We start from the raw sequence: 72,089 nt of genomic DNA, 5'->3' as shown, positions 1-72,089 counted from the left end.
GGCTGGTTCTGGGTGTGAAGATTCTGGCCCTGACTATCCTTCTCCTCCTCCTGCGGTATCCCACGGCCACTGCTGCTAGGAACGGTATATTCATCCTGGCGTCTGAGCTTGTTTGTTGTTTGCGCACTCTTTTTTGCTGCGCGGGACGTGCGCCTACTTCATGCTGGCGTACGTGTTTCAGGATTGGACCTTTTATTTTTTGGCGCGTTGTAGGCGACCGTGTAAATCTTCCCGCCCACCGCAGGAATACACGTAACACGCTCTCCCAGGCCCAGTCGCGAGTAAATATTCCCGCCCACCCCTGGAATACACGTACCCCACTCTCACAGGCCCAGTCGCATGTGGAACTTCACGCGCACACCGAAAAATACACGAACCCTGCAAATTCGCGTGTGGAACTTCCCGCGCACCCCGAAATACACGTACCCTGCTGGTATCGCGTGTGGTAGTTCATGCGGACCCATAATACACGTACCCTGATGGAATCGCGTGTGAGACTACCTGTGCACCCCTGGAATACACGTACCCAGGCAAATCGCACGGCTGGGGGGTTGGGGTGCAGGGAGACAGGAGTGGGGGCCTGGTGGAGGGTGCCCCTGGATGCAGGGGGGTGGAGGTGCAGGGGGACAGGAGTGGGGGCCTGGTGGAGGGGGCCCTACAGAGCTGGAGGGTAGGGGTGCAGGGGGACATGAGTGGGGTCTGGTGGAGGGTGCCCCACAGTGCTGGGGGGTGGGGGTACAGGGGGACAGGAGTGGGGGCCTGGTGGAGGGTGCCCTACAGTGCTGGGGGGTGGGGGCGCAGGGGGACATGAGTGGGGGCCTGGTGGAGGGTGCCCCTGGATGCAGGTGGGTGGGAGTGCAGGGGGACAGGAGTGGGGGCCTGGTGGAGGGTGCCCTACAGTGCTGGGGGGTGGGGGTGCAGGGGGACATGAGTGGGGGCCTGGTGGAGGGTGCCCCTGGATGCAGGGGGGGGTGGGGGTGCAGGGGGACAGGAGTGGGGGCCTGGTGGAGGGTGTCCCTGGATGCAGGGGAATTGGGGGTGCAGGGGGACAGGAGTGGTGGCCTGGTGGGGGGTGCCCTACAGTGCTGGGGGGAGGGTGCTGGGAGACATGCGTTGGTGGGCAGTGGTGCAATGTGACATGTGGGTTGGCAGGGGGCATGGCCATGGTGGATGGGCTGCCTGCGGGACATGTTCAGGGGTCCAGGGTAGTCCCCTGTGGTGTGGGCCGCCTGCAGGGGCCGTGGAGGGTGTAGAGGGAACAGCTGGAAGGACCCACATGACCAATTCATGTGTGGTACTCCCCGGCACCCCCGAAATACACATAGGCTGCTGGATTCGCGTGTGGAATTTTCCGCGCACCCGGAGTACACGTACCCTGCTGAAATTGCGTGTGGAACTTCCCGCGCACCCCGAAATACACGTACCCTGCTGGTATCGCGTGTGGTAGTTCATGCGGACCCATAATACACGTACCCTGATGGAATCGCGTGTGAGACTACCTGTGCACCCCTGGAATACACGTACCCAGGCAAATCGCACGGCTGGGGGGTTGGGGTGCAGGGAGACAGGAGTGGGGGCCTGGTGGAGGGTGCCCCTGGATGCAGGGGGGTGGAGGTGCAGGGGGACAGGAGTGGGGGCCTGGTGGAGGGGGCCCTACAGAGCTGGAGGGTAGGGGTGCAGGGGGACATGAGTGGGGGCCTGGTGGAGGGTGCCCCACAGTGCTGGGGGGTGGGGGTACAGGGGGACAGGAGTGGGGGCCTGGTGGAGGGTGCCCTACAGTGCTGGGGGGTGGGGGCGCAGGGGGACATGAGTGGGGGCCTGGTGGAGGGTGCCCCTGGATGCAGGTGGGTGGGAGTGCAGGGGGACAGGAGTGGGGGCCTGGTGGAGGGTGCCCTACAGTGCTGGGGGGTGGGGGTGCAGGGGGACAGGAGTGGGGGCCTGGTGGAGGGTGTCCCTGGATGCAGGGGAATTGGGGGTGCAGGGGGACAGGAGTGGGGGCCTGGTGGGGGGTGCCCTACAGTGCTGGGGGGAGGGTGCTGGGAGACATGCGTTGGTGGGCAGTGGTGCAATGTGACATGTGGGTTGGCAGGGGGCATGGCCATGGTGGATGGGCTGCCTGCGGGACATGTTCAGGGGTCCAGGGTAGTCCCCTGTGGTGTGGGCCGCCTGCAGGGGCCGTGGAGGGTGTAGAGGGAACAGCTGGGAGGACCCACATGACCAATTCATGTGTGGTACTCCCCGGTACCCCCGAAATACACATAGGCTGCTGGATTCGCGTGTGGAATTTTCCGCGCACCCGGAGTACACGTACCCTGCTGAAATTGCGTGTGGAACTTCACGCGCACCCCAAAATACACGTACCCTGCTGGTATCGCGTGTGGAAGTTCACGCGGACCCATAATACACGTACCCTGATGGAATCGCCTGTGAGACTACCCGCGCACCCCTGGAATACGCATACCCTGCTGGTATCGCGTGTGGAAGTTCACGCAGACCCATAATACACGTACCCTGATGGAATTGCGTGTGAGACTACCCGCGCACCCCTGGAATACACGTACCCTGCTGAAATTGCATGTGGAACTTCACACGCACACCGAAATACACGTACCCTGCAAATTCACGTGTGAAACTTCCCGCGCACCCTGGAATACACGTGCCCAGGCCAATCGCGTGTGGAACTTCCCGCGAACCCCGTAGTACACGCACACGCTATTTTTCACACAGCGGGTGTCCGTGTTTGTCGGTACCCCTTTGCACCTCATTTGTCCTAAAGGGCCACTGTATGGATCATTCATCATAGCTGTATGTGGGTGCTTTTTGTTAGCGCACATTTTGGCGCACATTGATTTCAGGTGCAGGGACGCTACCGCCTGCTTTCTTGTGGCGTACTTGTTTGGCCCTGTGCGCGTCTTCGCCCATGCGCTGGTTTGCCCTATTTGATTCCATGAATACGAGTTGTAGGCGAGCGTGTGGGCGTTCCACGCACTTGCCTCCTGTACTTCCCCCGTGACGCCCATATTTTCACGCGTTGTTCCCCATTCCGAGTGTTACGCCCCGTCTTCGGCCTACTTTTGTGATGTGCGCCGCGCTATGTGCAATTTCGCAGCGGCCGTGGCGCACGCCGTTGGATGACCTGTGCGCCGGCGTGCGCCGCGCACTTTTTCAGCGCACATCCCATATTTTTCTCGCGCACGGACTTCCATGAATCGATGTGCGCTGGTTTCCCTGCGATTTTTGCAGTTGCACTGCGATTTTCGCACTTTTACTGCAAATTGCACGTTTTGGCACCTCTGCACGGGAATTTTCGGCGCACATTAATTCCATGAATCGGCCAGCAAATGTTTCCCTGGCTGTTGATTTAAACACCGGGAAAGCAAAGCGACCAAGATCAATGCAGGCCGTGTAGGCTTGACTCAAAAGTAGGGAAACGGACATCATACAGGTTTAAGGAAGTTGCTGAATACAAGATGGGAGAATGCCTTAGAATAAGCTCGGGACATCCCCCTTACAACCCACACGATCACAGACAAATGGCCCAATCAGAGAGCAGAGCTTTGTACACTACAGAGGTGCAACCTCTGTCCCTGAACACCAATTGAGTCCCTTCAACCTCATTGAGGGCTAGGAAGGTGGCATCAAGGGTAGCCAGGAGAGAAATACCCTAGGGACCAGGGCCCTAGAATAGGGATGATGTTCAGGTGATGGAGAGCCCAACCCACCAAGCATGCGCCTAAGACACTGAGAGAGTGCACCTTTGTTGGGAACAATCCATCGGCACTGATAACTACTGAAAGAAAACGCAAGACTTTGCTATGCGACTTGAGCGTCACAGGGGACTCTTCCTATTAATTGGCATGAGGGGGTTCAGGAACCCCAAAATCCCCAAAGCCAAAGACCTGAGTAATCAATTGGATATTGGAGTGGGGTCAGGACAAGCCCAAGCCAAGGACTTTGTAAAGACTAGGGCCTCATCACGAGTTGGGCTGTATTCCCGGCTGTAATACTGCAGACTTAAAGGCCCTAGCGCCGACCGGCCCGGTGGTATTACCACCGGATCACGGGTTGGGCCTTAACCGTAAATCCCCATTCCTGATTGGGTCCATTGGATCCAATGGGGAATTTATGCTGCTAATACTGCGGGCTAATACAGCCGGCTGTAATACTACCGAAAACAGGGATTTTCACCTCCATGAAAAAGCTGGAGGTAAAACAGCCGATTTAGCACCCATCTCGTGATAGGGCCAGCCCTTAAATGCGGCGGTAATACCGTTACCACCGCATTTACGGGCTTCATCCCAACTCATGATGAGGCCCTTATTTATTTGCTCAAAATCCTTTGATGTTCATTTGTGTTTACTTTGCCTTCACGCCTTTCAGATTGTTTTTCCCATCCTTCACTCCACGGGCAGGAGAGGCCACTCATTTTCTGCCATGCCCCCCCCCCACCTGTAGCAAGGCCTTTTTTGATGATTTCGGTATGTCTCCATCCAAAGCCTTCTAACGTTTTCTCTTTCATTAACCCCTTAAGTGCCAAGGGCGAGGTATCTGGTCCTTGGCAACAGGGAGGTAATCCGAAGGACGAGATACCTCGCCCTTGGCACTTAAGGGACTGTTGTGAGAAACTTTTCGTTGTCACCTTTGTGAGCTGCCCACCTCACAATTCGTTTGTTTCCTGTGCTCAGGTATGGAGAAAGAAACCGCTGAGGGGGAACTGATCCTGCCGCACTGAGGCCACTTTATTATCCCATACTACCGCTAGCATTGGTAACTGCCTTCTCCCACCTAACATGCCTGAATCACATGCACCTTTAATAAACCTAGGAATCCACCGAGTTCTACAGCGCAATTTCCCTGCCTGTGTCCGCACTGGGCACACTCCTTGACAGAGTATAAATGTGCCTTGTGCAATGCTACCTGCTGATGTGGGTGAGTTTGATAGGGAGCTTAGTCGTCTGGTATCGGCTAGGCCTGCGGCAGCTGTCTGTCGGGGTGTTTGTGCATAGTATAATACGCTAGAGCATTTTAGTGGGCTGTGGGTTAGTCATGCCAAAACAGTGGGTACAAGTAGAGGGGGTGTCTGGCGCCATCCGGGAGTGAGCTAGTAGGCGCTCACCGGTGAAGTGAATAAGGCAGTTTATCAGATGTTTGCAGAGACAATTGGTCAGTTCTCTCCAACAAAAACACTAGTGAGCCTTTTTTCATTGGTGAGATGCGCATGGGGTCCTGTTCATCTCTACATATTAAAGGGTGCCTTCTATGGGGCCTAGTCGAGGTGACCAGGTGTTTACTTGTTTGGGATTCTGGCGTGGGTTTCATGACAAGGTTTGCTGAAAAGCCTTGCTTTGAGCCGTTTACTGATGGCCAGGTGATTTTCTGCGTGAAGGTGTTTGGGGAGGGAGTTCCAGAGTTGGCTTTCTTAAAGTGAAAATAAGGACCCACCATGCCGTCTCCAGTTTAAGTCTGATGCCATCACTGCTGCATCGGTGTTCTCGTTGGTGAGCACTCTGAGAACGTCCTTGTGTTGTCCCGGACATTGTAGGAGTGGTGAGAGATACATAGAGTTTTCAAGTGTAGCCTTTTTTTTTTAATTTGGAGCAAGTCAAATGTGAAGAGTGATGGGGTGATGTGTTCCCTACTTTTCAGTTGTAGGACTGATCTGGCTGCCTGTTTAGGCCTCGTTGAATGCAACTGAGCAGCTATTCCAGGGCGTCCAAGGCAAAGGCTGCTGGTGTAGCCAGGTCTTGAGAACGCACGTGTGCTAGCTGTGATGCTGCTGTGTGTGAAGGTCAGGCAGGGCATGATGTGTTCCAAGGGGGAGTGTTGGAAGAATCAACTCCTCACAACAGCTTGAACCTGTGCCTCAGGTGTGGGGTTACTGCCCATTGTGATTCCAAGATGCCTCCCAATTGGAAGTGGGCTGTGGGCAAGGGTGAATGACTCCTAGCCAGAGGATTGCCGGGCTGTTAGGTGTCCATGTCCTTGCCATGCCCTCGTCACTATCATCCGTCGAAAAGGATAAATGCGGGGGGGGGGAAATCCATGAAAGGCAAATGTGCAGGCGTATCTACCAGAGCAATGTGACCCACAGTTATGGGCACCAAGAAGAAGACCACTGTAGAGTACCGCAGGAAGATCTGACATCATGTGCCCGTTATCTAGTCTCCAGTGCCTTCACCTCGGACTGATCACCGACCCGGGGAGACAGCGAGCCTCCTCAGATACACTAATCAGTGCAGCCACTATAAAAACTTCCTTAGGCATCAAGCCTCCTTATGAAACACTAATCCTGCCTTGAAAAAGACCCTGTGTGGTCGAAACACGTGTCGGCAGCTGTAGCAACAATAAAAGACCCAATGGCAACAATTCTTGAGCAAGAGCGATCTTAATTTACTTTTTGTGACATATTATAGCTTGAAACATAAGAATCCTTCACCAATTGTGCACGCAGCGCTGACATCGCAGGCTTCCCACAACAACCCCTTGCTGTTTCATGAATGCTGACACTGCCTGCATTGGCGGCCCACACCACCTTACTGTCTATGCGCAGTATACAGTCTATCATTTCCAATGGGCAAGAATCTATGTCACCATTCCTGTGGATCACAGTTCATTCTGCAAGGTTACACCGAGTCAAACTGAGTTGATGCTGATCTAAAGGTTTTACACATATTACATGTATGTCATGTGCTACAAACAACTTGGTGCTCTCATCCACAAGGGACACTGACAAACCTCATGAGTATGACAATGATGGGAAGGATGACAGCGATGAGGACGATACCATGGAGTCTACAAGCATGTCTGCCCCAACATCAGGGAATAGACAGCCACTCCATGACCCACACCCCCACCATCTGCAACCACCAGCATGCAGTCCGTGCCCATCCAACAGTGCTGCAAACCAGCTGCGTGGCTATGATGACTAGGACACCACGCCCACCTCGACTATGAACATTGTCACTGTGGCCTTGCCTGTCATCCAGAAGCTGAGGACAGGGAACATCCTGCAAACGATGCATGTCCCGCGGGACGCAACCACTCCTGTGCAGCCTTCCCTTTCCTGGCAGGTGGACATGTTGCTGCTCACCCATGGCCACTGGGAGCTGTCGCAGCCCAGGCCCAGGCATCCACTGTCCCGGTCACACCTCCTCTATCCCTTGCTCCTGACCCCAAGGCTGACAGTGGGCCTCATTACGAGGAAGGTGGTAGGGGGTTAACGGTGCCGGTAGAGCTGCCGGCCCCGTTAACCCCCTATCGCCTCATTACGAGGTCTCCTCGCATGACCCGCTAAGGACGCCTGGTAAAACCAGGTAAAACCAGGCATCCTTAGCGGGTCTCACGAGCAGACCAGGATGCTAACAACGGGCCCGTCATTAACAGGCCCGCTGTTTGCATCCTCCCCATTCCCATTGAGCCCTATGGGGGCTCAAATTGGAATGGGGATGTACCGGGTCCGGGTTCCCTGAATGGGGAAATACTGGGCCCTCCAAGGTCGGAATGGCCAGGTATTTCCCCATTCAGGGAACCCGGACCCGGTACCCTGAATCGGGTAGCCATGCCATAAAAAGCAGCATGGTTACCTCCAGGGTTGTAATGAGGCCCAGTGTCTATGGAGACAGCCCAGGCGTGGGTAGATAATGGGTAGGAGCTGGTGGATACGTGTTCCTATTCGAGGTCAACCAGTCCCTGGAGGACATGCAGCAAGAGTTAGAGGCAGGGGAAAGTCTGAGGGAGGGATAGGTAGAGGATGTCGGCGGCACAGCACAAGGCTAGAGCAGCGGCTGCGAGAGTGGAAGGCTGAGTCCAGGGAGGGTGGTCAGCTTGTCCTGGGCAAGGCTCTGCAGGCGACAGCAGACAAGAAAAGAATGAGGTCACCCCATAAATGTGATTTCGCTAGAAGGGCTCAAGGGGAATCAAAACACAAACAAGCAACATAAGGCACAGTTTATAAATGTGTACATTGAAAAAGAAATCATGTGGAGTATAATTTGTTAGGCGAGACCATTAAAACTACAGTCTCGCAAAATGTAAATAAAAATATTTGACTTTATTGGTTTTTTATGTGTGAAAATAATCAAGAAAGCACAGGGTTCACACATGAAAAATGCATATAAATTGAATGTACAACGTACAAAGCACTTTTAACAAATATAATGCAAATTGACAATAGACCACATACATGTAGAACAGTTAGTCAAATTAGGAGTAAACTATGTTATTAAACATCAATATAAAACAAAACATGTATCTACCGCAATTGGCACAGCCACCGGACTCACAACCTCAAGCACTCATTGTCATATAAACTCTCAAACACACTTCATCCTAAAAAATCATTTTCAAAAAGCAAAACAACATTCTCATAAAACATATTGGGCCGCATCACGAGTGGGCGTTATTCTGACGGTAAATCTGCAGGGATACCGCCCAACCCAATTAGCATTACCACAACTTGGTCTGATGCTATTAGTGCCAGATCCCAAGCTGCAGTGGTGCAGTAAGTCCCCATTTTTCTGGAGTCCATAGGACTCAATGGGGCATTTTCAGCGCAATTACCGCAGCACTAATACCACAATGGTAATGGCGCTGAAAATGGGTGGAAAGTCAGTGGATTTACCCCCAGCTCAGAGCTGGAGGTGAATCCTTCGAGTCCCCCAAACTCGGGATTGGGCAGAGAGGTAATGCGGCAGTAATAGCTTTACCGCTGCATTTATATGGCTCTGCCCAACCCCTGATATTATGTGAAATTAAAGAAATCCAAGGACTGGTAGATCTATCCCAGATGGTGCTACTCTCATCTGAAAGTCGGGCACCGATATTTCATGCAGGCAACAGCAGCGGGGTTGGCCTAGGCAGAGGCTCAGCAGGATGCTAGAATTTCCCTAGATCATGCATCTGCAGCAGCACCTACGAAGCCCTGCGCTATGGCCAGGAAGGATTCTGGCGTGCCAGATGGCAGGCCTTCAGGCAGAACCCATCCGCTTGGGTCTGTTTCACCTCTGTAGCCGTGAAACAATGTTTCCTCTCCAATGTCGCCCTCTGCCACCAATCGTAGAGACCACCTCGTGGCATGCCTCAAACCCTGCACCTTGACTGGGCTGACCCAGCAGGAGCAGTCCCTGTCCCATACACAGAGGTTTATGGGGGTGAGAGCGCAGCACCAACTCTCCTTCCAGTCCAGTACTCGCTCTGCCTGCACACCTGCAGGACCATCTCCTGCCCCACGTGCCTGCCACACTCCTGTCATTGGCCCTCATTACGACCCTGGCGGAGATCCATGGTGCAATTTGCACCATGGACCATGGCGCTGAGCTGCCAACTCCGCCATGGGGGTTGGCGGACTTACCGCCCCATTCCGAGGTTGGCGGGGCGGTTAGTCCCCAATCCCCATTTACCCTTCCCCATTCCCATTTTTGCCCCATAGGGTATAATGGGAGTGGGGAAGGCGTTAATTACGCCACCGTAAATTACGGTGGCGTAATTAACAACAAGTCCCGTAGCGCCATGGATTTTTCCGCCTGCAAAAAGCAGGCGTAAAAATCACCATGGCGCTACGGGAACTCGTAGTAAGGCGGAAAGGTACGCCATGCATTACGCTGGCGTATACCCCTTTCCGCCAGGGTCGTAATGAGGGCCATTGGCTTTTTGCCTTACCCTGAGGGTCAAGCTCAATGGAGGGCTAAATCCCCTCATTGCTTCCAGTGACTTTTTTTGTGGGCCCTTCCAATTTGGATGTCCCCTTGTATTGTCTTTTTCCCACCCTGCGTTCCCCAAGGATTTGTTTTGAAGCCCCCTTTACCATGATTTGCTTTGTACCCACACTGGACATTGGATTTTGCTGAATTTACCCTGGACATTGGACTTATTTTGGACTGACCTGTACTTCCATTTCTTTTTTTGTTTTACTTTTGACCACACTGCATGGGAGCAGCAGCAAGACCTTCCCAGATAAAATAGATGTTTGTTTGTTGTAAAGTTGCTGTTGTAAATTGATTTCATGCTTTTTCACTGAGATGGGGGGCCATATTGTCTATTGTTGTGAGGCACTCGCCTCTATTGGAAGCAATTGTTGATGACTTCTTCACGCATCGCCTGCCCATCTACCTTGTCCTGTTGCTGTCCAGGGCCTGGTACCTACCTGTGTAGAGGATTTCCCCGAGATTGCCTGCACTCCAGCCATCCATTTTGAGGTACCAGGAACATACTCGCCAAGATATGTGACGTATGGGGAACAAATAAACCAACAGAGAGCAGCACTAAGGCTCTGCCCATTGCCCATCAGAAGGGCAATACCTGTTGAAGTGCCTATAACCAGACAACCATGGGCAGCACGGTACCCATTGAGACAACTGTACCAGCAGCTGACACGAAATGAAGACTACTTACAAACTGTCCCTGAAGAGACCCAAAGGGCCTTAATTGAAGGGGAATGGTATCGACACAAGGGCCCGGACAGATGTTCAGATGAACGAAATGACAATCAAAAGATGATACGCAAAGACGAAATGTAAGGAATAATGAAATAATGGACTTAAAAGGAGAAACGATGCTGAACTGAAAAGAAACTTAACCATAAAAACAGGATGAAGATACGCAACTTGCTAACGCCTGTAAATAGGCTTGGACCGCAAGAAGCTAAGGAAACGGTACTGCTTGCTATGCTTAGTAGAAGAATAGAGCGGCAAGCGCCAACTATATATCTACCTCAAAGAAGCACATCATACAAGTGCAAATCCATTTTACAAAAGCAGAGTTAAGTCCAGGATGATAGAGTACAAACAGGCCAGGATTCGTATACCAGCGCAAAGCCAGACGAAAGAGCGGAATCGAAACTTAGCAAGTAGCAGCTCATGCCTGGGAATTCGAGGTCACCCAAGGAAGGGAGGAGAGCGGCAACTTCGAAGAATCGAAACTTAAGAGCATAGCAGCCTGCCCCGTGAAGATCAAGATAAAGGGGCCCAGACAGGTGGCAAGGCTGAAGGGAGAATCAAATACGCAAATAGAGGGAAAATGAAGCAGATTCACGGTATACTAACACGTGACCAGCCAGGCGCAAAGAGGTACCAACGTCTGATGTCACCCAAAACCAGAGGATGCCATCACTTTTCCTGATAAGAAGCTACAGTTTCAAGGCCAACCCCAGCCAACTAATTGACACATAGCCCTAAAAATACTGATTGATGGAAGGGAGGCAGGGTGAATTTTGGGGCATACCACATCTGGGTGATCATTCTGCATGCTGCTAATTAAAGTGGAGATTTATGCGTAGGGGTGTAACCGACCCAATCAAAATGGACCAAATAATCGAGGGTCCTATAGCTAGTAGAACCAATGAGACATCATACTTTTAGTGACGTCTAGCACAAGTGATGTAGAGGGATGGGCTTAGACACCCACCCGATACGAGTTATCCAATCCTCACACTCTGTTACCATATACAGATATAGTACCTATACTTAAGTTATCCTTTTAACCAATAGAATTGCATGACAAACTTTTGAGTGTTACACGTCAATGATGACGAGAATTTGCTATAACTGTTGCTGTCTGAATGAAGAATTTGGGAGTTGGAGCGAGACGGGGGATCGCATCACTGATGATTTACTATTGTTTCCCCGGTTTTTTGTACTTGTCATTAAACGGACTTCCCTTTGCCAAACCATTGAGTTGTCCTTATTGATTGATGTTGGAGTAAGAGAATCTCGCACCCCATCCTCCTCAAAGTGCAGCTATCTCGACTTAAGGTACTGGAGGGCGAGCTCTGATCCCATGGGCCCGTCAGAGGTCGCTCTGCCCTCTTGTACACCTGTCATGTCCCAGGGTACTGTCCGCCATGTCCTCATCATTGTCTGCCTTACCTGGCATGGGCACACGGCATTTGATGGCCATGGTGTAAAGCATGCAGCACATGGCTTCCTTATATGGCCGGTACATACATGCACCTCAGTCCTATGAAGCCACTGGAAGCAGTATTTCAGAACCCAAAATGCCCGCCCAGTGAGGTGTGGGCAGCATTGCAGCAGTGCTGCCTGGAGTTGACTATTTGCCACAGGGATGAGCAACGAGTGCATTGGGTATCTATTCACCTGTGGAGGGAAAAGGAGGGGTGTGATAGTCTGCCATGTATTTGCCCAAGTCTCCATATTTTCCATTGCATTTGGTTCTTTGGTTGTGGCAAAGCATAGTAGATGTACTCATGCTTCCTGGCTGTGCACATAGGACATGGTGAGGCTCATGTATGTGCCATTGAGCGGGACTTGCCATTCATTACAATCTCATTAGGAACATGCACACGGGTCTTTTGAGGTACATGGATTGCCATGGAGGAGTCCTAGGTGCCACAAGAGCATTCCCTGACTTTAGGACTGGTACTATAGCAAGATTTCCCCCGCATGGCTTACTTGCCTCCTCATGTCACCTCTGCATGGGGCATCCAGTCCTGTGTTTTTCCGTTCATTCTGTGAAATGTGGAACTACATTTGAAATAGGTTCAGGAAACTACAAGTTCCAGAATCCAATGAACTGAGCCAAGAGTGGTTAACTTACTCACACATGGGATGGAGGAATATGAGGGCTCAGGTACATGTGTTGGTTTGTGTTATAATTTCCCAATTCATCCATGCAATATGTATCTCCTCACCTCTGCATGCTCCCACCCAGATGTGTGCACAGTGTGGGGTGTGATAGTGCATGCAGGGTAAGTATGTGTTGGTAACCCATTTGTGAATGTGTGTGTTTGGTTTACAAAGTATTCCCAGCAGCCATGCCCAGCATTGTTGCAATGCCTTCATGATGTGTGGCAGGTTGCTCTGAGCAATGATCATAGAGTCCTTGGTTACACCGCGGATCGGCCCACACACGAGCATGAACATTAGTTCAGCATTACAGACAATCAGCACATTGGTGGAATGCTGCATGCATCTGTTTCTGAAGACCTTCTCCATGGTTGTAGGTCAAAGGATCGACAGTAAAAGGGTCGAGAGGTCAAAGGATCGACCCCAAAGGGTCGACAGGTCAAAGGATCAAATTTCTTTTTTGGGGGGGGATCCCCCTTTTTTTTGCTAAAAACCACTTTTTTGCCCTAAACGAAAACCCAAAAAATATATATAATAAAAAAAAAATTCGATCCTCTGACCTGTCGACCCTTTGGTGTCGATCCTTTGACCTGTCGACCCTTTGACTTCGATCCTTTGACTAGACACCCTTCTCCATTACACGGGGTGGGAAAATTGAAACGTATATGCAGTCCAAGACCCCAACAATGTTGGAGATTCCTGCAATGGCATAATGCCATAGAATTGGGCCTGTATCCGATTTGGGCAGAGGGTCAATGGAGACATTGGGCCTCATTACGACCCAGGCGGTAAGTTACCGCCTGGGCCGTGACTTTACCACCATGGCGTAAACTACGTTTACGCCATGGTGGTAGGCAGACTTACCGCCCCATTCCAACCTTGGCGGGGCGGTAAATCCCCATTTTCCCATTTTCCCTTCCCCATTCCCATTTTGCCCCATAGGGCATAATGGGAGTGGGGAAGGCGTTAATTACGCCACTGTAAATTATGGTGGCGTAATTAACTCCATAGTCCCTTAGCGCCATGGATTTTAACACCTGCTAAAAGCAGGTGTTAAATCCGCCATGGCGCTAAGGGACCTCGTACTCAGGCGGTAAGGGTCGGCGCTGTTTACGCCGCCGTAAAACCCTTACCGCCTGAGTTGTAATGAGGCCCACTGGGGTTGCGTCTCCATGCCATCATGGTGGTTACTGAACATGAAAGGATTCTTGAGAAGCAGGGCTGGTTCATGCCATGCACCCAATCCATATTATTATGCAATGTGCTCATGGCACAGAACTGGGGGACTGTGAACAGCTTAAGCAGGGTGACTGATGTCACAGTCTGCCTGTTTGACTTGAGGTTGCCCTTGATTTCTGCCAAGAGGCTGAAGATGGTGAGCAGGAGCAGGTGAAAGGTGCTGAGGGCCTGCTTGTCAGTGAGGTTGGGATGGGACAGCCTGGGCAAGGCCACCAACGGTGTGTATGGCCCTAGCCCTCTCCTCCCCATCCTCCCGGCCTGGTGCTTCTGCTGGAGTGGGCAGGCTGATAGGCCACCTGCATGGGTGCAGGAGAGGCTGGTGGACTGTCTGCGGGGTAGCTGCAAACTCGGCTGATGAACTGACTGGGGTGCTTTAGACATGACTGATAGACTTGCTCCTGGGGGTGCTGCTGCTGTCCCAAATGGGCCCAAGCCAGGATTCCATGGATGACACAGGTGACACCATGGCTTCTTGAGCTGATTTGAACGGTTCCAGGTGATAATGTCGCCGTAGAAAGTCTCCAGGTAGGAGACTTTTTTTACTCTGATCCCTAAATATTCTAAGAGGGGTATAATTATATATATTATTACCTCCAATGCTAGAATATTTGGGGAAAGTGTTTGACTGGAAGGTGAATTTTTAGGGAAATGTCGCCACCTGGCGGCCATTTTCATTCTCACTGGATATGCTGAGTAACTCCCAACTTCAGTTTATTCCTGCTCTGAACAGTTTCTATTTGTATGGTTCGATGTTGGTGCTAAAAACATCTGTAATAGTGCAACAATGGTTTTATTTTGTGTCCCGAAAATCTGTGCCTTTTATGGCTGTGATCGTGAATGTGTAATATGTGCGGATTGACGGCCTTGGGCGGACGGGGTTTATTCATGTGTTTCCATGTGGTGTGCGTAATGTTTGGTCCATTACCCTGCCTACAACCCCCTCACCGTCTCTGGGCTTTCACTTACATTTGCTCCCTCGGCCTTCTCCGCCTAAGCTCAGCCGCCAAGTCCAGCTTTTAGAAAAAAACTTTCTGAAGTGGCCACTGCACTCTCCTTGCTGTCAGGGAATGCTGGCACAGTCCTGATCCAATGCAGAGAGTACCTGGGAACACTGTGTGACATGTGACCCACCTTTCCTGCACATTCACATGATACCATTGACATATTTCCTGACATTCCAACAACAAACAAACCAAACATAGTCTCGCAAAACAGCACATGGGAGCCCACGTATCCGTAAACCGCACCCATGCTCAGTGAACGGTGCTAACCGAACGAAAGCTGCCAATAGGACATCACAAATCTCGCTCTACCTTTATCCCGCTACACCCTACTAACCGACCCCCATCCTCTTACCTTTCAGATCCACCAGGGAACCACTCCGGTGGTGATAGTGGACGGTACAAATGTCCTTTAACATAAGATAACCACCACTGGCCAGTTACAAGCGCGTGGCGGCAAGGGCTATACATGGCATATAGGGCCCGATTCATGGGCTTTTAATTATTCTTTTAATAGACAAAGGGCCCGATTCATGGAACTTTTAGCATGGTGCAAAGTCACTTTGCACTGCCAACAAACACCCTGATTCACAGAGCGATGCAAAGTGTATTTTTGCAGTGCAAAGCGCACTCTGCACCGCTCTGTGAATCAGGGTGTTTGCTGGCAGAGCAAAACCACTTTGCAGAGCACTAAAAGTTCCATGAATCGGGCCCTTTGTCTATTAAAAGAATAATGGTTCCAGGTAGCACTGCCCACGTGCATAGACAGGAGAAGGCATGTTGGCAAGAGAGCCGATGCCGCTGCGACTTGCATTCGGAGCAATAAAGCTGTGTGAGATCAAGCAGCGCAAAAGTTCCAACCGACCAGACAGCATGAATGACATGTCAGCGAGAAGGCGACACAGAACTCCAGGAGGTTTCAAAAAAGGTTTAAGGACGTGCATTTGAAGACATAAAAGAAGGCATATCAGTGCTTTCAAGCTCTCGATTTTCTCTTTGTGCCGGAACATCAAAGGCAATGGCGCTGTCACCCTACAGATGTTCCCATCTGCTCTGCGGCACAGTCAATGATGAGAGGCCAGGGTAGTGGGCATAGGTTGAAACATCTGGAGGATGAAAGGTTGGCTACTCCTGCTCTAGGACCAGGTAGAAATAATGGGCTCCTTTGTTTGTGGTGCATTAGAGGGAGTTGGGAATTGCAGGACCACAGACCACATAATACCATTTTCAAATAGCTCCCAAAACGGATGTTGTGTCAATCAAAATCAAACCGCATTGCGCCTAATATGTGCTTGTGCCCCGCTGCATATGCACCTTGTGCGTATAATGTACTAGTGGCCAGGTTACGTTTACCGCAAATAATGCAAAGCATTACAGAGCCATCACCTTATGTTATGTCCTTCTCCTGCAATTGACTGTGCCAGTGATCATTTGTGTTTGGAGCTCTGCCTTGTGCTTCTCACTCTGCAATGACCAGAGTCAGAGGACTACCGGATATGCAGGCAATGCAAAGGCACACAGTTTCACATGACTTCTAAATGCAACAAGCAGTGTTACTGCAACTGTATGACCAACATTTGGTCTGCCAAATATACAAGCAATACAATGGCCCATTTAACATGTTGAGCTGCCAAATGTGCGTGAAATGTGCAAGTAAAGTATTGCAGAGCCCTTTACTGCAATCAGATGCTCCAGAGGTAGAGTCGTGCAAGCAGGCTGCCCAACATATTTTAGTGCAACTTCCCCATTGGCGAGCTCAGTTCAGTCCCCTATTGGTGAGGACGCAATTCGGTGAGACACAAACCAAACTCAGTCAGTCCTCATGCCAGCAATGACTTATTCACTGACACAGTAAATCACTCAGCACCCCACTTTATGCCAAAAGAATTTTGCTGAAAGGTTTGGGGGGGTCCCCCCATCCCCTCCATCCCTATTATTTATTCCCTATGCACCACCAACCCTACCCCTCATATTCCCCTCACCCCCAAATGTTTCAATGTTTTTTTTTTGGCAAGCAAATTTCCTCAAAAACTCCAGCGAAAAATAAACTGCCGATGGATGAACATCGTACCGTAACGGTACTAGTCCGCTGTACCAATAAATTACATTTTCATGCAATTGTAAATGTAATGTCCTTATCCTGCAATGTGATGCTTATATGAGAAATACAGCTAGGGGGATAAGAACTTATAATAGAAATACAGACTAGGGGGAGCTGAACTCGCAGACAAGCGCTTCAATTCGGAATCAGCCAAAAAGTCTGAAAATTAAAGACTGAACGGGAGAGTTGGCCGGATTTTTGCTGTTCTAAAATTCCCAACGGCCGAAAAGTTTGACCAAATCCCCCATTCGGTGACAAGGGCTGCAGGTGCTGAGGGGGCTGCAGGGGTGTCCTCCGCAGCCGATTCTGTAAAAAGTTTAAAAAAAAAGAAAAAAAGGAAAGGACCCTGCAGCGCCGGTTCCCCATCACAGAAGTGAAAGAGAACAAGCGTCGCAGGGACAAAGCGAATCGGCGGCACACAGTGAAGTGTGCCACTGCAAGTTAAGTAGGGAGTTGGGGCCTGGGGTGGGTGGGGCAAAAGTCTGAAATGTTCAGGGGAGAGAACAAAGTTTCGGAAAAATAAATGTCGGTCTTCTCCCCCTCGATCATTTTAGCCACGGGCTTCCAACTCCAATCCCTTCAATTCTATGGCAATAGAAGATAGGCGCTAAACAAATAGCGCATGACATTATTGGTTTCAGAATTATTTCTATTTCTGTACTCCAAAGGATAAATGACAACCCTCTCGAATTAGTCATTTGGGTCCCGATTGTTTACCCAAAAAATGTGGTTTATTTTGTCTTCTTACAAACCCTTGTAAAACACCACTGACTCCAATGTAGTTCAAAAGCAAAATGCTGCCAGTGGCACGGCGCCCACGCCTGTTAGATAAATGGAGAACGCGCTTTCCAGTCATAGCAGCCAGGCACATTTCAAAAGACGTTAAATTCAAAATAAAAGAAACGCAATTACAGTTTGCTTCGCTTCAGCGCAGGTCTTGTCCTTCGGCATGACACACGGCCCAGCTCCCTCCTGTTACAACAGAAGCATTTTGCCAGCAACCTGTAGATTTATCTCCAGTTTGCTGCAGGAAAAGCAGCCATTTATCAACCTCCCTTACTGGAAGCTGCCCCCATTGTCCTGGTAGGCACATTCATTTTTAGGTCCAGCTCGAGGAATACATTGGAGCTGCCCGAGCTAACGGTGATACATACATGGGAGGGGCCAAGGCGTCAGTAAGGTGCTTTGTCACGCACAGCTATTGGTTCCTGCTGAAAGCTCTGCTACAGCAGCAGACGGTTTGGAAGAGCCTGTGCAGATCGTCAAGTTTCTCGATGGTGTTTTAAAGAGCTTGTTGTGTTTCCATGCTGCTTTCTGCACTGATGTGCACTCCACTTTCTGCTGCACTAAGATGTGTTTTGTTTTTCATGGCCATGATGTGTGTCCTCACACACCATTCAATAGTTTGCACACATTAGTTTGCGATGGTCAAACGCGCCCACATACATCCGGGTTAAGGTGCGCTATAGAAATAAATAAAACAAACAAACAAAACCTTTCTTGTCATTTAGAGATAATCATTAGGTATGTGGGCTCTGTATAGACCATTATGGTGACATTCACAGTTCATTTTAAAATGTGCTTTCAAGGTCGCCATCCTTACTTATATAAGCCCTATATGCTTAGCAGTGATTTCTAATGACCTAAATATATGTTGTCCCAATACAATGTTATGTAAACTAATTAGCTTGATCCATTTCCGGAACACACTAGGTCTAAAACGCCACAGTCTTGCTAGCAAGCCATTAAAACTGTTTTCCTCGTAGCCAGGCTTCAACACAAGACGTGAAAATGGTTTGCCTGGAGAGCTGTCTTGACAGGTGTAGGTATAGAAAGCGCTAGTGTACCTCCGCCTTGTAGGCTTGCATGGTGAGATGGTGCTGGACTCCTACTGTGCACCAGAGTCTGCATCAACTGCTGGAGCAGTTGCAAATCAAGGGGGTTCATTGTCCAAGCCCCACTGATCATTAAAGAAGTTGTTGAGACAGCCATGTATGGGTACCACCTATCTTAGCACCTTCTTCAACGAACTGTGGGGTTTTCATTTATTTAAAGGTGGCGCGGAGGCGGGGAATGAACCAACTGTGTCTGTGATGCTTCCCTGCTCTGTCTCAAAACAGCACATGGTTTAATGCCGGCATGTATTTTCATGCTCATGCCAAACCAATGGATTCCTATGGAATCTGCCTGAATTTACCACCTTGTAATTGCAAGCGGGTTCCAAGGAATTCAATTGTAAATGCCTCCTGCGATCGTTAAGAGAGGCAGGCATTTACGCTCTTCCTCAAACGTAGTGGAAAAGTACGCTGTAAAGGCAACCTCACCTGTTTTACACTTTACTTTTTCACTAGACGGTGGAAAAGGTGGAATCTGCACGTCGGGACCATTTGAATAACGTTAAGCACAGTTCATGTCATACAATCGAAAGCCCTACATTGCTCACCAAGTGAGAGCCTCCTAATGGACGCCAAATCGTACCATGAGTGCAGAGAGATTGCAAATGATGGGCCTCATTCTACCTTTGCCGGTATCCTGGTGGTATCCTGGTGGTAGAGTCGCCAGAACACCGGCAAATGTTACCGTTCCTGCTCCCGATCTGGTGGAATTGCCATTGGATTACAGGTGCCAGAGTGACAGTGTAAATCCCCAATCATAGGACTCCATGAGGGGATTTGCCGTCATTACCGGCACCGGCAATGCCAGTGCCAGTAATGAGGGCTTTTTTTGATGGTAGAGCACCTGGCTTACTTCCAGCATTTAGCTGGCGGTAATCCAGGTGCCCCACCACCAAACCCGTAGTCGGCCGGTGCGGTAAAGTGCTGGTATCCATAAATATCAGCACTTTTTTACCACACCGGCCGACTTAGAATGAGGCCCTATGTCTGCAAAGTCCAGCTTCCCGGTTTCCTTTTGTACTCAAAGCTGAAAAATATTTAAACGGGGGGGGGGTGCAATCTGTGCATTGCATGCTCCCTTGAACTCCCCACGTTTTGTAACATTTGAACAGTCGAAGAGAAACCCTTTCTTTTGGATTGCATTTAAATCATGCATGTTGTCCGTACATTCAAAATTCTGTGCCGAGTGGAAAAGCCTTCTAGAAGAAGCTAAAATAAGCACACACACACAGGAAAGTGCAGATGAACATTTATCAATGAGGTTTTATTTATTTATTTATTCATTTATTTACAGCGAAGAACAATGCTCTTTTGATCACAAAAGAACGCACAATAGATAAGAAATCAGATTTGACAGGTAGCAGTGAGCTTCTTACAATGGGGAGAATTTGAGTGGCATTTTGACCAGGTTGTGGAGGAGAGTAAATGGAACAGCCACCAGGGACAATGCGGGACCTACATAGACTAAGGACAATGAACATGAGGCATTTGTAAGTGCAGGTCTAGGCAGCACGGCCAGCTGTGTTGGGGATGTGACCATAATGGATGAAGTGCTAGAATGGAGGCAGAGGAAGAGAGGGACAGAGGCAGGTTAGTGGCGAGGAAAAACTGTTAGCTTTAGCTGCTAGAAAGCAGATGAGAGGTAGGTTAACTCGGAGGCAAGGTGATAGTCTTTCAGTGTGGCCTTGTGGACAGTTTTTCCGAGGTGCCAGTACCCCTACAAAAAATTCCATTACCGAATCTCAGAGCCCCCATGGAGGTGGTAGCAAAAATATGAGAGAGAGAGAGAGAGAGAGAGAGAGAGAGATATTAAGGGGTGGGCTAAACTTAGAATACTCAAGTGAAATGTCAACAACAGCCAGGTGTTCTCAAAAGGCGGGCATTGAATCATCTATTCGTTTAATCTTCATCATGGCTCCCGCCATCTAGACTCGTTTCTGTTTTGTATTTCTTTGCTTGTGCCACTCATCTCCTCCCATCACCTTTTTGCATGATGCATCATGGATACCCATCCATTACTGTCCAGTTGCCCTCTCTCGGCCTCTCGATAAAGCTCCTTCGTCCAGCTTCATTTTAGGTTCTGCTCTATTTGAAATTCTGCTGCCTTGTTAGACGCTGCGCACCTTTGAATGCAGGTGTGTTTTTGAAAACTGTTGCTATTCACCCACTGCTGACCTGTTAGACCTTGTGCAACTTTGAATCTAGGTGTGTTTTTTAAAACATTTGCTATTTACCCACTGCTGACCTGTTAGACCCCGTGCAACTTTGAATCTAGGTGTGTTTTTGAAAACATTTGCTATTTACCCATTTGCTATTTACCCACTGCTGACCTGTTAGACCTGCTATTTACCCACTGCTGACCTGTTAGACCCCGTGCATCGTTGAATCTAGGTGTGTTTTTGAAAACTGTTGCTATTTATTCACTGCTGACTCGTAAGACCTGCTATTTACCCACTGCTGACCTGTTAGAGCATTTTGAATCCAGGTCTGTTTTGAATAAGTAACGTGACACAATAGATGAGTGTAATATAATATTACACACATTGGAAATTAACAGAAAATATATCACCAAAATCACATCATTAAGAAACGCGGAACACAAACATCAAGACCATGAGGGTTGGAGAAATAACAATTTTGTCATAACAAACCAGTCCAACCAACCAAAAAACAAAACTAAATATAAAAATAAATATAAAAATAAAATCAATATACATAAACCATCCATTGGATAACCCCACATGTCACAAATGTAAGGTGAATTCGAGAACAGGGAAAATAGGGAGTTGATAGGTTGTGAAACAGAAAATGATTTAGTTCAAGTTTTACATACTGCATTCAAGAGATAAAACAATCCATCGTCAGTTGACCTTAGGTAGGTGACATCTGAGCCAAGTTTAATAGTCAGAATGCTTAATCATGCATGCAGGCAAGTGCCCCCACACCCTGCGTGTGGTGTACATTTGAAACTCACCCTACATTTTGTAAGAAATAGCTGATTGGTATTTTGTGGGCATTCCAGCTCTAAAATGAATCAAACTCTTCAAAAAACCACCTTAGTGACTCACAGTGCCTGTTAGCCACAGAAAGTAATGGTGAACCCATAGAACAATTTACTTTTTCATGGGGTTTTGACACAACCCAAGTGGTGAGCACAATTAACATAAGTTATCCAGCACCTGAGTATTCAATAGATGTATACCTGAATCACATTCTGATGGTGGCACTGGTACGTTGGGTGATTCTTGAAAACTGTAAACCAAGAAGTGGACAACTACATATATTGTACTTCAGAGCATGTAGCCATTGCCATAGACGTGAACCCAAAGCACCCCATGCTTGAGGTGAACATACTGAAAGCAAGCGTCCCCAAACAGCACGATCCTCCCCGCAATGAGAGACAATGAAAGACTCTCCCAAAATGGGAATAAGGCCAAGACAGAGTGCGGGTGAGCGTAAATGGGAGTTTATCAATCAGAATAGGGCATGCAAAGAACTCTGCAAACTCCGAGAGCGCTCTGTCTGACAATAGCAAAGACAGGCGTATATATTTACAAAAAACGTCATCAAAACCTACATACTATAGGGGGCACAAGTTCATTGGGATTGGGTGGCGACGACTAACTATAGGTGCTGCTGCGGCGTGGTTGGTCTTGGCTGGAGGACGTCACTGGTCACCCTCGTGGGTTGGGCTGGGCCTGGCAGGTCGGCTTGAGTTCATCCGGGCGGTGTTGGTGTTCCAATGCGGCCTGTGGCAGAGATGAATACCTTTCCTGACTTACTTGCCCTCGGCCATGCACACCGCAGTCATTCAGTCATTTACAGTGTTATTCTCTTTAGTAAATCTTCCAATAGGTTATTTTATAGGTTAATGCAACACAGGAGGAATGCACCTTGTGAGGGGTCTGGAGGTAATACATCGAGGCCTGGTTACCCGTGTCCTGCTGACCGGGGCCATAGGTCGAGGGGCTAAGCTTCGGGGCCTGGGACGGGTGGTACAGGTCTTTCTGTCTTGTTGGAAGTTGTTATGGATGTTCTGCTGTGTGTTGTCAAAGTGTTGGGTGTCCTGATTGCACAGGGCCATAAGTCTAAAACGGTCCGGTGGGTTGTGGGGTTTACGAGGGGGCGCGGGAGTTTAGACAAAGGTTTACTGCTGTGCTGTAAATAATGCAGGTGGCTGGCCGCGGCCTTGGGTGCTGCAGTGGGGCTACAAATCTTTGAAGCGGCTCCAGTCTGGTCGGGGGAGGTGGGATAGCGCAGAGCGGGCCTCTGTTCTCATGTCTTGGCAGCCTTCGCAGGGTGGGAGGGGGAAATGGCCTTGTACGCATTCACAAAGGTATCTCCCTCGTGTGTTGCTGAATGTAGGTAAAGACATCACAAACATTTGAACACTTTCTATAATACTTATTCAAAATCACTTCAAAACATGCATTTAACCTTTGCTGGATGTGTCTCGATTATACCCAGTCCGAGCACCATATTTGTACATTATATTCTAGCAGCTACAGTATTTTAGTTACATGCATATACATTTGCAGTAAATGAGGTAGTAGTTGGGTCGGTGGAGTACATAGAAAACGACCCGCCACTGTACGTGATGGTGGTGGCACATAAGGGGCTTAGACATACACACATGATAAGTGCATTCTCGCGCATCCTTTACATGAGTTCATAGTATAGTTGCATTCGCTTTCTCGTGTACTCTAGCAGCATTAGCTTAGTTATGGCGCAAAACCATGGGAGGTAGGCTGCCCAGTGATACACGCAACAAACAGATCCCTGGAGCGTTCCTTTATTATTAGCATCCACCTGTAATGGTGTGAGCTCGCCATTGCTTATATCATGGGAGCATGCTCTCTCATTTTAATACATTCTACAGGCGTTTGTAATATAAGAGATTTTGTAGAAGAAAGCATACTTTGCAAGTGGTCTTGACATTAATATATACATATATATAAAGACTGTCTGCCATCAGATGACCATTTTACCGTTCTTCTCATTATTCAGGCCTGCTGGCCGGGTCATGCTGATAGTGATAGTACACTGCGGGAGGTGAACTGTTACAATGTTAGCGTATTGCGCTAGCTCATGTCCGTCTTGTTCGTGGGAACGTGCTCGCAGCGGATCTGCCAGGGTGCTGCAGCAACAGGGATGAGACTCTCCAAGGGTGGGGGCCGCGCTACAGTGCGCTGAGCTCACACCATCTTTACCAGACAAAAAATGGTTTCTGGGCCTAGCTAAATTTGTATCGGCAATCAATACGTGTGGGCAATGTCTCCAGCGGGTGAGCCCTCCACCACCTGGGCCCGGGTGGCAAGAGGGGACGCCCAATGAGCCATTGCCCTCACCTGGGGAGAAAACGCAGGCGAGAGGGGTCTCCTGGACCAGTCCTCCCCTACATTTCCCCCCTTTCGTTACTTAAGTAACGAATTCTTTAGCTCTTCTATCCTCCTACATTCTGCTTCGTCCATAACCGCCTCATCCCATGCAGGAGTTCCTTTGATAGGCATCCATGCTCTGCACACCCCCCTTAAGCTCTCACCTCTCCTGGCGTATTCATCTGGAGTACACGTGAGATATATACACCCACCATCTCCCTCCAAATCTACCCAAACTTCCTCGTACCATTCTAGTATGCGGGGCTCTTTGATGGTGGTGTGCCACAGCTTATCCACAATATCCTTGTCGTGGTACATGGGCACCAGTTGGTACCTGGGTGTGTTATCTATCCCTGTTTGTATTTGTGCTTCTTGCATTGTTTTTATTGTACCGTGTGAGTTGCCCATTGTCACCATCATCATTGCACCATTTGGTACTGCATTAGCACAGACTCGAAGACCCACCTGGCACAGGCAGAAAATCAAAAGGAGGAACACCACAGCTGGCATCAAAAATTTCACAGTTGTTCCAAGCCATGAGGGGACCCAGGAGAAGATGTTATCGAACCATGTACTATCTTCTGCTCCGCCTTCCATCTTCATTTTTTCTCCTAGGTTGTGGACTGCTTCGATCACATGGGACAGGGAGCCGTTCTCTGCGTCTTCAGAAGGTACGAAAGTGCAGCAGGCACTTCCTATTTTTCGGCAAACACCGCCGTCCATCGCCGTCAACAGGTCCAGGACATACCTGTTTTGCATGGTCATCAGTCGCAAAGCTCTTAGTTCAACCTTTATTATGTTAAATCCTTCTTCAGTGTCGTTTGCCAGCTGAATCAATTCCCAACGGGTTATCTGGAGCCATTTTGCGTTTGCCCTTGCTTGGACACTTGATACGAGTGAGGCAAAAAATGTTTCTGCTGAGCTGAATAATCGATATTTGTCTGGGATCTGAGCCAATAGTTCTGATGATGCCTGTGAGATGTAATTTGATGCTCGTCTGTGACGGGTTAGCACCTCTCCCTTGCTTCCGGAAGACAGGACATACATTTGTGATTCTGCAGTTGGTTGGGCCACACTCTGTTGCGTGCGTTCCTGTGTCCTTTTGCTTCCATCGATGTGGCTTTCTGGTATCACCATTAGAGCTGAGTGCAGAGTGGCCATTGAGCAGCTGCCACTCCACGACGGGGGGAGGTGTAGGTATGCCTGGTTGCCACATACCCAGTATGTGTCCATAAGGGCCGCAGTCCCTTTTCTTAGATCTGGGATGGTGAGGGTTTTGTTGCACTTCTTGTTCGTACCCATGGACGTTCTCCCTTCTCCTTCGAAACATAGTTCATAGTCTATTTCACTCTGCAGCTTGAAAGGCTTTTCGATGGGCGTAACCCAGGTTAATTTTGAAATGTGTTCCTTCCATACGGGTGTGCACGTTTCTTCTATCCATTGCAACTTCACCGGTGCCACACCCCTTCAGCCTTACACATTACTTCTTCGTCCTTCCACTTGTTGTCAGAAAAAAGTGTCCCTTCAATTACAAAAAATGGTTCCTTCAGACATACCACCCCTGCCGGTTTTGGGTAGCACGTTTTCTCGTTCTGTAGCATTTGAAAAGTCACTTCATGTGCCTGGAAGGTGTTCTTAATCCTGCATAACGTAAGATGAAGGAGACACTGGGCATCTATGATTGGCAACTCTTTGGGTAACAATACTTTGGGTGTACCTGATGCGTGGGGAATGAGGGAGCAGACATAACAGCTCTCGTTTGTTGTTTGTTTAGCTGTGGCACTCATATCTGCATACCACTTATTTGTTTGGTGGGGGTGTCATGGGTCTTCCATTTTATCTAGACCTAGCCCATAGTACTCATCATACTTCCTCCTCCCTGCTTCCCTCTTCTGTCTGTTATTCTTGTTCCTTTGGCGCTTCCCAGCCTCCTGAACGAAGGGCAAAACAGACCCCCCTTTCCCCTTCCCGCCCCCCTTCACCCAGTCATCATATAATATTTCATGTGTTGCTTTCATTCTTTGATTGTCTATGGCCATGGGGGCAGGTTGGCTGGTGGGGGTGTTATACAACCAGGATATGGCAGAGGGGTTTCGGTCGTTTAAGCTGTGAGCATTGTAATTAGACATCTCAGGTGGGGACAGTGTGTTATTTTGCCTTTTACCCTTTGGCCCTCCATCTTGTGAGATGACAACATTGGATGGCGTAGTATAGTAGCCCCACACAAGTTTAGTTCCGTCCCATACCAAGAAGTCACCTTCCCTTGTATTCGCATTGACACTTGCAGTTGTATTGGCCCCAGTAGTTGTGTTGTTCCCTCCCCCCTCGTTCATCTCGATAGAGATGAACGCTATGAACCAGTATGTAACCAGACCAAACATTAATGTAAAAAACAATATAATGCACGCAGATAGTCCACATTCATACGAATATATGCATTTCTCAGTTAACCACTCTCTAATTCTAGTAAATCTATCCGTTGCAGGCTGCCCGTTAGATGCCATGGAAGCTCCTGTTTAAGATATAAAAGTGCATTGAGTGCATACATGTAAACATTTTGCTAGCACCATCAGTGCCAATATACATGTGACGGGGAATGGAAAGGGGTGGGGATACGGGGAGGGGTATTCACAGACAAGGGTGTATACAGGCTATAATTTGGCATTCCATTAACTATATATATATACACTCAACCAGGTAAAAGTTAATATCTTATCAGTTGTGCATTTATTCAAGTTTAGTACCAACACATACACATAAGTTCATATTCAGTCATTCTGCTCAGTTGCATCGTTTGCTGTTGTCTGTGCCTCCTCATCTACCTCCTCTTGTACGTTGCTATATGCTTTCCGTACATCGGTCAAGTGCACCCAGTACCTCAACCCTTTGACCTTCACTGCCGTGGGCGTGCAAAATATTACTTCGTATGGGCCATGGAATCGTGGTGCATTCCACCGACGCACAAAGCTTCTGACATAAATCCAGTCACCTGGCATTAGCTGTAGCTGTTGCCCTGGCTCCGTGACAGAGCCTGTTACATTTCCCTCTTCTCTAGTGAAGGGTGGGGAGAGTTGCTTTGATATCACGCGCGCTGCCCTTGTCAATTTCCTCAAATAATCTGTGAACTCATCTCCCAATATCGCGGCGCTTCTATGAGCGTCTGAGTGTTCGCGCAGTGGCGAGTGTGCTGTGTTCATTCGTCTCCCAGTCACGATCTCGTGCGGGGACAAATGGTGGTCTTTGCTTGGCTGATTTCTCAATTCAAATAGCGCAAGGGGTAGGCAGTAAATCCAATTCTTCTTTAATGAGAAGCATAGTTTTGATAACCTGCCCTTCAACAGTCCGTTCATCTTTTCCACTACGCCATTACTTTGAGGATGATAAATTGAACATAATTTATGTTTTATTCCCAATAATGTAGTGACTTCCTTAAAAAGCTCATTCACAAAATGAGTGCCGTTGTCTGAGCGAATCACGTCACAAATTCCCCAGCGCGGGAACACTTCCCTTACTAGGAACTTGGCGGCGCTCTTGGCATCAGGTCGTGCGCAAAGTCCTGCTTCCACCCACCTCGAAAATGGGCACACAACCACGATCATGTATCGTGCGCCATTACACCTTTCCCCCATATCTGCATAATCTATATGCAGTTCTTTGAATGGGCCAATGGGTTTAGGTATTGTTCCCCGGAGAGTGCGTAATGTCATTCCTGAATTGTATATTTGGCATGTTGTACATTCCATTGCCAATCGAGACACATGCTCCTGGAGACAGGGCACGAACCATTCTTCCTGTATTTCTGCTGCAATGTGCTGTTTGGTGTTATGTGCTGGGAAGTGTAGCTGTTGAAATGCAACCTCTAATAGCTGTATTGGCATTACCACTTTCCCCGAGTTATTTTGCCGCCACAGCAGGTCTGTTCCTGACTTGCTGCACCCTCGTTTTGTCCACATTAATTTTTCCTCTGCACTGGCTCCTTCCTGTAATTCTATTATTTGTGATATGGGCATCATATTATATCCTTCTGGGGGCTCGTCGTTTCTCTTGTTCTTAAGCATGTACTCACCTGTGTCATTTTTCTGAAAATAGGAAGCCTCCTTGGCGGCAGCGTCCGCTGCCGCGTTCCCTAAAGACACAACATCTGTGTTGGATGTATGTGCTTGGCACTTTACTATTGCTACTGCTGTAGGGTTTTGCAGGGCCTCAATTAACTCTTTCAACAATTCTGCATGCTGTACTGGTGTTCCGTCTGCCCGCCTAAATCCCCTACGCCCCCATCTTGCTAGGCCTCCATGTACTGTCGTTGTCATGTAAGCTGAGTCTGTGTATATTGTCACTGCACAACCCTTTGCTGCATGTAGTGCTTCTATGAGCGCAATCAGTTCTGCTGCCTGTGCGGAGTAATGTGATGGGAGGCGGTATTGTACCAGTGTTTCATACTCACCGTCTTCTAACCTCACTACTGCCATGCCAACGTTTTTTTCTCCCGTGTCCACGTCAATTGATGCAGACCCATCCACAAAGTACACTTCCCCCTCGCTTAGAGTGTTCTCACACACCACTGTGTCCTCCCCTCTTTCTCCTGTGTAGGTTGCACAATCGTGGTTCTGCATGTCCTCTAGTGTACACGCTTCTGTAATGAATGTAGCGGGGTTCACTGTCTTGCATCTCACTATATGGATGTTGGCGCTGGACAATATAATCTCGTAGGCTGTCGCCCGCTGTGTGGTCAGTGTGCTTTTTGATCTCTCTAGTATTGCAAATAATGAATGTTCCACAAACAATGTCACCGGGCAACCCATTACTATGGTGGCACTTTTCTCAATCGCGAACGCGGCTGCCGCGAGTGATTGCTCACACGCGAAATGGCCCTGCATCACGGCATCTAAAGTACCACTATAGTAAGCCAATGGCTTGTGTCTTAAGGACGTTTTTTGTGTCAGCACTGCTGTCATGAGTGTTTCTTTGCAGTGTGAGAATAGGTAAAATTCGCGTCCATAATCAGGGTTTGCGAGTACTGAGGCGCTTGAAATCAAATCTTTTAATGTTTGGAAAGAGGAGCTCATCTCTTCCGTCCATTCCATCTTCCTGTTCTCCTGTTGGGCCACCTTTAATGCTTGTAATAGGGGCCTGGTGTATGCCGCATAATCTAATATCCATGCTCGACAGTAATTGCACATTCCCAAGAATTTCTGCATGTCTTTTACTGTTGTTGGTTCTCTTACTGATCTTATCGCTTCTACTCTGTCTGGTATTATTCTTTTCCCATCTTTTGAAATCAGCTGTCCCAGGTACAGGACCTCTGTCAGACAGTACTGTAGCTTTCCCTTATCCACTTTGTACCCCTTGTTGGCCAGCAAAGTCAATAATGTTATGGAATCTGTTCTGCATTTCTCTTCGTTTTGTGCGCAGACTAGTAAATCGTCTACGTACTGAATAATGGTGCTCTCAACTGATAGGTTTCCTAGGTCTTCATGTAATACGCGGTTGAAGATGCTCGGGCTCTCGCAGTATCCCTGTGGTAATCTGCAATGTTCATATCTTTTACCCCCCAGTGTGAAGGCGGTAAGGTATCTACTCTCTTCAGCTAGGGGTATGGAGAAAATGCGTTTTTCAAGTCTACTACTGTGAAATGTGATGCCACTTTCGGGATGCTGCATAGTATTGATGCAGGGTTCGGGACTAGAGGGAACTCATTCTCAATTACATCATTGAGGGGGCGTAAGTCCTGTATCATCCTCCAAGACCCCCCTTTCGCTTTTTTGATTGGATAAATACAGGTGTTGCATGGGGAGTTCGAAGGCACTATTATCCCTTGTGCTAGTAGGGCATTTATTGTCTCTTTTATCCCTTCTTCAGCTTCACGAGACAAAGGATACTGTTTAACTCGCGGTAAAATTGCTCCTTGCTTTAGTTTTATTACCACAGGTTGTACTCCGTGCAACAGTCCCACATCATGGGGGCCTGTTGTCCATAAGTTGTTTGGTACGAGCCTCATGTCGTCATCAAAAAATGACGGTGGTGCTCCTACCACTGTCATCAATTGGACGGGGGTCTCCCTTGCTTGTATTAAAATATCACAGGGCATCGCTATTTCCATTACTATCTCACCATCCCCTTCTGTGTCTGAAAAGAGATCCTCATCTGTTACCTCTCGTAGGGCGATGTTGGCGTTTGTGCACAGCACTGTGCGCCACTCACACCCTTCCTCGTCCACTCCAATCACAGCGATCCTTTTTGCTGACACTTGTACAGCGTGCAAGTCTAATGATACCACTGATCCTGGGGCTGTGTTGGGACACACTATGGGGCGGAAGAGGAACTCCGCCGGAATCCTCCAGTCCATGCTTCTTAGCTTGGGAATTATGAGGGCCAGAGTCTTCAGCCCTTTGATAAACATTTCCTTATTTTGTGGCAGCCCTCGTATTTCCTGTGTGGTTGTGTAGGCTTGCACTACCAACATCGCACGCAAGGGGCATATCCCGGGTGTAGAACACACTATCCCTCTCTCGGTAAATGATATGGTCATGTTGAGTTTACTCAGGAGATCCCTCCCTAGCAAGTTTATTGGGGAATGTTCGTAATACAATAAGGGTGCCTTCACAGTCTTACCCCCCACTGTTACATCCAAAGCTTCTGTGTAAGGAACTTCAATTACAGCCCCAGAGAACCCCTGCGTCTCTAACTTCCTGTTAGATAACGGGAATCGGCCCTCTCTGACACATGATTTCTCCGCTCCCGAATCAACCATGAATATAAACTGCTTGTCTCCTATCTGCGCCCCTACCAATGGTTCCTCTGCTGCATTGTAGGTGGTGGATAGAACTGGACACGCAAGTGTTCTCTGTGGGCTGTCTTAAACGGGGGTATCTCATCGCCCCTTCCTCATTAAAGACACTCCCTGAAACCACTGACATGCCGCTATAAGGTGCTGGCGCGGGGGCCCCGTTTGCCGTTGTCGCGAAAGGGTTACCTGGCGTGTATTGCATACTGTCATTGTTTTGTGGGTGGTTCTGTGTCCTATACTGGGGTCCCTGTTGGTGGCCCGTGTTACCCTGGCCTGGGTTTCTTAGTTGCTGTTGTCCCATTGGAAGACCATATGGGCTCCCTGGGTGTGGATGACCATAATTCTCCTCCTCCTGGAACCCATTGTTTTGTCTACTTCTGCACTCCCTGGAGTAATGCCCCCATCGTCCACAGTTCCAGCAATTCCCCTGGGGGCCCCTGGGACCCTGCCATCCATTTCCTCCCATTCCCCCGTACCCCTGTCCGCCTCCTCTCCGGCCCCTGTACCCACCTCGTCCCCCTTGAGGGGTCCACTCTTGCCACTGCGGACTTCCACCTTGCTCCTGCTCAGTCCACTGCCGCTGTGCTGTTCCCGCCCAATTAGTTGCCACCCTTCCTTGGAGTGCTATCAGCCCCTCCTCCTCATCATCTCCCTCCCTACTGTGTGGGAGCGCGGCTACTGCTGCTGCAACCTTCACTAGCTTTGACTGTACTAACTTCGCCTCGTCTGCCAATCTTTTCTGCGCCACCTCCTTCTCCCTCTCCTTGATTCGTTTACAATGGTGTACTATTATGCTCTGAATTTCTGGCCATCCCTTTGCTTCAATACCTGCTATCTTGTCAAGCGCCTTCTGCACTTCCTTTGGGAGCCCTCTCTTTATAATAAAATAAAATAAAGATGTCGATTGATACCATGGCGTGCCTGTTTCTGCTCTCCACATCTCTTGGACCCGAAAAATATAATCCATAGCCTCTTCCCCGTCATTCATTGTACACTGCATCACTGACTGTAAGTCCGGTGTATCTGGGAATGTGTCGCGTAAGGCATCCCACACCCTAGCACGCACTGTGTTAAAGGAGGCCCCATCATGGCGGTCACAGTCTAGCGTTACTCCCGGGAAACCGGCCTTAACCCATACCCTTTCAGCCTGATCGCCCACTGCTGATACGAGTAGACTTTTTACATCTCCTATGGCTAGGGGTACCCCAGCAGTATGTTTCTCAAAGGCATATATCCACTTACTTGCCCCTCCTGACAATGGGGGCAATAGCTTTAATAAATTGGCTTTGTCCATCTGTGCCCATGGGATATAGTTAGGCCTCCCTCCTCCCCTGTGTATCAACGGGAGCTGTAGCCTTCCTTTCGTCGTTGCGTCCGGACCCGTTTTGGCTGCTGATGTTCCCAGTGATGCCATTTTCCCCACTCTGTTCCTTAGTCGCCCCGTCCACTCATCATCCAGGGTTCTCATTGAACACGTACCTTCCTCCCCCTCTCTTCCCCCTCCCATCGCCATACTCAACCTGTCGCTTTCTTCTAACTCGTCCCTTATATCACACAGCAATTCCTCTCTAATTCCCCCAAGCCTTTCTTCGTTTACAACATCTCCCTCTCGGGGCCCTACTTCTATTATTCGCGTTGGTTCTTCCTCAATTCTGAACAGAATCTCGCCCTTTTTCCACCCCTCTTCGGGCTTTCTACTTTCACCTGGTGCTCTGGACGTACGCCCTGATCTAGTTGCATCTAGTGCTGTTCGTTCGCATATGTCTTTTATCCTTGAGAGCTCATCCTTTTCTATCGACAGTCTTTATTCTAAATCATCTGTGAGCTTCTCTATATCTACCCTTTGTGTGCCTGCCTGGGCTCGCTCCCTCGTGCTTTCATATGGCGGAGGTGCCGTGGGCCGGTGGGGTGTAGTATCTTTCGGGGGAGGTATGTAAGTGGGGTCACTGTACCCCTCTGCGGGCACAGGCTTCTTTAATATCGGGTACAAACTTATTACCTCTACTGGTGGCGCTACACTTGACCCTTCTTTGACATCTCTTTGTATTAGTAGTGGATTGTCTGTGGTGGACGGGAGATCAGGATTTAATGCTGGTGTTTTAGGCGGTGGTATCTCTTCAAATAACCTCCAAAGATCTAATATTTCCCTCCTATTTTGCAGCTGCTTTCCTTTGTATTTTAGAAAAATGCATGTGGCTACCGTATCCAGAACACTTTTATCAAATGACCCTCCCTCGGGCCAAATCTGAGGTAACCCCTCCCCCTTTAGCTCGGTCACCCATTGGTCGTGATATTTTTTAATCCGCTCCACGTATCCCGGGAGATTCTTACAAATATGTGATAAGGGTGTTTCAGCCCCCATCTCTGTGCTCTCCTAGTACTGGTGTGTCTCTGTGTATTTGCAACTACAATGTAAATGTAGTATCAGTATTATTCTTTATATTTTACTTCACATTCAATGTTGGGTCCCTTTGGGCTCTCCTCCTCCCTGACTGCGCAATACAGAACTGGCCGTACACAATGTCTATTCTGTTCTCTTTGGGGGGCACATACAAGAGCAACCCATCCTTTATTTTGACAATGTCAGCCTGGAAATCAAAAAGGTACTCACTCACTTCACTATATTGACGTTGTCTGAAAAGGGAAAAAAGTTTTATCCGACCACACTTACCATGACCAATTAACTATTATACATTTATAACCGCTTCACACATTCACAACATCAAAATGTCTTCTAGCGCATACGAGGTGCACACACCTCTTGGCACCACTCAATTCACCATTCAAGCTGCCCTCCCTTTCCTCCCTAGCCGGCTGTCCCTGTTCGTCTTATTTGAATATCTAGATGCGCATATATATAGATATTAACCTGCTTTCCCCCCTTCTAGTAGGACTCTTTTTCTCTTACTGTCTCCCTAAGTTTGTGTTAATCACAGTTCTTGATTCTCCCCCCTACCCTTAAAGAAAAGAAAGGAAAAAAGTAGTAGCGGTCACTAATGTACTCTCAGTGTCCCCTTTTGCTGAACACTTTTATTTTATACTCCACTTCTTCATATATTCCCAGTACTAGTCAAGATAGCACTATGCGGCGCCGCCTTCCACCCCCTTTCGGAGCTAGGTTCCCGTCACGTTTATCTCTTATTCACCTCTTGATCCTAATGGCCATATGCAAAGAAAAAGCAAGGAAAATTTAAGATGATCCTTAGAAGATCTGCGTACCCCCCCTTCTCGTTATCTGTCTTACACTTCTTTCCCCGCTCCCTTTAGAATCGCTCGCACTCAGTACTCACGTGCCCGTCTTGAACCGATAGTCTCCGAAACTGGGTCCGTCCAGGCAGTGTCGCCGTCAGCTCTACAGTCAGCCCCGGCTCCGGCGAGCGGTACTCAAAGGGGATTTTTCAACCGGGATCCCGTACCCCCTCTCTATTGAGTGCGCACTTCTTAGTGTACCGGTCGCCGTTGGCGGGCACCCTCCCGGAGCCGGCTCACCGTGCGTATCCCTTTTCGACCGGAGATTCTCGTGCCAAAAGGGGACGGTTATAAGGAGTTAGGAAGGAATAAAAATCACGCTATCGGGGTCACCACTGAAAGCAAGCGTCCCCAAACAGCACGATCCTCCCCGCAATGAGAGACAATGAAAGACTCTCCCAAAATGGGAATAAGGCCAAGACAGAGTGCGGGTGAGCGTAAATGGGAGTTTATCAATCAGAATAGGGCATGCAAAGAACTCTGCAAACTCCGAGAGCGCTCTGTCTGACAATAGCAAAGACAGGCGTATATATTTACAAAAAACGTCATCAAAACCTACATACTATAGGGGGCACAAGTTCATTGGGATTGGGTGGCGACGACTAACTATAGGTGCTGCTGCGGCGTGGTTGGTCTTGGCTGGAGGACGTCACTGGTCACCCTCGTGGGTTGGGCTGGGCCTGGCAGGTCGGCTTGAGTTCATCCGGGCGGTGTTGGTGTTCCAATGCGGCCTGTGGCAGAGATGAATACCTTTCCTGACTTACTTGCCCTCGGCCATGCACACCACAGTCATTCAGTCATTTACAGTGTTATTCTCTTTAGTAAATCTTCCAATAGGTTATTTTATAGGTTAATGCAACACAGGAGGAATGCACCTTGTGAGGGGTCTGGAGGTAATACATCGAGGCCTGGTTACCCGTGTCCTGCTGACCGGGGCCATAGGTCGAGGGGCTAAGCTTCGGGGCCTGGGACGGGTGGTACAGGTCTTTCTGTCTTGTTGGAAGTTGTTATGGATGTTCCGCTGTGTGTTGTCAAAGTGTTGGGTGTCCTGATTGCACAGGGCCATAAGTCTAAAACGGTCCGGTGGGTTGTGGGGTTTACGAGGGGGCGCGGGAGTTTAGACAAAGGTTTACTGCTGTGCTGTAAATAATGCAGGTGGCTGGCCGCGGCCTTGGGTGCTGCAGTGGGGCTACAAATCTTTGAAGCGGCTCCAGTCTGGTTGGGGGAGGTGGGATAGCGCAGAGCGGGCCTCTGTTCTCATGTCTTGGCAGCCTTCGCAGGGTGGGAGGGGGAAATGGCCTTGTACGCATTCACAAAGGTATCTCCCTCGTGTGTTGCTGAATGTAGGTAAAGACATCACAAACATTTGAACACTTTCTATAATACTTATTCAAAATCACTTCAAAACATGCATTTAACCTTTGCTGGATGTGTCTCGATTATACCCAGTCCGAGCACCATATTTGTACATTATATTCTAGCAGCTACAGTATTTTAGTTACATGCATATACATTTGCAGTAAATGAGGTAGTAGTTGGGTCGGTGGAGTACATAGAAAACGACCCGCCACTGTACGTGACGGTGGTGGCACATAAGGGGCTTAGACATACACACATGATAAGTGCATTCTCGCGCATCCTTTACATGAGTTCATAGTATAGTTGCATTCGCTTTCTCGTGTACTCTAGCAGCATTAGCTTAGTTATGGCGCAAAACCATGGGAGGTAGGCTGCCCAGTGATACACGCAACAAACAGATCCCTGGAGCGTTCCTTTATTATTAGCATCCACCTGTAATGGTGTGAGCTCGCCATTGCTTATATCATGGGAGCATGCTCTCTCATTTTAATACATTCTACAGGCGTTTGTAATATAAGAGATTTTGTGGAAGAAAGCATACTTTGCAAGTGGTCTTGACATTAATATATACATATATATAAAGACTGTCTGCCATCAGATGACCATTTTACCGTTCTTCTCATTATTCAGGCCTGCTGGCCGGGTCATGCTGATAGTGATAGTACACTGCGGGAGGTGAACTGTTACAATGTTAGCGTATTGCGCTAGCTCATGTCCGTCTTGTTCGTGGGAACGTGCTCGCAGCGGATCTGCCAGGGTGCTGCGGCAACAGGGAGGAGACTCTCCAAGGGTGGGGGCCGCGCTACAGTGCGCTGAGCTCACACCATCTTTACCAGACAAAAAATGGTTTCTGGGCCTAGCTAAATTTGTATGGGCAATCAATACGTGTGGGCAATGTCTCCAGCGGGTGAGCCCTCCACCACCTGGGCCCGGGTGGCACGAGGGGACGCCCAATGAGCCATTGCCCTCACCTGGGGAGAAAACGCAGGCGAGAGGGGTCTCCTGGACCAGTCCTCCCCTACAATACTTTAGACACAACATCATCAATTGGATTAAAGAAAATTACCACTAATACAACCTGTCTCACTCCTGCATCTTGCACTGTATATAGCTATGCCTTTGTAATGTTATGATGCATTGTCTTCGCCTACTTGTTTGTATATACTTTTCTGAGCTTTACCCCTGTATATAATTGTCCCTATTGTATATATTTATATCTCCTACACAGCTGTGTAACCCTAAGCTGAAAGTATTCTTGTTTCTTCTGCGCCCTGATACCCTCGGGTCTAGTGCGTATTACAAACAATAAAACAAACAAACAAACAAACCTGCAATATTCTTAATGCAAAACTGGCAGTGTGAAAAAAATGAGTATTAATCAGTTGCCATATAAAACACAAGTAAAGATTGTTGAGGGATCTGTTATGTCATATTAGCATAATCACTCAACTCACACAATTTTGTATCAAGATATTACTTATTACAAGCACATATCTCTATTGAGCGGCCCATTGGCATATCAGTGCATGCCTTCAGCCTCTGCCACGGTTGCGAGTTGTCCCTTAAAACGCTATGCGAAACCAGAAGTAACTTGCTTAGCCAGCCCGTTTGCCATTTTGGCGGGGAAACCGGTGTGTTCCCACCATATATTTTAGAATTGCAATGTCACACACTATACATATTAACTAGTGCAATCTAATCTACTGTGTTGCTTCATATTCACTACTGACCTCAAAAAGTAGTTTTGTCCCATAAACCATTGTGCGAACCGGAAGTGACTTACTCAACCAATCCGGTCGACATATTGGGATGTAACCCAGGTCTATTACCACTATACATTTTAGAGCCACAACAATTCTCACAATATACTGTATTAACTTGTACAATGGGATCTACTGTGCTCACACATATTTACTACTAACGCGGATAAGCTCACATTTACTTAATTAATGATAATCTGCTCCCCTGTGTGAGAAACAAGAAGGTGTCTCACCCGTTAGTCCTTGCGGATCTCTCTCTCAGGTGGCCAGGAAATGGCCATCGCCTATGGATCTAAACCGTGGAGGTGGACCAGTGCGGGAGCATCACATGGGTGAGGGGTCTTCGGGGGGTGGGACACTGCATGGCGAGATGCTGTATCCCTCCCCCTGTAACACTTTTACCTCATCTTACCAGGTAGGATATGTGGAAAGCTTACCCACCCCCCTCATTCCCTTCTCCAACACTTTCACACAGACAGCCCCCTCTGGGAGAAAACAGACTCACACCTGAGCAGTGTATCTGACAAGTCCTTCTACTATGGTCAGGCAAGGTCAGGCAATTACTGACAATCATTCACACCTGACTTCTATTAAACCTACCCACATGGATAAAAGGATGTGCATGAGTGCACACTCTGAGCGAGGCAAAGCACACGAAGGAACATCAATTTTGAGTCAGCAGCTGAACGAGGAGAGAAATACGGCAAATCACGAAGGGTTCGTAAGAAGGGGAATTACCATTAACCGTTTTGGCAAGATGCTGTTACTTTCAAGAAACCTTCAAGGCAGAAAGCGTAAAGCCAGGAAACCAGACTGAAGAATCCTGCATTGTGTGTCAGAGATATCGAAAGCCCTCCCGCGTAACTGACCAAGGCAGGGAGCAGCAGCAGATGCTGTTGTATCGTCCTGGGCTCCAAGAACAAAGAAGTGACAAAGAGATCAACACAGCCGGTGAGGGGGGGAGACCGGTGTAACGCTCACCTGGCTCCCACGGAGGCGCTGGTCTGGGTTGCTGTGGCCTCTTCAAGCGTGATGTGCAGAATTCGGACCACCGATTGAACTGGACCCCCAAATCTTGCTTGTCTGGCCCGTAGGAATATCCTTCTGCAGATGAGAAAGGGGATTAACTGTCTGCTGAATAGTGTGCTTGCTCCCCCCTTTCCCCCTTCGTTCTTCTCTGAAATCCTCCAAAACCCCCGGTTTAAACTCACCTTATGGTTTGGAAGGATGAACTCTCCATCCTGCTTCTGGTGCAGGGGCGCGCGTTCGTCCAGTTACTTCACTGGTTTTCAGAATGGCGCTGGCAAATCCACTTGACTTTTCTGAGCGATGCGCCGTAAGTATGAAGATGCAAAAGTTCAAGTGTGAGCCTCCTTTTATGTTGTTTTTTCTGTCCTTTATTTCAGGTGCAGAACGAAGGCAATGCGTTGAGGGGTTAAATTGCCGGTGGTAAAATCAGGTGAGTTAGTGATGAGGGCGACCCCTCTAAATGTCTTTATAATTCCCCAGTAATGTCTTTTGTCCTTTCCCCATAGGGGCTGGGGTGCGGTACCTGCCAAAGATGCGGCGCCGACCCGAGATGTGGAATGGTTCACCAAGAAAAGCCGGTAAGTAATATGGCTGAAAATTCGGCTTTCCTCTTGTGTTCCCTTGCTCACCTTTTGTCTCTTCTTCTCTCCCCTAGGTGCAGAGATGTGGCGACCGGTGCTGAGAGCCGCGATGGAGCCGGGCGGCGGCTCGGGAACAGGTGAGTGAAGCGCGGCGCTGCAGCGAGCAATGCAGTGCTTTTAAATGGAAGTCTTCCTTCAGGAATGCTGGCGTGAAGATTCCGGATGCAGGTAAGAAGGTTGAATAAGTTCTTGGTTTTCACCTTTCTCTCTCTTATTCCCTTACAGGTGTTCCAGGTTCGAGGCGGGCGTGGCTGGAGTCCAGGTGCAGGAGCAGACACGGTGAGCGTTCAGCTGCTGGAATGCAGAACAACGCAAAGCATGTGTGGCTGTCCGGGCGTGGCTTAAATAGCCTTGGAAGAAGTTCCAGGTGAGTATTCTTCCACAGCCCCACCCAAGTAACAAAATAGTTCCTTCAGAAAAATAGTCCCTCCTAAGCCGCATTTGGCTTGGTTCTTCATGCAGCATGGTCTGCATCAGGTGAGTGTGCAGCATGGTCTGCTTCAGGTAGGTGCACCAAACACTTCCCCTTATGAGCCTGGCACCTATGGCGCCAGGACTGATGTCCAACATGAGCCTGGCGCCAACGGCGCCAAGACAGAGTCCAAAGAGCCCCTATAAAGGGCTGCTGGGCTTTTACCGGGGGCGTGATGCCTGCTCCCGGGGGTGCTGGGCCTGGCCTGGTGCTCCGGGGGTAGGCATCATGACAACCGGTCTGTGTTGCAGTCAAGTTTGCAAGTGGCAACATTGTATAACGAGCACTGGAACAAACATTGTTAAACTTGTGTGATGAAAGACGCAAGTAAAGCTAAACTGCTGATGAATGTTTGAACTTGAGACGGAAAGATACAATACCGTTGACAGAGTGGTCCGGCACCATGAATGTGCTCCATCGAAGGACTCTATAAGGTATACTGCCAAGAGAAGCGAAAGTAGAAGATTGATGTGAAATACGATTGTGTGAACTGAATCAAAGTGGTCCTGCAACGGTTTAATCAAAACCCATCGCACACGTGAAAGTCTTCGATTCTGATATCAAGAGGATCAGAGCCCGAATGAGGAAGATCCATATCAAGAGGATCCAAGCCCAAATGAGAGAGCTCTGTGGTCTGAGCCTGAAAGAGGGAGACCAATTGTGAACAGCGTGGAAAAGGGGTCTGAGCCCAAACGAGGGAATCCGTGGTCTGAACCCAAATGAGGGAGACCCATTGTGAACATTGTGGAAAAGGGGTCTAAGCACAAACGAGGGGGCCCCGTAGTCCAAGCCCGAACAAGGGAGACCAGTTGTGAACTTGTGAATGTGAAAACTGTGCAATAAGAGACAGTCTTTGGGAGAGAGACTTTGAGGAAAGGCCCTAATGCCTGTGTGTTGAACTGTTACCTCGTGGCCCAGAAGCCAGAGTGTTTGCAAAGCCTGCATGTGCCGCCTTGTCCTGTGATGAAAACACAGGGAAGGGAAGCCAACTGCTCAACCGTCCTGACAAATTGTTTCTTGAACACTTTTCTTTCACATACACTATTGTCCCACACCCTTTTGTAATTAGAAGGATTGGCAATAGGTTTAATAGTACAAGCCCTTTTAATTTGACAGACTTCATTAGGACTGCATTATTATTATTTGATGGTCGTAGCTTGCTTCCATCCTTAGATTTAGGTTTAGATTGGCGTTCAACTAACCTATTTAAAGTTCAATAGACACCCTTGAACTGTGATCACTTGTGTCTGTCTTCCCTGTTTGATACCATGCCTTCCTTACACCTGGAAGGTAATCCCCACAAGTGTTAAAACGGTAGACAATTTAGGCAGACGTACATCTATTGTTACTTTTCAGACGCTTTAATTAAAGGACCCAAGGCGTATCTGCATAAGATTGAGAAGCCTCACATATAAAAGACTCCTGGATAAGCCCCATATGAAAATGGAATGCAACAGATCTCCGAACATTGGCTCAGATGTTTCCTAAGGGGAAACATTGCTGTACAACATATATCTAGTCACATTGGCAGAAAGAATATGTAGCTTGGTCATTTTAATGGATTCTAGTAACTGTAATAATTATTATTATGAACAGAGTACACACCGAAGCGGGCAAATAGTTATTAACAGCATAATTCAAGTGTTACTGATATATAAACGCTAATCATTGCATAAACAACCACATGAACTTTTGGTAATGACATACCAATATTGCTGTAGATTGACAGCAAGACGAGAACTTGATAGATTGTGTTGTGTCTATACAAGGCAAAACAACAGTACTCAAAAGATTATGAAAGAGTACACAATACTGTAATCGCAAGAGAACCACAATCCAATAGCCATTAAATAAAGTCACTATGTTGCTTGTACTTTACAAAAAGAAAGAAAAGGACATAACAAATCCCGGTGAAGCAGGAAGTCATGGTTCGGATTTTGTAAGTCCCCATTCCCATAGAGTCCCATAGTTGCTAACGGTGCCAGTGCTTTCATGATGACCCTGCCTACTGTGGGCACTGTGCAGGCAGTCTTGTAGTGTGGCAGTCCGGAAACAAGGGTGCCGGTGAGCTTACCGGCACCCTTGTTTCCAGAAAGCCACACTTGTAATGAGACCCTTTGTCTGTATTAAGTCCCTGATAAACAGTCCTGTATTTGCAAATCAGCCGTTATTCCAATTGCCTTAGTTTGAGTTCACAATTGCCTCTTCCTGATGACAGGTTCACTTGCATGAGACCAACAAAACGGAGACCGCTAGTGTTGTGTAATTGCTGGTTATACTGTCAGTGAGTCGCGAGTGGATACTTGGCATCCTGGCTGGAGATGGTGCTCAGATGTTCTTGGATCCTTACTTTCAGTGCATGAATTGTTCTCCCAATACAATATGATCCACAGATGCATATGATGCAGTAGATTACATATTTGGTGTTACAAATGATAATCATCTGAATCTTATGCGTACCCAATCTTTCAAATTTAACAGCATCTGTTTCCAAAGCAAATGGACACATGGAACATGACCCACATTTATGAAAGCCACCTTTTCGCCTTGCTGTAAGTAATACTTGGAGTATTATCTATTTGCTTTATCAGATCTTTGTCTAACAGTAATAGATGCCAATGATTTTGTAAAATGGTGAAAACTTAATGGCTGTCCATATTGTAGCGGGTAATGAATCTAAGGAGGTTGGAATCCGAAGCCAGATCCTATGACTTTGGTACCAACAGGGTAGGTCTCTCCATCTTGCTGACTTCAATCTCTGCTTGATTAAGTAATAGTGGTGAATAGCCACTGGCCAGAAATCTGGGCCGAATGTTATCACATTCTGAACGATAATCTCGAGTGTGGCAACAATTCTGTTTGGCCCAGATAAATTCCCTTCCGGGACATTGGAAATTACAGTTTTCCTGTGACAACTCATGGCACAAAGTACTGAGTTAACAGATGCAGCTTTCCTTAAAGTATGAGTCATATACCCTGTTGGGGTAATGCTGATCTTCAGATCTAAAAGGTGTACGTAAATGGTAATCCCCAATTGTTGGAATTGAGATAAATTACAAATGCAGACAATTCACATTCTGTGCCTTTCCCAAACAATAAAACATCATCAATGTATCGACCCCACAGATATATATTCAGCCGATATTCATGGTTCACAAGTGCATATGACTGTTCAAATTGGTGCATGAATATGTTAGCAAGTGCAGGTGCAAAGCTTGCTCCAATAGCAATGCCAACCTACTGCTTGTAGAACGTTCCATTGCACAGAAAGATATTGCTCTCAAGGGCAAATGCTAATAATTCTTTGATCACCTCAATATGATCATGAAAAAAAGTTGACTTCTCTCTAAAAATATAGCTGACAGTCGAAATGGCTAATGCATGTTGTATGGATGTGTATGAGGACGTAATGTCTAGAGTCACCAGTATGTGCCTAATTACAAATTCTAGGTCATTTCATATTTGAAGTACGTGCATGGTATCTCTTAAGTATGCCGGCATGTACTTGACCTCTTTTAAGAGAATATCATTGATATATTGTGACAATGGCTCAGTCACCCAGCCTCTTAGCACTCAAGATTGTCCTGCCCTCAGGTATTTGTTCATACTGTTTATACAGTTTAGAAAGAAAATACATTGTAGGTAAAATAGGGTGTTCCACAGCCAGAAATTATTTTACTCCATCAGTAAGAAGCCCTTTCCTATGCCATTTAGTAATCAGCTTAATGACAGATATGCTATAATGGTCCTAGTGGATTAGACGTGAGGGTAGATTAGCAACCTGGAGATTTTAAATGGTTTTGTTCCATTTGAATATAGTTGATTCTGTTTAAAATAAATACATTGCCTCCTTTGTCCGCTTCTTTTATGATAGGGGAATTATTGGCCACTAATCTTTTCAAGGCCAGAGATTCAGAATGCGTGAGTTTAGATTTCTGAATAACCTGTGTCTGGTCTTCTAGAGCATGTATATCTCTAATGACTGCCTTGCAAAAAGTATCAATCACATTATCTCTGGAAAATATCGGAGTAAAGTGAGATTTGTTGGACAATTCTTTCATATGCATCGATTCCTTTTCTATATTTAACTCATTTAACACATCATGTACTGTAGGTTTTGGTTCATGTACCCTATCTTCCAAGCACATCAATACATGTGTGGTTAGGAGAGTTTGCATAGAAATATTTGATGGCAACATTTGGGGTTGAGATGTTGAATACTGTCTAACTTGGGTTGCAAAGAATTTTTTCAGTTTTAGTTTTCGAACAAATTTAAACACATCAATCTGAATATCTGTGACATTGTTTAAGTATAAAGGTGCACTTGATAAACCTTTGTTCAATAAGGCAATTTCCTGTAGGAAAGAGCCAATATGAAGACAAATTATATACTAAATTGGTTGGCTGCTCTGCCTCAACTGTCTCTTTTGCCAAGCTCGAGTAATGCCTCACTCTGGTATTGGGTCATTGCATCTTACAACATTTCCCAGCCCTCTTGCACCTGAATCTGTGCCCGCGGGGTTGATATATCGGTGACTATGGGGTCTTGGTTTTGACTTGTTTGATGCTTGGCCTGCTGTTGCCTCTTTTGAACCGCCGTATTTGCTCCAAAAATGAGGATGGTGCGAGTGAAGCTGTATAACCACCATTTCCAATAGAGGATATTGCAACTGTATCAATACCAATATCTGCCTGTACATCAGGATCACTTTCTACATCAGAACTCACTGGGAAAGAGGCCACAGTGCTGCCCCTAGACCTAGGCATTTCATTATATTTAGGTTGGTATGTATACACCCTATCATCCCTGTAATGGTTATTGTCCCTCGAAAATGTTTGTGATTTCCTCAATCTGATCTTATCTTGATGTTGATGGAGGACGTAGAACATGGTTTTGTAGTTTTTCTCCTTAGTAGTATGAGAACACCTGAGCACCATCTCCAGCCAGGATGCCAAAAATCCACTTGCGACTCACTTGCAGGATAGCCACCAATTAGATAACACTAAGGATCTCTGTTTTGTTGGTTTCATTCAAGTGACCCTGCCATCAAGAGAAGGCAATCGTGAACTCAAACTGAGGCAATTGGAATCACGGCTGATTTGCAAATACTGTTTATCAGGGACTTAATACAGACAATGAGTTTTCTGTCTTCTTGTAAAGTGCAAGCAACATAGTGGCTCATTTATTTAATGGCTATTGGATTGTGGTTTGCTTGCGATTGGAGTATCGTGTACTCTTTCATAATCTTTTGAGTGCTGTTGTTTTGCCAGGCATAGACATAACACAGTCTTCAACAATAATGGTATGTCATTACCAGAAAGTCATGTAGTTGTTTATGCAATGATTGGCATTCCTATATTAGTTACACTTAAATTATGCTGTTAATAACTATTTGCCCGCTTCGGTGTGTACTGTTCATAATAATAATTATCACAGTTACTAGAATCCATTAAAATGGCCAAGCTACTTATTCTTTCTGCCAATGTGACTGCATACATGTTGAAGAGCAATGTGTCCCCTTAGGAAACATCTGAGCCAATGTTCAGGGATTTGTTGCATTCCATTTAGAAATGGGGCTTATCCAGGAGTATTTTGTATATGAGACTTCTCAATCTTATGGAGAAACGCGTTGGGTCCTTTAATTAAAGCTTCTGAATAGTAATAATAGATGTATGATTCTTAAATTGGCTAACGTTTTAAGACTAGTGGGGATTACGTTGCAGGGCAGCGATTTATCCTTAATTAAGTAAATGTGAGCTTATTTGACTACCGCATTAAGATTAGACGTAAATACATGTGAACACAGTAGATCAGATTGTACAAGTTAATACAGTATATTGTGAGACTTGTTGTGGCTCTAAAACATATAGTGGTAATAGACTTGGATCCCAATATGGTGACTGGGTTGGTTGAGTGAGTCACCTCCAGTTTGCACAGCGGTTTAAAGGACAAAACTACTTTTTGAGGTCAGTAGTGAAGATGTGGGAGCACAGTGGATTAGATTGCACTAGTTGACATAGTATAGTGTGGGGCATTGCGGTTCTAAATGTATAGTGGGAACACACCGGGTCCCACTCCAATATGATGAACGGGCTCGCTAAGCAAGTTATTCTGGTTTCACACAGTATTTTAAGGGACAACTCACAACCGTGGCAGAGGCTGAGGGCATGCACTGATATGCCAAAGGGCCTCTGTGTGGGATATATTGACCCACTCAACGGCATTGCCTTACATCACTGAGCTGCCTGTGCGCAAGAAACAGTAACCTGGCTGCAGTGGCTCCTGTGCGCACCCGGACCTCAAAACTGCTTTTGGCAGCAACAACAGAAAAATGGTTGCACCATTTTGAATCACACACTTCGGACAAAATAGAACAAGAGGACACACTGAAAAATATGCAAGTGTGTTCTGAATCATATTTGGAATCAAGTGAAAAGGAAAGCCTGCCATTGCTGCGAAAGCCAAAATCCCTGTTAAAATGAAACCGTTTTCACCCTTTCAAAATTCTGCTTTGATGCCATTTTCATCTGTCATTCTGAAACCACTGTGAGTAAAAAGGCCCAGTTAAAACCAACTCTCAGAGAAATCAAAAGCAACTTCATTTTCACTTGCACGAGAAACACGCATTTATTTCTTGACAAAATGTATGCAGGCGCAGCAGTTCAAAGAGACTTTTTACCCTCTGAGACAGGCCAAGGAGAACTGTATCTATACTTTAGGTAAGAGTCCTGCTGCAAGGAAAATGACTACAGTTGCCAAGACAGTGGCAATCTGAGGAGCTGCAAACTAAATTAAAGTAAGAAATTAAACAATTTAAAACACAGAGGCTGGAGTTGCAAGCTCTCATAAACCTGTTATTCCAGTTGCCAGCCATGGAACTCCTCCTAGGAAGGGAGATACACCCTAGACCCAGGACACTTAGGTGTGAAGTACCAGCTTGAAAAACTTTGAATGGGATAGTACAATGACAGTTCACATGCTCATCAGACATTCATCTTTGCTCCAGGCTGGGACAATAGCAGTCCTGGGACCCTCACCTGTCAAGTGTGAAGGGCAATAAAACCTTCAATTAAGAGAGAGGCCCCCCCATCCTGCTTGGAAGAAACTGCCAGTTGGTGATAGCTAGGAAGAAACAAATGACAGACAATGACTCCCATTTGTCTTAAGACTATGTTAGAAAGAACTTTAAAAAGACTTATATCTCAGCTGTCAAAAGTGGTAAAAATGTGGAATTTTCAAAGTTTAAAAGTGGAATTGTGGGCTGTGTTTGAAAACTTGGTAGAATGTCGTGACACACACTGCACAGAAACGGTGATATATGTAGTATTACCAGAAAAGCATTCATGTTGCAAATGTCAAATTTTGTAAATACATCCCTGGGGACAATTCGCATCTGTGTATACAAATGGGGAATTGTGGGCCAAATCTTTAATGTGTCAAATTACCAAAATGTGTCAGAAAGACGAAACAAGGTTGCACAGACTGGAGGTTTGGACTAATTTGTGCTGCACAAAATATGTAACCTGTGTATCTGACTTACTAAGAGGTTGCAACTGCATGAATATCTGTTTTTGGCAAAATCAGATTTTCAGTAAAGGAAATGTGGGAGTTTCTAGAGACAATAAAAATCACCTCATAAACATGACATCACTTTTTTGATACCCAACCAATTGTGAGCAAGGCGGAGACTATGCCCTTGCCCAATCCCATTGTTAGGGGTGTGGGTAGTGAATCCTGCCCCTGTCATATACTGTAATGATGTCATATGGCATTATAAATAAGGGCCCCTGACTAGCATTCAGGACACAAACGGATTCCTGATTCCAACGCCGGCGTTCTGTTCCTGTCTGTTCCTGTCTTCATCTTGCATCTATCCATCTAAACTCCAGGTCCCAACCACAAGGCCAAGCAATTGCTGATCCTGCTTTAGCTAGGCCACAATTCTAAAATAATCCCCATAACCAAGGGAAGCGTTGTTGTGTTTTGGGGAAGCATCCTGAATTTACCTGGCTTGCTGCCACTCACTGCTAACCTGCTATCCTGCTATCCTGATGCCCTATTGGATCCAGTAACCAGAACTGCCAGTCCAGAAGAACTTTCCTTTGGTATCCAGTCCCTGCCCAGCTGACTCTGCCCCGCTGAGTTTGTACAGCTGCCCTGTGTTAGACTAGATCCGTGTGGTGATCCAGAGCGCTGACTGTCCAAAATCCAAACTAAAATTGGACTGTGAGTATCAATAGGAGCCATAGAAACATAGTAAATCTTACCTTGCTTTGTTCCATCCCAATCTCTAAGTCATCCAATCCTTATCCTGATAACTGTAATATTGTCACAATCATTCTTGAAACCCTGCCTTTCATTCCTTGCGCCAGTGCTAATTTCTTTAATAATTTTGTCTTGTGAAATCCTAAAGCCTTCATCCTCCCTCGGGTGATCGGACTGGGTCTGCCAGGGCAGGCGCTGAGGAGCAAGGGAGGTGCTAGGGTTGATTCTGTGGTTCAACTCCGGAGTTTACTGTGCCTCAAGCTGGTAGCCTAGCCTGAATGCCCTAGTGTAGAGTAAAACTGTCCTTGTCAAAATTGATTTCTGTTCCTTTTTCAGGCCTTTATTTTCCCAAAAAAGCACCTCACTAGATCTGGCATAAATCACTCAATTTAACAGCTAGAGACCTCATTTCACTTTCATCTTGTACCTAGGATCCATAGCTACCCCCAACCCAAACACCGCATCCAGACAATATTTCATCCATTTTTATCAAAAACCGTTTGGTTAATTTCAGGTTTTACATGTGTTATATTTACTATCAATTGTTTTAAACTTTACATTCATTTTTGAATTGTATGCTTTTGCTCAATCTATTGCTTATGATTGCTTGTAACTTTCCAGTGTTGCTTCCGTAGAGAATTGTACTTAGTTAAGGATTTTTGCACACATTCATTGTTTTATTGAACCATTTCCGAGTGTCACTTTAACTTTGCAAAAGTTCAAATCCTTTTTCTCAATTGTTTGGGGAGGGAAGGTTGGATTTGAATTTTGTTTCTTATTCCTCATTCCTGATTACCTGCTGCTTCCTTATATATATTTAGATTTGATTATTTGGTGGTTGAGGAATAGTGCAGGAGGAAATCCTAACTTGAGTGCTATCTTTCCCAAAATTCAAAAGTATCTCTATTCTCTGTTTTTTTCTATCTGTGTTGCAAAAGGGTTAATTTAAATGCATTGTTCACATTTATATTTGTTATTGTCACCACATTGGTGATTGCTGCCACATATATTAAAAAGTGTATGATTTTCTTGAATTTTAAATAAATAAATATTACCTTTACCAACCAGCCTGTTTTCTGGTCCACCGTGACCTGGGGTATTTGAATAAGGGGTGTGATATGAGTGGAGTATCTCTCAAATATTGAACCTATATATATAATAAAATAAGCATTTCAATGTGCGCTGAATACCAGGCTGAGACCAGGTTGTATCGCCTGATTGAAATCCTTAACAAATTTGGGGGCTCGTCCGGGATTGAGTTTGGTTACCACCCGTCACAGTCTAACACAGCAGACTGACCTGCAGAGTAGTAATACTTTGTGTGGTTGGAATACTGTGCTACACTGTACAAGCACCTACCAAAACAAATACTCCAAAACCAGGCCTGTCTGTAAAAGTAAAATTAAATCAACCCCGAAATAATTAATAAAGAAAGAATATCTCCAAAATGGCTGTTCCTGTAGAAATCAGTATGGCTGGGGAGCACCTCATGCACAAGCCTTTTGTCAGAGGTGAGTGGCCAGAACAGGATGAACATGTCTGGCTACAGGAAATCACACAACAGGTCACTGCCATGAACATGAATACATGGCAGGACAATGGCCTATTACACCAAGCTCTCAGTGAATTATACATGGCCCCAAAAGTTAAAGAGAAGCAAAGGAAAATTGCCAGAATTGCGGCCTACCTATACCTCCACATAGGAGTGATACGGGAAAACCATGCTGAAAACACAGTTCTGGCACAGAATCAAATTGAATTATTAGAGAAAATCCAGAATGATTTAGACTCAGCAGAACAAAGGCTACAGAAGAGACAAGAAATGGGGGTAGAATCTAGGGATTATGTCACAAAAGTAAAAGAGGATTTGGCTCTCCTACATCACGAAAAGGCAGATCAAGAGACCGAATTACAGGCATTGAAAGAGGAGTGTAAGGAAAAGGTTAACTATCTGCAAGAGAGTCAACAGAAGTTAAATCAGCAAATACATCTTAATAGAGCCTGTGTAGAGCAGATGGTTACCCTACAAGACCAGATAGACAAATTGAGAGAGGAAAATAATACATTAATTATGAAAGACCTCCACTCTCAAGAGGAATTTGATCAGGAGTGCCAGAAATCCAATATTATCAAAAAACAAAGGGATGACTTGGCGGAGTAGAGGGGCACCCTAAATCAAGAGAAAGATGACCTAGGCCAGGAAAATAGTGAGTTAAAAACTGAGTTACAGGAAAGCAAATTGGCCCTCCAGAAGCTCAATGAATTAAAGACAGAGTATGGGAAACTGCTGGGGCACGCCAGACAGGTGGGGGATGCTCTGGAAGAGAACACCCAAACAAAAGATACACAAACCCAGGAGATGAATCTCCTGCAACAGAAAATATCTCAGTATTCCCAAAACATGCAGGGAGCGCAGAGAGACAATGAGGCCTTCTGTGAAAAAATGGATGGGCTCCACCAACAAGTGGTAGAGCAAGAGCGGATCATTGAGACCAGTAAGGCGTTGATAGATGAACAAAAGGCTCGGATCTTTGCTTATTACCAAGAAATAGGGGCTGAAAAAGAAAAGGCAGCAAGATTGGAGAAAGAGGGTGCTAGACTAAATTCTAACTGGAGGGACCCTGAACAGGTAGAGAGGGACAGGGCAAACCCTGATCATAGGATCAGGACCTCTTTACTCAGGGACTCAAACCCATTCAACACCATGAACACTGCCAACTTCATGTCTACTGGCTCACATGAGCCGGGAGCCATGGGGCTGGCAGAATTCAATAGGTTTGGTAAGATGGGACTGACAGATCAGCGCCCCCCAGAAATTGATGGACGGGCGTCTGAAGTAAAATGATGAGTTTGTTGGTCATCAGTATAATATAACAATTAGGTTTATTGTAAAGGAAGTCCCAGGAGGGCCAACCTTCAGCAACCGTTCATCTTCATGTATAGTTCTGGAATACAATTCCAGAACCACACACGAGGACGTGGCACGGTATAGAACTATGTACATGAAAACATGATGTAGAACTATGTACATCGTAATGACATTAAAGGTAACTCATTATAACAGCGTCTCTGCACAGATACCCAAATATTAGGGCTGATATCTCCAACCAGGAAGACTCCTATGAGGGGAGGGTCAGGGAATCAGATCCACTGAAATTCCGCCTGCCAAGGGACCAGTTGGTTAAATTTGAGGGGGAACTAAAGGAAATAAAGCCCAAAAAGGGTGTCCTGAAGGCATTTACCCAGTTAGAACAGTGGGGGGGATACTCCGCCAATCCAGGGAAGAGTCAGAAGACTCTTCAGAGCACCACAGGAAAAGAGAAACTAGGCCCCAACATTTTGTGAGCCATTCCCAAGCTCACAGAATCGGGGAGTGCCTACAGGATCAAGAAGCCACCTCCCGTAGCAGCGCCTCTGAATCTGAGGGTGAGTGGACTCGGGTGACTAAAACAAAGAAGGCAAACAAACTTAAGAGAGCCATGAACAAAGATCCCATTAGGCGGATCAAGGCCATTAGGGGTGTTATAACTCCATATCATAAAAATGCAAAGTATTCTGTCTGGAAACACCTAGAATTATATGAGCAAATGATGGATACTTTTCATATGAAGGACATCCAGAATTGTATAGAGTATGTGAAATGGACGTTCTCCCCTGAATACTCCAGTTTCTTTGCGGAACTGGAGGACCAGAACCACTCCAGGTGGTCCACCTACAGAGCGGGCATCTTAAAACATTCTTCTGCTCACAGAAACCCCCAAGAGGCCCACAAGGCAGCCTACAATCTGCAGTGCAGGGAAGACCAGGCCCCCCAAGAATTTGTGCAGGAGTTCAAACGCACCTTTGCACAGACCACAAGGAGGGTGCACACAAATAGTCAGAAGTTCATCACCACCTTCTTTCATGCACTCCCAAAATACATAATGACCCAGCTGGTGAGGGTCTTTCATAAGAAAAGATCACTGGACTGGGTCATAGAACAGGCGACCCGCATTTATGAGGTACAAAAACCGGCAGATAACAAAAACACAAACAAAAACCCCAAACCAGCCAACACCCCTGCTGCTTCTAAGGTGGCGGAGGTGAAGGTTACACCCAATCTAGTTCTGGAGATGGGGGGGGCCTAAAAATATACCTGTACCAAATCCATCCAATCAAAGACCCAGAAGGCCCTCGGGCCAATCCCAGACAGGTGGAAGTCAGGGAGGTAATCCCACAAATGGGACCCCTAACTCCCCTGATTATATCAGCCCCCGATACAAACCTAACAGACCAATCCTGGGGTATGTATGGACTCCCTGCGCCCAAGGGGGGGGGTCCAACCAGGTTAGTGCTGCCCCAGGACACTTCCCTCCTAACTTTCCTCAGGAGGGCAGTAATCCTCCAAATGGCGGGTTGAGTTTCTTTCCCCGGTACCCACAAAACCCCAACCTGCAGGACAACCCTCCTTTTCTCCACTTTCAGGAGCCCAGACAGCCCAATCCGGGAGAGGGGAGGCCAAGGGTGGAGGGTTACCAAAATTCTCCATACCCAGGGTACTATGGGAGAAGGGATAGTTACCCTTCCCGTGACTCACCTAGGGTTGACCAGAGACCCCGTTGTCACAAATCTCTCCCCGTCTCACCTGTTTTTGTTGAGTACTTGCGACCTTCTGGGATTTCTTCTTTTTTACGGTCTGGGATTTGTATAGACCCGAACGCTGATCTTCGGCGTCCAGCGTGAGGATAGTGGTTCAGTTTCCAGGAGCGTTCAGAAAGTCCAGTGTAACACCAGGAAGCAAACAAGTTATGCTCGGAGGCATGGAGGACCGTGACTTGAGCGCAGAAGGTTTTCCAGGAGTTTGGAGAGGGTAGGAATAGGACGGGAAATCAAGGAGCTGGGAACAAGGAATCAGGCAAGAGCCCCGATCGACCTCTGGCAAAGCACGTCCGACTACAGGTAGCGGTAGCGTTGAGACGCGCAGAGCCGCGGGGGCGTGTCTCTCTTGTAGGATGAGCAGCGTGGAACGCATAGACTGATCCGGAGCATTCCGTTCCGAGTGGCCATGTTGGAAGGAATACTGCATGCAATCCTCTGCGAGTCAGGGACCAGGAGTACCAGAAAGGATGTAGACGACGGTTCATGACAGTATGCCTCCTCTGAAAACCAGCTCCTCTGGGTTTGCCCGGATGGATCAGATGAAATCGTCAAACCAATCTGGGCGCATTCATGTTTGACACTGGTTCCCAAGTACGCTCACTGGAAGGGTAACCTTTCCACTCAACCAGATATTGTAGTTGACGTTGTCAATATCTTGAGTCACAAATCCTGGAAACCTCGTATTTCAGTTGATCATTTACAATAACAGGGGTAGATCTAGGAGCTGTTCGGGAGGACCAGAAAGGACGTAGACAACGGTTCATGACACCTGTACCAACCAGAACGTGTGTCTCAACTGGAGCGCCAGGTCCAGAACCTGTCCCAGGATCTGGTTTGCATGTTGAGGGCTCAACAAAACCCTCAGATAAACATTGCGGCACAGAACCCCACCAACCAAGGGTCTGGTACACCAGAACAATGACGGGGAGAGCACCCCGACAACTCACTGGTTTCAGAGGAGGAGGCACGGGGTAAGGGAGGTGTAAAGCCCTAGAGGAAGCTTCCTTCCTAACCTGTGAAAAGCCCCTGGACACCCAGGAACCGGAACCAAATTCTCCTGTCTCCAAAAACCTGCCACCCAAGGAACAGAGGGTGGTTAGGAGAAAGAAAGAACCCAAAAAGACCCATTTTGTGGAGGAGGTTAGTGTCCTCCAATTTGAAGGAGAGGAATCCTCAGACGATTCTGGGAAAAAAATCTTCTCCTTCAGGAACAGGGGAACTCCTCCCAAAGAAAAATGGGTCCCAAGAGATCCAAATGAAGACTGGTGGAAGGTGGGGACTGAGTCAAAATCGCCCGTCATTGAACCCCGGAATGAGCATCCCAGAAACCACACTGTCCAAATCAAGTGTCGGGACTACCTCCAAAAATGGGAGGGGACCAGGATCAGAAGAAGTGATGCCCCAAGCACCACACATATCCCAATTTCAAATTCTCCTTTCAGATCCCCAAACTCCAACACCGAATCATAACCAAACCACCCCTGTACCACCAAACTAGCCCAGAATGCCCATTATCTTTGCCCATTGGAGGAGAAGGAGGGTAGATGTTATGCCCCAGTCCAAGTGCAAGGGCAATGTACATTTTCGGCACTGGTGGACACTGGATCCCAAGCTGCTCTTCTGTCAAAGAGGGCCTTTGTTCAGCTGAATTCAGGAAGGCGGGACAGATACCAGATCCCTCTCACCCCTCTTCCTGACAACTTCAGAACTTCGATGGGAATGAAATTCCAGTCGAGGGGACTGCAGATTTGGAAATAAAAATTGGGCAACCCAAGGTGAAACAGCCGGTCATAGTCGTGACTTCAGAGGGCGCACCCTGTCTACTGGGGAATGACATCCTGTGTAGGTTGTCCCCCCTAATAGACTGTGTGAACAAGGTCCTCTGGACCCAGACTAACAGACCGATAAAATTAAAACATAGCGTCAACCATGTGTGATTGTTTGATTCCCTTAGTTCCCTTCGTTCCCTCCTCCTTCCCTCCTTCTGCACTCTCCTCACCTGAGCTGCCGGAATTGTTGTCCGTAGACTGTAGGTTTCGCCTGGCCAGGTAATCCTTCTCCCTTCTTGGATGAATGTGCTTGTCACGGAAGGAAGCCACAGCTACCAATAGGAAACAGCAGTTCCGTGGCCCCTTTTCCGGAATCAAGCCGGAGGAAGGGAAAAACCCAATCGGGAAGAAAAAACCCTTTGTAGCACTTGAGTTCTCTTCTTTTTCCTCTCCGTAGGTGTCGGTGAAGGCTGAGCAGGAAGCGAACGAGCAGAATGGCGTGAAGATCGGGCAGCGACTTTGAAGGAGGCGATGAGGGAAACAACGCTGGCAGAAGAGACCTCCGGAAGGTAAGCCGGGGACGGGTGATTCCACCCAGTAGCTCTGAAAGAGAGAGCCGGATCTGGTAAGGAAAGGAAGAGAGGGCAGACAGGAATCCGGGAAGTCCAGCCAGAAAGGCGGAAGAGAAGGGAGACAGAAACAGGTAAGATGGAGAAAGGCAGGTCCGGAGAAAATAAAGGACCGGACCTAACGAAAAACACTGGAGGGCACCCAAAGGAAGTGAGGCAGCAGGCGTCAGCAAAAGCACTTTGCGGGAACAGCGAAGTGGAGGACAGTGGAGTGAGGAAAGGCCGCAGCAAAGCAAGGAGTGCCAAGCCTCGGGAGCGCATAAACCCAGAAGGGAGACTTCCGAAGCGGGTTGCAACGCGGAGTCTGCTGCGAAAAAGGAAGTTTTAAACTCCCGGCAGGCACCGCCCACAGGAATGGCCGAGAATGATGACCATAGAAAGAGGACTAAAACACACCGCCCCTGTGCCGCCACCTGTAACGCGGAAGAATCCGCCAATCGCGGCAGCGGCGGATGACACCATGATACTTTAAATGGCACATGCCACATGGTTGAACAAAAACCAGATCATATTGAGTTCCATTTTCAGAACAACCAAGTATCTGACGTGACAGTAACTGCTGTAGGACAACAAACTGGTCATGGGAACTCCTCTCCATTTCTGACAATCAACCTTCCTTCCAGTTTCAAGTGGCATTCCACACTGGAAGGAAATACTTTCAAATTCTATACCAATTCACAATCTAAAAATCCCAATTCCATAGTCAAAAATGATGAGAAGCCAGCTCAAAGTTTAGCTGACATTCAGAAAATTAGAGAACAGTTATTCATCCCTATTCAGTTAAATGAGGGGAAGGAATCTGTTCTCTCCCAAGTGTGCGTGAACAACAGTAAGAGCTTCATCAGCGAAGCCATATTCCGAAAACTCCCAAAAGATCCAGCCATTCCCACATTTAAATTGATTGATAAATGGGAAATGGACCTGGAAACTCCCAATTCCAAACATCTCCTGCCTAGCAGGTGTATGCTCGAAATTTCTATAGACAACAAAAGCATAGTAAATAATTGTTGGATCGTGCGAGATGGCCCTGATGCATTCTATTTAGGCAGTGACATTCTCAATCTTTTTGCCATTAATTTGGACCTGATAAATTACAAAGCCTGGTCCCGATTAGGGGGTAATCCCATGGATTTTGATGATTCCGAAAAAGCATTTTGGTCAGCCCAATTGATGCCGTATGCAGTTGAAGTTCAAATTGGAGAGGAGGTCACCATCCCAGGACAGACACGACTATTCCCACTTGAATTAAAAATTAAAAGAGGACAGAAACTGCAAAATCCTAAACGCATATGTACACCTCAACGCCCATCTTCAACAGCAAGGGTTGGGGTTAAACCCAACACCAGTAGTTAATGTAGAACAAAACACTATTCCAATATTGATGGATAACAGCGACCTTAGGAGTATCATTCTGGGCGCATGCACCCTCATTGGAATGGCGCTTGATGACTGTCATTTTTACATGGATTGAAATGATAGGACCAATCCCCAATGACTGTTTTTGACAGTGATAGTGACAATGACATAACACCAGACAGGATCTTCACCCGGCAAGGAGGGAATTTCCTGGTGTATTCTCCCTGCCCTTACAGTGAGGAAGAGGTGACTTGTGACATCAGGTGGGATGAGGTGAACTTCCAGGTCCACAAGGACTGCCTCCCAAGCCTGAAACCCTCTGTCCAGGTCAATACTTTAACCAGGGACCTCTCCACCCAGCTGGAGGAGGCCATTGAGATAGCAAAACCGGAAGTCTTTCCAAGCTTCAAGCAAATGGTTGAAGAGCGAGTCAACCTAGCTGATGCCTGTGAGACTCTGGAGCAAAAGCAAAAGTTGAAACAAGTTTTCTTAGATTTTCAAGATCTCTTTGCGGTGGACTCATATGACTCTGGTTGCACCGAAATCCATACAACAACAATTCCCATGGACCCTGGTATGACTCCAGTATTTGTGAAGCAATACCTCTTGCCTCTCGCATCCATGGAGTCCCTCACAGATATCACCAAAAACATTGAGTCCTGTGGGATAATCCATCCAGTCCACAGCACCTTTAATAATCCGGTGCTGGAGATTTTAAAACCCAACGGCCAGTGCAGACTCTGTGCTGACCTGAGTGAGCTGAAAAAATGGGTGCATATGTCCCGATGGCCTCTCACCTACATGGACCAGGGGCTGGCCCAGGGGTCAAAGGTATACACTGCCATTGACCTGACCAATGGGTACTGGACCATGCCAGTCAGTAGGGAGGACCAATACAAGCTGGCCTTTACCTTCGGGGGCAGCAATACACTTGGACCCAGACTCCCTTCGGATATATCAACTCTGGCAATGAATTTAACATCTTCTTGCATAAGGCCATGCCCGACTTGGGTGAAAGGGGTAACCTGGCCTATGTAGATGAGGTCCTGATCAAAAGCTCAACTGCGTAGGAACACATAGCAGAAATCCGTTATGTTCTGACACAGTTGAGGGTTGCCGGAGCAAAACTCTCCTTTTAAAAGGCACAGTGGTGCACAACTTGTGTCAACTTCCTGCGGCATGAGATAACCCCTCAGGGTCTCTGTCCCCAGGAAAAGAAAGTGGAAGCACTCATTAAACTGAAAGACCCCACATCTCTGCGTGAGCTAAGGAGCCTCCTTGGACTGACTAATTACAGTAGGAAGTTCATTAAGGATTAGGCAGAGATCACAAGACCCCTCATCCATCTGTTGAAGGGTGGGGTCAAGTGGGAGTGGGGTCCAGAACAAGCCGAGGCAGTAAATCAACTCAAAAGAAGCCTCTGACAAGCGCCTTGTCTAGCTTACCCTGTCAAAAACAAGGGGTTCTTCTTGGATACAGGGTTCTCGAATACATGCTTGACATCAGTATTATATCAAAAGCATGACAAGGTCAATGAAATGTTCTCCTATGCAAGCAAGAGTTTTTCCTCAGTGAAGGAAAAATTCAATGATTGTGAGAAGGCACTCTTGGCAAAGGTGTGGGCATTGAAACATTACTGCCCGTTTGTCCAGGGGGAACACATCATAGTGGAGACTCCCCACCAGCCTTTGCAATATCTCCAAAGTGACAGAATCTGGGCCGGAAATGTGAGTAATTCCAAAATTACTTCCTGGATTCTGTCAATGCAAGGCTTTCCTGTGAAGGTCAGATATGGCCAAAACAGGAAGAGTCCCCTCGTGCAAGCTCTGGCTGACTTGCATGATTGTGCCAGAGAAAACTGTCTCGAGGATGAAAGTCTTAAAACCCAGCACAACATGGAGGCGTACCTGAATTCCCTCCACAAAGTCTATGAAGAAGACAAGTGTGAGGGAATGCCCACCATTTATGTGGACGGGTGCTCCTACCATGTTGACAACAATGGGGAAAAGGACCTGGCGGCCGGCGTTGGGAATGCCTGGGTAAATGATGCATCCCTCCGCTGGGTACAAATCGGTCCCCGTAGTAGTCAGGTGGCAGAGCTGATGGCAGTTCATCAAGGTATCTGAAAAGAATGGGCCGAGGCAGTTAAGCAGTTAAAGCTTTAGCTTTATTTTCATAGCAGGCCCGCAGGGAGCACACATCAATCTATGGCTCCGCCAACCGTCACTCGCGTCTCGCCTCGCGCCCACAATAGAATCTAAGGCAGACGTGATGCGGGACAGCGAGCGACGGCAAGCGCGAGCCCTGCATTAACCAACATCTCTACATATCTCCCCCCCTTAAAACAAGTAACATAATAACAAAACCATATGTGAAAAACCCCCTAAGTAATATTCCCAATAAAAAAAATCTTAAACAACAAGATCTAAAGTATTTAGTTGCAATGCAACTAGAAAACAAATGTATATGAACAATGCTAAAATTCTATTATACTAATACATGGATTAAAGGAAATTCCAAGAATATCAAATACAAGATATAGTTCAACCAAGATATTCTCTCATCCAACTTGGTTTCCTAACCATTCTTCCTTTTGAAGTAACACTCTCACTTCCCTCACACATCGGCTCCAGATCATAACCAACTTTATCTTTTGACTCTTCATACATCCCACTCTGACCCCCGAGTTCTTCATTCATTCTGCACTGGCAATCTACGTCCTCATCCTCAGGTTGATCTATCTCATTAGCTTGTGCTAGTCTTCCCTTTGACCAAACTTCACCTCCTTCTAGAATAACAACACCATTCCTTACAGCAGAAATAATTTTAGGTCCTATAAATTTGCTTTCAGTACATTTTTCCACAACCCTAGGATTTTTAATGTATACCTCTTCACCTACATACCATTCACGCTCCTTTACTTTCTTCCTGTCATCAAAATGTTCTTTGTTCCTTCCTTGACCTTCCCTTATTAACTTCATAATCTCTTCTCTATCAATCACAACCGACCTTGCCAAACCAAGCCAACCTGGACACAACTTAGTCCCTGGTTCTCTCCCTTTGAGCGAAACAAAAGGTGCAACCCCAGTAATAGAGTGTGGAGTGGTTACATAGCTCCACGTCACATGTTTTAACACCTCTCTCCATGGTTGCCCCTTGTTCAAAGCTAATTGAATACCGGCCTTGAGGTACCTATTTACTCTCTCAACTAGTCCATTAGCTCTGGGATGGTATAACGCAGTTCTTGTGTGTGTTATACCATAACTAGATAGAAAACTCTTCATTTTCACTGAAACAAATTGCACACCATTGTCCGTTACCAGTTCAGACGGAACACCTTCTCTCATAAAGATATTTTCCAAAAATGTGATTAACTCATTTGCTGTCACATCTCTCACTGACTCCCACTCTATCCATTTAGAATGGAAATCTACCAATACTAGTAAATACTTATCACTCTCTCCCAAACCTGCAATTGGGCCCATAATATCAACAGCCAGTTTCACCCAAGGCTGACTAGGAACAGTATTAGGGATCATGGGAGTTTCACGAACCACTTTACTCTTATCACAGGATTGACACATTGCACAATGTTTTACTTTCATTTCTGCCATTTTGTCCAAACCTGGCCACCAATAGCTTTGCCTCAACTTCCTCTTCATAGCTCCCTCTCCCGGATGACCTTGGTGAGCCAAATCTATCAATAACTTCCTAATACCTTCTGGTGGTATACAATGTTTTCCCCTCCACAACTTTTCATCCATCCAATACAACTCATCTTTAATGTCCCACCAAATGTGGAAGTTTCTGTCTAGCCTTTTTTTTTCTGGCCATCCTTCCATAGTCCATGTCCTCACCATTTCCAAGTTTTCATCTTTCTGCCCTTCTCGCAACCATACATCCCGCGTAACCGCCTGCTCAACCTCAGCTACAACTGCCTCATCCAATATCTCCTCTTTCATACCCTTCTCAATCTCTCTTTCTTCTTTCCCTGGCAACCTAGACAAATAGTCCGCTACGACGTTCTTCTTTCCGGGCAAGAAACTCACCTCAAAATTAAACAATTGCAGTCCCAAACCCCATCTGTTAATCCTGGGCGAGCCCATTGCCCATCTTGCACTCTCAAAAAGCTGAACCATAGGCTTGTGGTCAGACCTCACTACAAACTTTCTACCCCACAAGAAAAATTTAAAATGGTGAACCGCCCAGAACATAGCCAGCGTTTCTCTTTCAATAACTGAATATTTCGTTTCAGCCCCTCTCAGTGGCCGTGAGGCAAATGCAATCACTCTCTCCACATTATCCTTGTTAAACTGTAAAAGGGTTGCCCCCAATCCTACACCACTAGCGTCCACAACCAACACACACTTATCATGGACTACAAACCTACCAATTGACGGTGCATTCACTATTGCCTCTTTAATATCTTTAAATGCCTTTTCACACTCTTTGCACCACAAAAATTTTGTCCCTTTGCCCAGGAGTAACCTCAATGGCGTAGATAAGCTTGCGAAGTTCTCCACGAATTTGTGATAATACTCAGCAAGACCAAGGAACGATCTCACTTGCTCCTTATTCTCGGGTCTAGGCGCATTCTTGATTGACTCTACCAAACTTGTTCTAGGTCTCACACCACCACTGTCTACTACATGTCCCAGGAACTCCACACTCCTCACTTTTATCTTACATTTACTCCTCTTTACTGTCAACCCTGCTTCATCCAGTCTCTCCAATACTCTCGCAAAAATCACATCATGTTCATCCTCCGAGCCAGCATAGACAAGAATGTCATCCTGAAAAACCACTACATTCTGTACACCCTCTAACACAGTTTCCATTACTCTCTGGAAAACAGCAGCTGCCGACGCCAGCCCAAAAGGCATTCTGCAATATTTAAATGTACCCAAGGGAGTCACAAATGCCGTTAAAATTTGACTTTCCTTCAATAATGGTACCTGATGATACGCTTGTGACAAATCTACCACAGAAAACACCGTTGCACCCTCAAGCGTGGACAGTTTTTCCCCAATATTTGGAAGAGGGTGTTTATCAACCAAAATGTTTCTATTTAGGTCCCTTAAGTCCACACATAACCTGATGTCACCATTGGACTTTGCTGCTACCACCACCGGTGAAAGCCACTCAGAGCTCTCCACTCTTTCAATGATACCACCTTGCAGCAGTTTTTGCAATTCTAGCTTCACCTTATCATACAAATTGTGTGGAATAGGTCTAACTTTGTGCACCTTGGGTACTGCACCTTTCTTTAGTACAATACTGTGCTCAAAGTCTTTCAATACCCCCAAATCCTCTGTAAACACCCTAGGATATTTTTTTTCCCAAACATCCTTCACTTCTGCCACTGTCACAGGACACTCTGCATTAGCTTGGATTCTTATACCCAACTTCCTTTGTTCTGCCCACCCTAACAAGGATGAACCTTCATGTGTAACATACACATCTGCATCGCAACTGCGCCCTTTGTATTTAATGGACGCACAAAACTTTCCAAGAACCTTGATCTTGATGTTTCCATAAGCATACGGCTCAATATCATGTTCGCTGAGCTGTTCCACTTTCCCTTGTACACATCCTTCATACGTCTTCCTCGATATGAGGGTCCACGGCGAACAACTGTCAACTTTCATTGTTACTACTCTGCCCTGGACCAAAAAAACATCTGTAGGACCTCTCCCCTCAGGGTATAATTCGGCAATTTCCAAAACGTGCCTTCCCTGAAGTGGTGCACTACGACTCTCCTCTTGTTCCGGAGTGCTCATCTCCACACTGTTGACTTGTCCTGACTCCTTGCAAACCCTTGCAAAATGACCTCTCTTTTTACACTTTAAACAGTTAATATTCTTGGCCGGACAGAAAACACTTGAGGCTATATGCCGATTGCTTCCACATTTAAAACATTTGATTTCCTTGAAAAATGTTGGTTTCCTTGGAGTAGGACTTCTAACTGCAGCAACTTCACTCCCGTACTTGTCCGCCTTCATATTTGACATATATTTGGTCGTTTGTTCCATACTTCGTGCCAACTCTACCGCCGCCTCTAGTGGAAGATCTCTGGATAGCAACCTCTCCTGTATCCTTTCACTATTAGTACAACGTACTAATTGATCCCTTATTAATGAGTCAGCAAGATTACCAAAATCACATGAATGACTGAGAGTTCTCAACGCAGCTATGAAATTCTCAACTGGTTCTTGCGGCTCCTGACCCCTTTTAAAGAACTTATGTCTCTCAAACGTAACATTTTTCCTGGGTTCAAAATGAGTTTCCAGTTTCTTTACTGCCGTGCCATAAGGGTCAGCCTCTCCTTGGCCCTCTTGAGCCGGTTCCGGTAACCCATCGTACACACTGCGCCCTTCCGCGCCCAAATTGTGTAGGAGGATGGCCTCCTTCCTTGCAGATGAAAATTTGTCTCCACCTATTGCGATGAGATAAGTATCAAATAGCCTTTTCCATCTGTCCCATCTTATATTGGCTGTGCCTGCTTCCGGAAGGAAAGGTGGGGGTGCTGCCATACTTGCCGCAGCCATAATGCCCCTGTTCTTTGAATTTAACTTGAATCAGAAACAGCGCCCCAATTTTAAAATGTACTCTTGTCAACAGTGGGCTTTTTACCCAAATGTAAAAATAGTGCTCTCCAGCGTTTAATTCCAGTCATCAGATCCTACAAGAGTATCCTTCCTCCAAATACTCAGATCTGTCACACTCAAACGCTCCTTGGAGCTAAAACACTGCCTTTGCCACAACAGCAAAAGATCACCACTCACTGTGCCCCAATTTGGCAGGATTCCATCCAAAAAACGCTTGTTTTTTTTTTTTTTTTTTTTTTTCTTGAGCGCTTACTAGCAGTAATACGGTAACTGAGATGTCCAGGGACAGCATTCAGAAAGGGCCGCACTTTGAGTGCCAAGATCCTCCCATTCGATATGTTCTGCTTCCAAACCCCTCCCTCCTGTCTTCCTCCTCACCTCTGCACGAAATGTCCTGAAGGGAGGGGCGTGACTGACACACAGCAGTGTGAGGAACACTGGCCCCGTCAACCCAGACGGACCTTTCCGCAATCCTTAACACTAGGAGGTATATTCACGACGCGGCCACAGAGCACTTCAAAGGAGCCAAAAAAAACAAGAGCGGTACCGCTTGCATCCATTCCCCCGCGGGCCTGCTCATCCCATCCTCGTCGCCATTTGAAAAGAATGGGCCGAGGCAGTTAAGCAGTTAAAGCTTTAGCTTTATTTTCATAGCAGGCCCGCAGGGAGCACACATCAATCTATGGCTCCGCCAACCGTCACTCGCGTCTCGCCTCGCGCCCACAATAGAATCTAAGGCAGACGTGATGCGGGACAGCGAGCGACGGCAAGCGCGAGCCCTGCATTAACCAACATCTCTACAGTATCCTCAATGCTGTCCAACACCAACTCCACAAACTGGTCATAACCACTGATTCAGATTATGTCCAGAACGGGTTAGTGGAGCACCTGGTAAATTGGAAAACCAGACGCATGCTATGTGCTAACAACAAACCGCTCAAAAATGGCAAACTCATCCAAAATATTGATGATCTGGTCACGTCTAGTGGGATGACCATCTATTGGAAGAAGATCAAGGGTCATTCCAGAACAGAGGGGCAAGACAAAACTGGAAACAACCTAGCCGATCAGCTGCCCAAAACCGGAGCCATCCAAGGGGATCTCCTCGAGATCGAGCCCCTGTTGGGGGAAATGCAGGTCAGTGCTATCACTAGGTCCCAGACAAATGCTCACAATTAACTCTCAACTGCCCAATGGAGTAAGCAGACCCCAGATGCTGATTTAATCACAGCACAAAAAGGGGATCCGATTATTGGTAAGTTTTATCAACACATTGAGGACCCTGACTTTCCCCTGACGGATACCGATTACATTGGGAAAGAGGACCTCAGGGTGTTGATGAAATGTCCAAAAATGTTCTGAATCCAAGACTGTTTGTTGGTAAGGAATCCATATCTGGCTGTGATCGGTGGGTGGTCCCTACCTCATTCCAAAGCCTGATGCTAAGTCACGCCCAAGATGCGGCCACAGCCGTCATCGGGGGTTTCACACTACTTTAGAAATCTTGCGAGAGGTTGCATACTGGCCACACATGGGGCAGGACCTCGACCAATACTTGAAGGGGTGTCTTGTGTGTGCACAATTTCAGCCAACTTCACTCACACACGGAGCTCCCCTCCAGAAGAGGGGGATGACACTGCCTTGGTCAGATTTACAAGTAGATTTCATCGGGCCCGTGATTCGCTCCTCTAGGTGAAACAAGTACATGTTAACCGTAACATGCTTGTTTACCAAATGGGTGGAATGTCTCACGGCCCCAAATTGCAAGGCAGAAACAGCAGCTGCCCTGATGATCAATCACATCTTCTCGCGTTTTGGCCTAGCCCAAAGGATTGAGTCAGACCGAGGTAGTCACTTCACCAGCGAAGTGATGACAAAGATATGGGGTAAAAAGGAAACTTCACATTGTATACCACTGTCCTCTAGTGGTGGTGTTAAGAGGTACAATAAAACCATTATGAGCATTTTAAAAAAGTTTGTGGCAGATTCTGGGCCAAGTTGGGAAATCCGATTACCACTTGTCCTGATGGCCATCAGATCTACACCTTCTGCAACCAGGATGTCTCCATTTGAGCTGATGACTGGACGAAGGATGGTGCAACCTCAGCATTTGCTGTCATGACCCACAGAACGCGCCCCTTCTGGACTTCCTGGTCCTTGTCATGGCGGGGCTTGCTTTCATTGTTTCTCCCAACATGGCCGTATCATGTGACATGCCTCACACCAGCCTTCACGGCGAACGTAGTACATTCCATAAATATGCCACGCCCTTGCGGCCCTGCGCGTCTCAATGCTATTGCGAAGTAGCGACCAGACGTGTGCTCCGTAGCTCCCGGTATTGTTTCCCTTGCTTCTTCCACTCTAACCCAATTCTAGTCCCTTTCCTTCCTTTCTTGATTCCTGGACTCGTGTGCTAGTTGCGCACCCTGTTATTTCCTGGATTCCTGGACCCCTGCATTCCGGTACTTCAACGCACGCTGGAGTCGGAAGAGACTCATGCAGCCTTGTTCAAGACTCGAGCAGTACGCAAGAAGGTATTGATCAAGAAATCCAGCAAAGATCGAACTCAGGTGAGAAGGGGGGAACTCCTTGACAGTTTGAGACGCCAACCGACTGAACTCGATATGGACATGGAAGCAGCCGTCCAGGACCTGATGCGTGGCATGCAAGAGCTATCAACCGAGGTGCAGAATCTAAAGGCGTAAAACGCTGCTCTCAAACAACTAGTTCTATCCCACGATTCTGCCACAAAAGAAAGTGTATTGCTGGGCGGTATAGTGGACAAATATGATGGCTCACCAAAAACCCTTCGAGGATTCCTGGATTCATGTTTGGTTCACTTTACTTTTAAGCCCTACTACTTTTCAACTCCCAGGTCTAAAGTGGGCTTCATAATTTCCCACCTTTCAGGAAATGCCTTAACCTGGGCCACGCCCCTCGTTAATTCTGGCAACGTTCTTCTAGATGACTATGATGGCTTCATACAAGCCCTTAAGACCATGTTTGACCGTCCAGAACAGGTCTATAGTGCCCAGGAACGCCTGTTAGACTTTCAGCAAGGATCCCAGGATATGCTCACCTATGTTACCCGATTCAAGCAGTTAGTCAAGGAAGCTGATTGGTCCCCGGAGGCGAGTTTTACCCTTTTCAGGAGAGGACTGAATGAGGAGATTAAGGATGAGTTGGCCAGAGTGGCTCGCCCAAACTCATTCCAGGCACTAATGGACCTTGCCATGCAAATAGATTTTTGTATCCAGGAAACAAAAACAGAGAAGAAGAAATCCAAAGCTAATCCTCCGAAGCCGTCCTTTGAGAGCACCAGCAAGGTGGACACAAACCCAGGCTCAATCTCTGAACCAGAACCCATGCAGACAGGAGCCTTCCATGGGCCTATATCCCTGCAAGAAAGAATGAGAAGGATTCATACTGGGCTGTGCATGTATTGTGCCTCAGACAAACACCTAGTTAGGGAGTGTCCTCTGGCCCCTCCTCGGCGTTCGGGAAACGCCAGCTCCCGATCCTAGATGGAGCAGAGCTTCGGGAGAGAGATGTTTGCTCCACATCAATTCCATCCTTGAACTCTCCTGGACAAAACAATTTGGTGATACTACAAGCCTTCCTGTCGCCCTCCAAGAATAAGAGCTATCCCATTCTGGCCTTGGTGGACTGCAGAGCTATGGGAATTTTCATTGATCAAAGCTGGGTTGTTAGTCATCATATTCCATACGAGACACGAAGCACCATGCAGCCGGTGGAAGCAATCGACGGAAGACCCCTCTCTTCAGGACCCATAAGCCTGCAGACAAAAGAGATCCAACTTTCCATAAACCATCACCAAGAGCGGATTACATTCGACATCATTAAGCACAATCCGTATATCAATTGGACAGCAGGATCACTATTCCTAGGCTCAGAGTTTTGTATGTCCCACTGTCTAATCCTGGATCCCTCCTCAACACCCCTTAAAGAACCACCAACAGACCTGAAAACACCACCCATGGTTTCTAATATCATACAAGTCCCAGAGGCCTATCAGGGATATGCTGATGTATTTTCAACTGCCATAGTCCAGGCCTTACCCCCTCACAGACCTGAAGACTGTGCCATAGATACAGATCCCTCAGCAGTGATTCCTTTTGGCAGAATGTTCATTCTTTCTGAACCTGAGAAAAAGGTCCTCAGAGAATAACTGGATACCAACCTTGAAAACGGCACCATAAGACCCTCAAAATCTCCAGCGGGTGCGTCATTGTTCTTTGTTCCCAAGAAGGACACCAAGGAACTTAGACCATTCATCGACTATCGTGGCTTAAATCAATGCACCCTCAAAGATCGGTACCCACTAGCCCTGATCTCGGATATCCTGGAAGCTGTGAGAGGCGCCGTAGTATTCACAAAGTTGGATCTCCGGGGTGCCTATCATTTGATCCGTGTCCGGGAAGGAGACGAATGGAAAACAGCCTTTAGAACACCCTTTGGTCACTGTGAATATCTAGTCATGCCCTTTGCCCCCGCGGTTTTTCAACGTTTTATGGACAGGGTGTTTTCTGACATGTTATTCCTTTTTGTCATTGTCTATCTGGATGACATATTGATCTTTTCCAAGGATCCTCTAAAGCATGAAGAGCATGTAAAGGCAGTACTGCAACGACTCTGTGAACACAAACTTTTAGCCAAACCCGAAAAATGCTTGTTTCACGTTACTTCTGTTCACTACCTGGGATTCATCCTTAGCCCAGAAGGAATTGGTATGGACCCTTCAAAGGTAAAGGCCATACTGGCATGGCCTGCTCCCACCTCCGTGAAATAAGTTCAATCCTTCCTGGGGCTTGCCAACTTCTACCGGAAGTTCGTTTCTACCTTTTCCGAGATTGTCCAGCCGATTGTTGCTCTCTTGAAGAAAGACACTCCCTTTATCTGGTCTACACCGCAAGACAAAGCATTCCAACGATTGAAGACAGAGTTCACGCAAGCCCCCATCCTGGCCCAACCAGACATAAATCGCCCATTCCTGGTGGAAACGGATGCCTCTAACTACACCATAGGAGCGGTCTTGAAACAGGAACTTGAGGATAAACTAGAACACCCCATTGCTTACCTCTCACAAACCCTGACTCCCAGTGAGACACACTATTCCGTCCTGGAAAAGGAACTGCTAGCCATCCCCCAGGCCTTCACTGAATGGCGACATCTACTTCTGGGTGCTAGATGTCCAGTTCAGGTCCGCACGGACCATCGGAATCTTCAAATTCTACAATCATTGGAGTGCAGGAACAGTCGTCAGGCACGTTGGGCCTACTTCTTTGCCCAATACCAATCCCAAATCACTCATGTTCCCGGATCACAAAACATGATTGCTGACGCCTTATCTCGATGTCCTGACTATGTAACTACTGAAGACAAGGCCTATCCTAAAATGTTTCCCCACACGATCTTTGTAGCTCAAGCAGTCAACCTCCTGGAAGAAATTCGAGTACAAACCCAATCCTCTGACCTCTGGAAGGATATTTCAAGGAAGAATCCATGGAACCTAAGACTTAAGGAAGGATACTTATTCAAGGACAAAGCACTGGTCATTCCTACACAGAAATTACAACAAAGAATGATAAACCTCTGTCATGATACCCTTCACTCCAGACATCGTGGCATAACCAACACCCTCCGTCTTATACAAAGACAGTTTTGGTGGCCTGGAATGAAGACCGACGTACAGCAGTACATCAAAAGCTTGTGCTGTCTGCAGTCAAAACAAACATGATAACAAGAGACCGGCGGGTCTTCTAATACAACCATCGCTGCCAACAAGGCCATGGGAATTCATTGATACAGACTTCATTGTGGAATTACCACCTTCCCGAGGGTACACGACCATCATGGTTACCATAGATTTGTTCACTCATATGGCTCATTTTACACCCCTGTGTAAGTTACCATCCTCGTCCGAACTTGCTGGAATCTTCCTGGAACACATATTTCGTTTACATGGACTCCCTTCCAAGATCATATCTGATCGAGGACCTCAGTACGTCTCTCAATTCTGGAAACATCTCTGTCACATTCTGGGAATTCAACGCGCCCTCTCATCTGGTTATCATCCCCAGACCAACGGGGCCACAGAACGTGCTAATCAGACCCTGGAACAGTATCTTCGATGTTTCGCCACAAAGGTTCAAGATGACTGGTCGCTCCTGATACCCGTGGCTGATTTCGCCTACAACAATTCTGACCATTCAGCAATTAAGACCAGCCCCTTTTTTATTGTAGCCAAGGTTTCCATCCATCAGTTCTACCCTCTGTTCTCCCTCGTCCTACACCAGTACCTACTGTCGACTCCTGGATTGAAACCCTCATCAACGTACACCAAGAGGCCAAAGAAAATTTAGAGAAGGCCAGAACACATTCTAAGAGGTATGTGGATTTAAAAAGGAGACAAGGTCCTTCTTATGCAATCGGTGATCAAGTCTGGTTGTCCTCGAAATTACTACCCCGGCATCTACGGGCAAACAAGTTGGCCCCTCGATACTATGGTCCATTTCCCATCAAGGAAATTATCAACCCAGTTTCATACCGGATTAGTCTACCAGACTCTTGGAAGAAAATTCACCCAGTATTCCACACATCCTTATTAAAACCCTACCACCAATCCTCCCGGAAATCCCACTGACCTCCTCCTCTACTGGTCGACAACCAATTGGAATATGAAGTATCTCGAATATGTGACTACAGGTATAAACGGGGTCAGCTTCAATACCTGGTTGAATGGAAAAGATATCCTCCTAGTGAAAGAACCTGGGAACCACTTTCTAATCTCAAGACCCCTCGAATACTCAGAAGATTTCACCTTATACACCCGGGCAAACCTGGTGGAACAGGTTTTCGGAGGAGGCATGCTGTCATGACCCACAGAACGAGCCCCTTCTGGACTTCCTTGTCCTTGTCACGGCGGGGCTTGAATTCATTGTTTCTCCCAACATGGCGGTATCACTTGACACGCCTCGCACCAGCCTTCACGGCGGACATAGTACGTTCCATAAATATGTCACGCCCCCGCAACCCCGCGCGTCTCAATGCTATTGCGAAGTAGAGACCAGACGTGTGCTCTGCAGCTCCCGGTATTGTTTCCCTTGCTTCTTCCACTCTAACCCAATTCTAGTCCCTTTCCTTCCTTTCTTGATTCCTGGACTCGTGTGCTAGGTTGCGCACCCTATTATTTCCTGGATTCCTGGACCCGTGCATTCCGGTACTTGAACGCACGCTGGAGTCGGAAGAGACTCGTGCAGCCTTATTCAAGACTCGAGCAGTACGCAAGAAGGCATCGATCAAGAAATCCAGCAAGGATCGAACTCAGGTGAGAAGGGGAACTCCTTGACATTTGCTCTATAGAACACAGGAGCAGACACTGATTAACGCCTCCACAACTCATGAGTATGTTGAGAACCTAAGAAAACACCTTCAACATGCTTTTGCATATGCTCAGCGGAATCTAGAAAGATCTGCAGAGGGCATGAAGACTCAGTATGATCTAAAAACCTCCAAAAAGGAATACCAAGTAGGAGACAGGGTCTACATGTACAATTTCCAAAGGAACCAGACCAGAGAGTGCACATTTTTGCCTAGCTTGCGGGGACCTTTTGAAATTGTAGACAAAATCTCACCTGTCGCCTACAGAATTCGCATCCCCAAAGGTGACTTGACAGAAGAGAAATGGGTCCACATCATTGCAACAAATAGAGGAGTCCATAGAAAACCCAGTGGGGGATACATCTGAAGCAATTAAGCAATAGTTCAATTGTCACTGAATGCATGTGTTCACTACTGCTATCATCCCGATTGGAGGACAGTTAGTGGGAAATTGTCATAACTGTTCTGTGTTCTCTTTTATAGATTCGTACTGGTTGCGCCTACCTAACAACCTGTCACACTCACCTGTGTCTCTGCAGGAGCAATGTACAAGCCTCCCTTGACCTAGAATCTTCACTTCCCCTGTTTCACCCGGTGGAATACCTGTCAAATACAAGGTGTACACTCAGACCTGAATTCACCCGATTCCCCTGGGCCATTCCCTTCTCTTTACTGTGTGCTGTGATGTCCCCCTATGGGCTTACCTTGATCTTTAGTAGGGTGTGCACTCCATCATACATTTGCAGGGGCGTGATTCACTCATGTGATTGGTGCCAATGTTTGTAGGCTGAGTTCAGATGCCAAACGCTGTTTTATGCCTTCACAGCGAGGCCGAGAGTTCAAGGCGCCAGTTTCTTCACTGGCTAGAAAGTCCTTCCCACAAGTGAACGTTGCGCAGAGAATGTTGAGTGTCCAAAATTGTATGTATTGTCTTTGTTTGCCGGTATTTTTGTGGGTGAGTAGCGCTGCGTGTAGAAGCTAGTTGCTGGTAGGTTTGTGCATCGCCTTCAATTCGAGCATGCCTGGTAATGTCTCTCCCTTTCCCTTGCAGGAGAAATTATGTGGTATTAGCGCCTCGAGTCCGGGTTCAGCACTACTGGAGACTTGGTGGTTAGGTAAGTTTGTACGGAGGCTTTTGTTAAGTATGCACCGCGTAGAGAGAGAGAGCGCAGTGAAATAAGTGTCCATGTTATTGGAGTGAGCGCAATGCATAATGTCTCTTCTTTCTTACAGGGGTTTGTGCGCTCATGCAACTAACCTGGATTTCAGCGTCGCCGGAAGATTCGGTGAGTATGCGCAGCGTTATTGATGTGCGTGTGTTAACGCTGTTCTTTGTTCTTACAGGTGCCGATGTAGAAGTCCCCTCTTAACTGGAGATAGCTGCAGCGTGGAGTAAGAACCAAGTAAGCTGAAGCTGAATGATCCGGAGCGGGTAAGCAGAAGTAGGATGATCTTGAGCAGGTGAGCAGAAGCAGAATGATCCGGAGCAGGTAGGCAGAAACAGGATGATCCGGACCAGGTAAGCAGATGCTGGCTGATCCAGAGCATGGCAAGTGTGTTGCTGATACAGCTCACAGTAAGCAACACGAAGCACTGGAAGAATCTTGGGTGTGGCTTATATAGCCAGCCACACCCAAACACTAGAGAGCTCATGAGTTATCATGCACTTCCTGTTTGGCAACAGGAAGTGGTAACCAGGAAGTTACTACAAACACTAGGAAGGAATGAAAGGAGGGATTTGTTATGGGTTCTTTGTGTGCCTATGCCAGGCCTGCCAAGCCTCCACCCAGCTTGCCCCAACTACCTGCCTGATACCCATGACAGTCTTCCCCCTCAAGACACCTCCCAATGGTGTGTATGAGGACTTTGGTTTCTCAGGATGGTCCCGATGGAATTTCCGCACCAATCGGGGGGCATACACGTGGGTGCTGGG

Source organism: Ambystoma mexicanum, chromosome 2p (assembly GCF_040938575.1).
Source record: "Ambystoma mexicanum isolate Mex_15411 chromosome 2p, UKY_AmexF1_1, whole genome shotgun sequence".
NCBI lineage: Eukaryota > Metazoa > Chordata > Amphibia > Caudata > Ambystomatidae > Ambystoma > Ambystoma mexicanum.
The sequence above is the reverse complement of the archived record's forward strand: the minus strand, read 5'-3'. Positions refer to the sequence as shown.